At 35.9% G+C, this 72,089-nt stretch overlaps 3 protein-coding genes across 7 annotated transcripts in view; all 3 read right to left on the bottom strand.

Moving 5' to 3' along the window:
• Positions 1-35,262: 35,262 nt before the first annotated feature.
• ascl1b (achaete-scute family bHLH transcription factor 1b) lies at positions 35,263-36,690 on the bottom strand. The gene is given in 2 exon segments (NM_131231.1): positions 35,263-35,878; positions 36,052-36,690. Coding segments are annotated over 2 exon segments (588 nt in total). The 5' UTR covers positions 36,608-36,690; the 3' UTR covers positions 35,263-35,846.
• A 1,883-nt stretch (positions 36,691-38,573) lies between these two features.
• Positions 38,574-56,559, bottom strand: si:ch211-210p4.6. Of its 2 annotated transcripts, none has more exons than XM_683840.9 (10): positions 56,446-56,559; positions 54,444-55,323; positions 50,440-50,734; positions 50,166-50,352; positions 48,668-48,852; positions 48,079-48,575; positions 46,428-46,576; positions 39,542-39,740; positions 39,353-39,420; positions 38,574-39,266 (listed from the first exon to the last, which is right to left on the bottom strand). In XM_683840.9, the coding sequence occupies exons 1-10, from the start codon at positions 56,459-56,461 to the stop codon at positions 39,253-39,255; spliced, it is 2,490 nt and encodes an 829-aa protein (XP_688932.3). In that variant the 5' UTR covers positions 56,462-56,559; the 3' UTR covers positions 38,574-39,252. The 2 variants fall into 2 exon arrangements, with proteins under 2 accessions (XP_688932.3, XP_073763382.1); XM_073907281.1 differs by having other exon boundaries at positions 46,434-46,576.
• Positions 56,560-61,838: 5,279 nt separating this feature from the next.
• Positions 61,839-72,089, bottom strand: part of rassf7b (Ras association domain family member 7b) — a 36,182-nt gene continuing 25,931 nt past the window's right edge. For 2 of the 4 annotated variants that reach the window (NM_197942.1, XM_017356819.3), the window contains 5 exon segments: positions 61,839-62,133; positions 63,293-63,400; positions 65,120-65,276; positions 70,445-71,328; positions 71,418-71,564. In NM_197942.1, the coding sequence (NP_922933.1) occupies positions 62,102-62,133; positions 63,293-63,400; positions 65,120-65,276; positions 70,445-71,328; positions 71,418-71,520 (1,284 nt within the window). In that variant the 5' untranslated portion in view covers positions 71,521-71,564 and the 3' untranslated portion in view covers positions 61,839-62,101. 4 annotated transcript variants of the gene reach the window in all.

Here is a 72,089-nt window from a genome sequence, read left to right as displayed (position 1 = left end):
TAGAAGACAGGACAATGCAGTACACTGCTTTTGTCCCTTTGAAATCCTGCTGGGCCTCAATATGGCCGGTCAGGGATCAATAGAGAAACACAATAGCCGTTACTCTGCAGATTCACTGGGCCTTTAAAGAAGGCGCAAAGCAGACAGCATCCAGACCGCATGGTGTCTGGCCACACTGGGCAAAAAAAATGGAGTGATGTAAAGAGTAGGAAGAGAAAAGTGTCAATGGGGGAGCAAAAGAGCGAGTGTCAGGCCGGTCAAGGAAAGAGGAACGCAAAACGATTGTTGTGAAGTGAACTTGGATGAAAGGTCAAAGATTGGACAAACACGCATTTCTGTTCTCATTAGGTTTACAGCTATACTGTAAACAAACAAATACATACACACATACTGTAAATACATACCTAATAAAAAAGAAGAGCTGGCAACAGCATTAAAAAATTGGTAAGTTTACAATAAGGTTGTATAATGTTAGTTTATGTGTTTATTTAATGAACAATGCATTTTTCATAGTATTCACAGTAGATAGGTGACAAAGTTGTTGGCCCTAAATATACAAAAAGAAAGTTTTAATTTACTGAATTAATGTATATAATAAATGAATAATTTCTAATCTCTGTTTTACATTGATACGTTTACATTGACAAATGAAGCAACTAATTTAATCTCAGACATATTTTACAAAAGCTGAGGTTACAAACCCTACCCAGCAAACAATTTTGTGTTTAATTAACATATAATGGACATCTAAACCTAGAAATCTTTTTAAAAGATGTCTAATAGACGTCTAAACATGTCTTGGCTAAAACAAGGCTGAACTTGGGCTAAACAAGACGTCTAAGAATTGCCTAAAACTTGACTAGTCATTAAATAGCTAGATTAGGCAGACTTTATATGTGTAGTCCTTCATTTCTGTTTATTAGTATTAGTGTAGTGTGACGAGCAGACCGTATGAAGGCTGCACCGGACTATGCCTGTGCATTTGACGCAGAAGTTTAAATCAGTCTTAACAGAGTGGGGTCACGTGACTCCACGTGCAGTAGGGAAAGTAATTGAAAAAATTGACCTGGAAAAATGTGATCGATTATAGTGTTGATTTCGATTACTTTTTGATTAATCACCCAGCCCTACATTCATTAATGACATGAAATGACATTAATTATTTGGTTGATTTTAGGTTGTTTGGAAAGTGACCAAAATCCAGTGTTGAACCAACATCTTAAACCAACGTCATGTTGACGTCAAATACTGATATTTCATGGTGTCCGCTACATTGATTCTTCCATGGCAGGGCGCCACACCAAAATTCATCCTGCCACGGCTACATTCTCATTCAAAATATTCAGTTTTTTTTTTTTTAATAACAGGTTATAATCACACCAAAACATATTAAAAGGTAAGTGAATTATAACAGAGCAAATGTTTCTGTAACCGTAGAAGTGCTGTGCGTCTTTTGTTGAACCCTTTTAGGTGACATGCTGACTGACTGACTGATTGACTGACAGGTGTGATGCATGAGGCCAGCAAACACGATGTAGCTTTCAGTTAAGATGAACACAGTTTCCATAATTACACTTTATAAATAAAGTTCTAGGGCTCACATACAATACTTTATCTTGCTGGAGTTAGCCATTTCACTTTACGTCAGAAAGCATTAATGCCGCTCTGTAGGCTAATTGGAAACATTCATAAATATTCCTAGCAAATCTAATAAATGTTGGAGACATACTTGATACATACAGTAAATGCACTAAATCACACTTCAGCAGTGTTTATTGGAGAGCGCACAAGAAAATCTGCACTTGAGCAGCGTATATTTGAGGGCGTGAAAGTGATTTGCTTGCATGTCTTGCATTAAATGCGATCTCGACTTGTCATTGAAATAATGCCATAGGTAGTTGGTAGATCTGTGAAGGCCTGCCGCCACAGCTGGAAAAAAATCTTAGAGGAAACACTGTATTTATTTGTCAGGTATGGCAGCCAAAATCCAACATCTGATAGACCTCCTGGTGGTAACGTCCATACAACTACGCTATAACATCATTAGACGTTGATATTTTGTTGTTTTTAGGTTGCGTTGGAAAGGGACCAAAAGGGACCATCTGTCCGATGTTTGACACAGTGTTCTAACATCCACTCAATTTTCATTTCCAAACAAAATGCAATATCTTACAACGTTGGGGTAATTCGCAAATCTGACGTCATGTTGACGTCCTAAGCCTGTTAGGAACATTTTCTACATTATTTTATTTTTAAGAAAGACCAAAAAAAATATCATAGAATTCTCTGTGAGAATCACATTTGATGTTTATGTCAATTTACAACTTTTACAGTTTTCCATTTTAAGATTACTTGGACTTTTTAAAATTGTATCTTACTGTAAAATAACATCAACTATCTCAGTTGAGCATACAATTACATGAAATATCATAATATACACAAAGTTAGCCATTAACAGGTTTTTATAGTATAATTTCCCCCGGTCTTAAATTTATTTTTATAGTGCGTCTCTAAGTAAGATTTCTAAAAGTCATGGCATATGTTGCTAACATCAGGCACTGTTGAAACCTCTTCTGCTTGGGACAGATGGTCCTCCATTCCCCACATACTATCACAGATTGTGCTGGCCTTTGGTTTACATTTGACAGGATGCGATTTCTTAGCTCAATCAAAGACGGCAAGAGGCCTAGCCCAAGTCCATTGTCCGAGCGATTAGAGCATGAATGGAGTCTCAAAATGGAGAACCAGCGCAGGGAGACAGAAGCATGAAGAAGGAGGAGGTGAAGGAATGCTTTTTGAGGTGAACAAAAATAACTGGTCCCTGGTCAGCAGGCCCCTGTGATGATCTGGACTTTGTTCATTTATCCCTCTGCCCTGTGCTGCGACGTGAGGCTTTTTTAGCCCACATGCTTTCTGCCACCCCACAACTGAACTGTGAGAATGGACACGCAGCAGGAAGCCTCTTTCCTCGCGCTCCGGCTCCATCTGCCACTGCTGCTCACGGAGGGGCCGACAGTATAAGTGCGCGAGACTGATGTGATAAATGACTGACACTGCACATTCACATGCAGGACCATAAGCGAAAGTGTGTTCACTTGCTGTGAATGTGAGTTTGCTGTCTGTATTGAAATTAAATAATTTAAAAAGGTCTAATGAAAGGTGTTTTATTGACCTGACTTTATAGAAAGATTACACAAAAAATATTAAGTGTGACTAATTTATTCAATTAGTTTCTGAACAGATGACTCTGCTCTTTATACACTTCCTGACAAAAGTCTTGTCAACTATCCAAGTTTAGAAACAACAAATAATACTTGACTTCTAGTTGATCATTTAGTATCAGAAGTGGCTTATATGAAAGGCAAAGGCCTCTAGATTAGCTTATTTTACCAAAATAAAATATGATTATGGCTTGATTTTTAATGGTTTTATTAGGACAGTAAGCTCTGACTTTGCTTAGACAAAAGTCTTGTCACTTAACAGAAATAATGCCTAGTATTGAATATAAAGTCATGGTGCAGTGGGAAAAGAATGAATATTGTGTATGACTCCCATGAGCTTGAAGGACTGCATCCACACATCTCTGCAATGACTCAAGTAACTTATTCATAAAGTCATCTGGAATGGCAAAGAAAGCATTCTTGCAGGACTCCCAGAGTTCATCAAGATTTTTTGGATTCATCTTCAATGCCTCCTCCTTCATCTTACCCCAGACATGCTCAATAATGTTCATATCTGGTGACTGGGGTGGCCAATCCTGGAGCACCTTGACTGTCTTTGCTTTCAGGAACTTTGATGTGGACTGTGAAGTATGAGGAGCAGCGCTATACTACTGAATAATTTCCTCTCTCCTGTAATTTGTAATATAATGCACAGCAAAATGTCTTGATACCTCAGTCTGTTAATGTTGCAGTCCACTCTGCAGATCTCCTGCACGCCCCCATACTGAATGTAACCTCTAACCATGATTTTTCCTTCACCGAACTTGACTGATTTCTGTGAGAATTTATATTTGACCTGTCTGGTGGAAAAACTTCACAGATTGCACAATCCACCAGTAACAGAAGAGTGTGAAGGTTTAATTAGTAATAGCACAGTTTTGCTTTCAATATTGCAATGCACACAAAACTATGGGTGAAATATCAGACTTCAAACGAGGACCAAATCGTTGGTGCACATCTCTCTGGCACATCTGTGACCAAGACAACAAGCATTTTTGATGTATGAAGAGCCACGGTATTCAGGCTAATGTCAGCATATCACCAAGAAGGATAAACCACATCCAACAGGAGTAACTGTGGCAAGAGGAAGCTGTCTGAAAGGAATGTTCAAATGCTAATCTGGATCGTATCCAGAAAAAACATAAAACCACCGCTGACTGTTGCATGGCCAGAGTAAAGCATGGGGGTAGATCAGTGATGGTTTGGGCTGCAATATCATGGACTTCCCAAAACATTATGTGAAAGCTAAAAAAGTGAAGTTGAACCTCTCCCATGGCCTGCACAGACACCAGAACTAATATTGTTGAGCCACTTTGTATCTATCTTTTTATCTGTCTGTCTATCTATCTGTCTATCTAATAGAGCTGTTTAGCCTCCTCATTAGGACATTCACCTGAATCGCCTCCTATATGCAAAGAATAACCATTTCGATCCAGGGTGGTGTAAGAGCGGTGAGTTACAAAAACAAATAATAATTTAAGTGTTTGAAATACATCCTTCTGTGAGATGATTCCATAGTCTTGTATATGTTTATCACACCTAATGAGTGGAAGCAGTTAAGTCTTCTTTTTATAGTAGTTGCGTAGTGTATTGCATATAGTGACAAACTACAGGGACTTATGCACTCACACGTGTAGTGTTTGAGTTTAGTGAGGTCCCAAATGGAACACTATGCTTTTTTATAAGGAAATTCAAACCATTTTCCAGTCAATGTTTAATGATTGCCAAATAAAATAATATAAAACCAAATATTATCTAAGTATTTACTATTGGGAGGTGGCTTAATCACTCACATGGGATTTTGGTTGCACTATACAATATAAATAAAGTTGTCCAACCTCAGTGCCACTTCTGCTACGTGAGGAAGGCTGTAACCATTGAGTACATGTAGTGTTCAACATTCCACACCTCTTTTTATTGGTTGAATAATTGCATCATCTGTTTAATTAAAATGCGCTTATTTTTAAAGTTTTCTTTATGAATGTGCTACTTATGCTATTTAGATGATTGTAACAGTATGCAATCTGGGATGCACCTATTGTGATGCTATGGGTTTGTTTTCCTTGTGGGTGTTGAGGTTTCCATGCGAGAGTGTCCTCTGGCCTACAGGGAAGATTTACTGATCACACAGCTTTGCTTCCCTTACAAGATGTGCATGACAATTGCAGATTTACTTAGCGTATAAGTTATCTGAATCAAAACCATTCAGTGGATGTAGCCACAGCCATATCACCATGCAGCCCTAGATGGGTTACTCACTAAAGCTAAGCAGGGCTTAGCCTGGTCAGTAACTTAATGAGAAACTAGGTTGCTGTTGGAAGTGGTGTTAGAGAGGCCAGCAGGGGGCAGGGGGTCTTAATGCCCCAGTAAAAGTGAAGGTGACACTATACTGTCAGTGGGCGCCGTCTTTCGGATGAGACAATAAACCGAGGTCCTGACTGTCTGTGGTCATTAAAATCCCATGACACTTTTCGTAAAGAGTAGGGGTGTAACCCTGGTGTCCTGGCCAAAGTCCTTTAATTGGCGCTTAAGATCATGGCCTCCCAATCATCCCCATTCACCGATTTGGCTCTATTAATGTCTCTCCACTCAACCAATAGCTGGTGTGTGGTGAGCAACCTGGCAGCGTTGACCTGTGGTTATCGTCGCATCATCAAAGTATGCTGCACACTGGTGATGTTGTGGAGACCCCCCCCCCCCTCATGATGATGGAGGCAGTGGTTTTTATATTTTTTTTTGTAGAAAGTAATAATTCATGTAATATTTTTCATTTATTTAATTCTTTTTCATTTGTAAGGATATTTGTGTATTACTGTACATCCTGTGTGTATTAAGCAGTGTGTAAGCAAGGCGCACAACGTGCTCTGTGCTGGACTTTAGACTTGCATTCAGCTGGTCTATTGGGCAGTCTATTTTAGTTCTTCAAAATAGCAACGCGCCAACAATGCGCCTTAACACACCTCCTTTATGAACCAGAACGCCTATGTGCGCACATATGAGCGCAAATGCATTTGTTATTTAACCAGTGTGGTGCAAAATGTCAAAATGACTAGTTGAATCTAGTTGAGTTGAAACTAGCAAATAACATTTGCGTGGCACTCTGTATGATAGAGCCCCTTGACTTTTCCAAACTGCTGCAAACCTTGATAACGGTTATCATGCAATGTCTGCTCTGTATAGTAAATAGAAAACTTCCAGTTGAATCAGTGAAGTCTGATTCCCCAGAAAATCTCTGTATAGTAATTAAAAAAACAAAATGGAGTCTGATTAATGAATAGTTTACACTCTGTCACCTTAGAATTATAAGGTTCTATCTGACATTTTTTTCAAAATTGAGTTATTGACATATTCATATTAAATGATAAACTATTTACATTATAGGATGTTTTATAAGTTGTTTACATTTTAGGACTTTTTATTTAAATAAACAAATATTACACACATACTGTTTGCTATGGAATGCAAAAACTTAAATAGCTCAATATCTCAAAATCATTCGGAACGCAGATGGAACCTTGTAATTCCAAGGTGACAACGTATGCAGCTCTTCTATAGAGCAAATCACAAAGTATTGGTAGAACTGGTGAAATCCAATGGAGAAACAAATGTTCCTAACAAGTTAGTTCATTTATCACAATGAATCAAAAACATTGAGACCAATGGAGTGTGATTAACAAACACATGAATCAAAACCTTCAGTGGAATGTACAAAGACATTATTCTAAGTCAGGTGGGTCAAACTCAGTTCCTGGAGGGATCATCATTATCTTTAGGTTTCAAACAAGCCTGGAGGATTAAATTAGTTTGATCAGGTGTATTTAATTAGGCTTGGAACTAAACTGTACAGAGTTTGACACCCTTGTTCTAAGTACACATTCTTTATACATAGTCTTCATAAGCTAATACATTGATTCTGTACTTACAAATCTGACACATTCAATGGAACCAGTTCAATAATTCACAAACAAATCATCTGTATGAGTAAAAATGTTTGTAGTGAATCAAAAAGCAATTCTGGTTAATGTAAAAAATATGATCAGTCTGTCCTAAATAGCAAATTAAAACCAATAGAATCAATGCATTGTGAACCATAAATACATGACTCTTATGAATCAAAATTTGACTGCAGTTCAAAACAATGAAGCAGGTGTTCCAGTTCACAGGTAAATGACTCTTATGAATCACATCTAATATTGTTTCAAACATCAAACAAAAACAAAAATGCTTCTCAAATATTCTACCCTTTTTTGTGTCATAGTTCATATTTGGATGTTAGCCTAACCATAATGGATATTATTCAAATAATTTATTATCTCATCTGTGGCCGTTGTGGTTGAGCCATATAGACCTTCTTACACAGAGAACAAGTGCAGACATCTACCTCTAACTGTTTGAGATTAATATCTGTATAAACAGTTGGGGGAAAAAATAGCCCTGCTAAATGAAGCTTTGAATTCCTGTTCTGGGGCAAAACAGTATAAGTCAGCACGTAAAGTACACAGAGATCGGGTCGGTTGCATTTCATGGATACAAAGTGATCTTGACCTTAAAGAAAGAAACATGCCCCTCCATTTCCATACTGAAAGCTACAGTACATGCAGCGTCATTCTTCTGACAGGACATCAATCAGGGAGAAATATGAAAGGCAAAAATATGATATGCGAGTTGAAAAGGTGGGAGAAGGTTCAGGACAAGCTGGGTCATGTTTAGGTGACTTCTATAATCATTTAACCATGTGGGAAAAACAAAAAGGACATAATTAAAGCCACGTGTTCTTCTGATTTTGTAACATGTATGCGTACATTTGCAGTTTTATTTTCTGCCAACTTTTTTAGTTTTTATTATGTATTCGTTTAAAAACAAAGATAGAAAAATATATAAATAAATGGGAAGTCACGGATGCTCTCACAGGACATACTTTCATCATGCCAGTCTTTTCTCTTCTTGTTTTCGTTTTCTTACGTTCTGAGTGTGAGACGAGGTTGGTACAGATGTGCCTGGCAGGCTCAGAATTCATCTTGAATCAAGCGTGCTTTCGAGAGACGCACAGAAAACTGCCTCAGGATCTGTCACTATGCATTTCAGTCTCACAGGAGGAATGATGGTATGTTGAATGGCAAACACTCTGGAAATTCGCACTCAATCTAATTCCAAAATCTTCCCTTTACCGATTTACCTTTATGCTACTATTAAGTTTTATTGTATTTTTTTCCTGCCAAATTTCACCCTTCTCCCCCCAGTTTAAGCAATCCATCAAAGTGCATATTTTGACTTATTTAATTATTTTATTTCATTGTATGTTTTGTTTTGCTTTTTCTGTTTTGTTTTGTTTTATTCTATTTTTTGTTTTGATTTGTTTTATTCAATTTTGTTTAATTTTATTTTGTTTTCTTTATTTATTTTATTAGATTTATTTTTGTTTTGTTTGGTTTGATTTTATTATGTCTTGTTTTGTTTTATTATATTCTATTTTATTTATATATTTATTTATTTATTTTTAATAAATTTTGCTTTGTTTTGTTCTATTTTATTTAGTTTAGTTTTGTTCTGTTTTGTTTTGTTGTTTTGTAGTCTATGTTATTTTCTTTTGTTCTATTCTGTTTTGTATTTTTTTGTTTTGTTTTATTCTATTTTGTTTTGTTTTATTCTTTTTTTGTTTTATTTAGTTTTATTCTATTTTGTTTTCTTTTATTCTATTCTATTTTGTTTTCTTTTATTCTTTTTAGTTTAGTTTTGTTTTGTTCTATTCTATTTTGTTTTGTTCTATTCTGTTTTGTTTATTTGTTTTATTATATTCTGTTTTATTTTGTTTTGTTTTTTTCTGTTTTGTTTTGTTTTATTCTATTTTTTGTTTTTGATTCTATTTAATTTAGTTTTTTTATTTAAATTATTTTATTTTATTTATTATTGTTTTGTTTTATTCTATTACATTTTATTTTATTCTATTTTATTTTTATTTTGTTTTTTGTTTTGTTTTATTTTAATCTATTTTGTTTTGTTCTATTCTGTTTTGTTTTGTTTAATTCTATTTTGTTTTATTTTGTTCTATTCTGCTTTGTTTTGTTCTATTCTGTTTTGTTTTAATCTATTTTGTTTTGTTTTGTTTTATTTATTTTACTTAATTTATTTTTTTTATTTTTGTTTTGTTTTATTCTATTTTATTTAGTTTTGTTTTGTTTTATTGTGTTTTATTTTATTTCATTTTGTTCTGTTTGTTTTGTTTTGCTTTGTTTTATTCTATTTTATTTTGTTCTATTCTGTTTGTTTTGTTTTGCTTTGTTTTATTTTGTTTTGTTCTATTCTGTTTTGTTTTATTTTCTTCTACTTTATTTTGTGCTGTTCAATTCTGTTTGTTTTGTTTTATTTTATTTTGTTCTATTCTATTGTTTTGTTTTATTCTATTTTATTTAGTTTAGTTTTCTATTATTTTGTCTTGTTTTGTTTTAGTCTGTTTTGTTTTATTTTATTTATTTTATTTCTTACTTTATTTATTTTATTTTTGTTTTGTTTTATTCTATTGTATTTAGTTTTGTTTTGTATTATTCTATTTTATTTTGTTTTGTTTTGTTTTATTCTATTTTATTTTGTTTAGTTCTATTCTATCCTATTCTGTTTTGCTTTGTTTCATTCTATTTTATTTTGTTCTATTCTGTTTTGTTTTGTTTTGTTTGGTTTTGGTTTCATCTATTTTATTTTGTGTTGTTCTATTCTGTTTGTTTTGTTTTATTCTATTTATTCTATTTTATTTAGTTTAGTTTAGTTTTCTATTATTTTGTTTTTTGTTTTGTTTTAGTCTCTTTTGTTTTGTTCAATTTTATTCAATTAATAGTTATTAAATAGTAACTAAATAGTTGAAAATCTTACCAACTTTTTGCATATATCAACTAATATGTTTTGAAACTGCTTAATTTCCCCCTTTCCCCCCAGTTTAAGCGATTCATCAAAGTAAATATATTTCACCTACTGTACAGCATGGTTAGTCATCACAGTTGGGTTCGCGCCATTAACAGCCCTCATGTGAGTATGACTGACAACATGTTAAGGAGCAGTTACTCGACGGTTTACTTTTTTGTCTCGAGTATCAACAGAGCCAGGGGCAAAAGTCTCAACATGCATGCCATAGAATCACCGTTGCCTGTCATATTTGAGCATGTAAAGGCTGATTCCACTGTGTGCTGACATGAACTAACACACAGTGATTGTGCTGTACATGTTAATGTATAGTTGACTTGATGGGATTTAAGGACTTTTTGATTCTGGAAGCTGGCTGGGCAAAACAATTAAGTTTTAGCCTCACTGGGATAATCACATTTGAAAATATATTAGTAGAAAATGTGTATTTAAATTTGACTTAGTATTTCACAATATTGTTCATTTTGCCAAATCAAATAATGCATCCTTCACAATTGACTATTATGTTTTTAGGACAAAACATTATAAAACTCCTACACCATTCCCAATCTTTTAAACAGTAATCATGACTCGAATATACAGATTCTATTATGATCCTATTTTTGACTTCAATATTTACCTTTTTTTTTGCATTATCCTTGTTACATATGTCAGGACAATTCATATTTATCTTTAAATAGAAGCAAGAGTTAAGACGCTGATGTACTTCAAGCTAAATCAAAGAATAAACTGATGTGAGGTCATTCCAGACAAAATCATGTGCGCCATATTCTGATACTGTGGAAAAGAAACTGTTGAAAAAGCCATTATTTTTGTTTTATGTGCACACATTTTCAAATTATGTACCAAATACAAGCAAAGGTCTCAGGGATTTGGAACGACACAGTAGTTGTCAATTAATAACATTTTTATTTTGGGTAAATTAATCCTTTAACAACACTGCTGTAATTTTACTTCTACAATGTGGAGCACAGAGAGTTAGTGACAAGGAAGTGAGGTTTCAGAGAATCGCAGTGATAATTTTGCCTGTGAGAACAGTGGATGGATTATGGGATGGACAAGTAATGTGAAGCTCACTTACCTGTTTTCTCTCTCTCTACTGCTCTACCATTTTGACCTGCAGCTTGATTTCTTTTGGTCAACCTTTATCCAGCAGCGCTTTGCTTACAACTTCCTGAACTCTACACAACACTTAGAAAACAAGTATATAAGAATAAAAAAAATGGAAATGTATATATTCTGATCATATTTTCTCCCCAAAACACGTTAATGATTCCAAATCACATCTTTCACAATCAATAATATCAAACAATTTGCATATTTGTGCATTTATTCTTACTTAATGTTTTGTCTTGTTTCTAGTTCAAGTATCTAAAACTGATTAAATCAAGAAACATTTTCTTAACAAGTAAGAGATATTGTTTGTTTTTCAGAAATAATAATTATGTTTGAATAATTAGTAAGCGTTTTTTCTTTTCTTTTACCAAGCAAGACAATCTGCCTATGGGGTAAGGAGTAATTATTTTTTTCTAACCCCATTGGCAGATTATTTTGCTTGTTTGAAAAAAAAAAAAAAAAAAAAAACTTTTTATATAAAAAAAAACACAAGAAATATTTGTATTTGTCCACTTTAATAGAATATACATACATAACTTGTTATCCTGCAAAAAAAAAAAAACTTTTCTAAAAAAAGATTAGATCAAAAGAATTTTTTTAAAATCTTGTAATCTTCTAAAAAAAATCTTTTCATATAATATTTTTTTAGAAAAGTTTTTTTTTTTTTGAGGATACCAAGTTATGTATGTTTATTCTGTTAAATTGGACTTGCAAATAAAAATATATATATTTAATAATGTATATGGCTCAAAAATAAAGTAAAAATGAAAAGGTCAGCAATGCCCACGAGAAGGCTAATGAAACTGATAAATTAAAGCCAAGACCAAACCCTTAGCCATTGGGCAAGTATGTTCAAAGCGGGGTAGCAGGGAGACAAAAAACATTTAGATGAAGACATTTTAAGAAAAAAAGGTCTAGAATAGGTGCTAAACCAAGAATTAAGCCATCAGGAACCCTTTAATCTCCAGTGCCACCATTGTTCCAGAACTGCAGCCAACCTGTCTTCAAACATGCAGGGTGTCAGGTTCTCACAGACCTTACTAAAAAGAAACCCCCTCTTTAAAAGAATCACAAGCTTATAAAACAGATGAAAACTAGAATTTAGTGATTATTTTATGTATAAATAAGTTGACACTGACTCTTGAGCTACCTGCAGCAGTTCAAGTCTGACAGCAGCATGGCAGAAAGGAAATCATGGTGTGGGCTAATATTAACAATGAGATAAACTGCACAAATTCAGGAAGATCAATTCTATTAAGAGCAGTATTTAGGTGGGTGTGATTTTGCCAAGTAGGTTACGATCCTTGATTAAAATCTATACTGAGCCTGGAACATCATTCCTGTTCAAAAATGTAATCCATACCTAATTTTCACTTTCACTATCTAACATTCTGAAATGATTCCTCACAGCAAACGTAAACAATCTGTAGCGGCAATTTCTGCACACGGCATGTCTCAATAATAAAACCAGAAAGAACAAAATAGTTTTAGCATTTTCCTGTGGTCATTTGAATTGTCGCATGGGTTGCGTCATCAAATTCGGTGCTCTTATTGGTTCTGGGATTGACACTCATCCCAACTGTTGTCACTGCAGGAAAGTGTCTGAAATCTTCTGACATTGCGAGAACTTCATCAGAGGAAAAATCTGATCGCAATGGGCACTGAGCAGCTGTCAGTGAACATGTCAAACCTACAATCAAAAATCATAGATTTTAGCCATGATTTCAGGAATCTTTTAGAATATCCAAAATTTGAAAAAGTAGTGGCTGAAATCTCACAGTTTGAGCAGGGATTTCGGTCTGCTTGTTTTGACACATTATTTAAAATAAGTGGCCAAGAAATGACTTATTAGATTTATTTTCTGCTGGGCCATTAAAACATCTTTAACATTTCATTTTTCATGGTCTTAAAAAGGGTCTTAAAAAGTCTTAAATTTGATTTGATGAAACCTGCATAAACCCTGTACTTGTTTTTAGACCGCTCACATATTCCACCTTCAGCCAAACACCACCTCATGCAAAAGGCCATTCGATGTCAGGAACAAATAAACTAATAGTTTTAAACACTTTCATTTGCATAACAGTAGACTTATTCCTCAGATTCAAAAGAGAGCTCCTCCCCTCCTCAATCGGTGCAAATCTCGCCCCAAACCAAAAGAAATCCAGAGGAAAATGCCTCAAAACAACCACAAGAAAGCAAGAGAATGAGGCAGCGAAAGAAGAACTAACCTCAAAACTCTAGTCTATAGAGGAGCTGACCTTGAAAACAGGATGGAGACAAACAGATGCATGTCACCAGTGATGCATTTAAGCAGCACATGAATAGCACCCGAAAATAACTCCTTAATGATACAAAGTTGAGAAATAACATATTTGCGCAACCACAAAGCACAAGCGCAGTTTCGGATCTGGGAGGGGGTCGAGAGAACATCTCGAACCGGCGTTCTTATTCAGCGTCTAGAAGAGAGGAGAGCCGTGAATAGAATTAGGCGAAATCTGCATAGTACAAGAGCTCTCCGACAAAGACTTAATGGTACGTTTGGCTCTTTTGAAGGGGCAGCAACAACCCGAAACCTTTAGTGCTCAGACCCCTTCAACAAACCCCAACCCCCCTCATGAAGCCTTTCAGACTCGTCCCCTGTCCTCCGCTCACAGAGGGCGGCTCGGGACGGCTAGAAGATGAGTATTGATATAATGAGCGGGAGAGAGAGAGCGTACAAAAACACTGCGGAAAGCGTAGATGTGATTAGAGCCTGAATTCCATTATGTCTTTCTGCAATGATGGACAAATACACCCAATGAGAAAAGCATGGGGTGAGGCATTGGCGAGACAAAGACCCCTTGCAGAGATGCAGTTGAATGTTCACAAGAGGACAGGTCTGGACGGTTAAATATTTCAAAATACACCAAATCGTCTCTGCGCAGACGTGCCAATCCCAATACGCACATCCAAATATTGAGCTCTGTTTTGTTTTTCGCTGAATGAGGCGAATCGCAAACAGGAAAGTATTTGCCTGTTTATTGGAAGGGCGGACTTGTGTGCCGTTCACAAGTGCACAGTACATACTCCACGTAATTGCATTAGATTTGACAATGAGTTTGTTTGTGTGCCTCTGTGCGTGTGTGTTTAGGGGATCGTCATCGAATCCATCCCATCTTATTGTCATTATGGAGATTGTGTAAACAATTTTCTTTGCAATTTACACTAGCTGCCGCGATGGGCTGATGCTTTCTAAATAACTGGACCAGTGTAAACAGTCATAGCGTTTGTTTGCTGCGGCTTTGGTGCGCTGATGAGAGCTGAATGATAATCAGCTAAGCAAATGTTTGATCAAGCATGAACACTTTCTTGAGAAAGGCACCATGGAGTTATCGTGAAAGTCATCTGTGTGTGTATCTGGAAGTGCAGATAGCTTACAGAGTGCGGGACAATGATGAGGCGCACAGGTCTGCTTAGCTGGTGTCTGGGAGGCTGAAGCTCTGATTTGAGTGGCTTGTTGCATATCGTATTACGGTGGATGAGAAAGTTCAGAGTGCTGCAGCTGAAGTAAACAAATGCAAATAGAAAATCACTGGACAACTGCCATCATACTTTTAACAACACATACTTAATAATAAACAAGTCAACTTGAAAATTAAAGTTCGTTCAACTCAAATGGGAAGTTGTCAGAAGATATTTTTTGTCAAGACAAAACATTTTTTTTTTTTTTTTTTTACGATGTGGTAGTAAAACAACCAAAAGACATGCATCAAATATTCACAAGTAGTAGTAAGGCAAGGCAAGTTTATTAGCACGTTTTTGATACACAATGGTAATTCAAAGTGCTTTACATAAACAGAAATAAAAGAACAAAAAATTTAAAAGAATTAAAAATGATTAAAACAGGTAAAAACAGATTGAAATGTGTTTAAAAAAAGGTTATAGAAGAATGAATAAGAAAAGAAATGCATAATAGTGTGATCTGTCATCTGTAGCACAGTGCTCATTCAGTAAAGGCACAGCTAAGCAGATGTGTTTTCAGTCTTGATTTGAATGTGCCCAATGTTGGAGCACATCTGATCATTTCTGGAAGCTGATTCCAGCAGGGCGAGGAAGTGGCGCAGTAGGTAGTGCTGTAGCCTCACAGCAAGAAGGTCGATGGGTTGCTGGTTCGAACCTCGGCTCAGTTGGTGTTTCTGTGTGGAGTTTGCATGTTCTCCCTGCCTTCGCGTGGGTTTCCTCCGGGTCCCCCGGTTTCCCCCACAGTCCAAAGACATGCAGTACAGGTGAATTGGGTAGGCTAAATTGTCCATAGCGTATGAGTGTGTGTGTGGATGTTTCCCAGAGATGGGTTGCGGCTGGAAGGGCATCTGCTGCGTAAAAACTTGCTGGATAAGTTGGCGGTTCATTCCGTTGTGGCGACCCTGGATTAATAAACCTTAAGGTGGATTCACCCTGCTTTAACTGAATTTCTAGTTTATTTGATCCCAATGATTTAAGTGATCTGTTAGGTTTGTATTCAGTGAGCTTATCTGTAATGTATTGAGGTGCTAGGCCATTTAGTGATTTATAAACAAGTAATCATACTTTAAAATCTATTCTGAATGTAACTGGGAGCCAGTGTAAAGACCTGAGGACAGGTGTGATGTTCTCTGATTTTCTGGTTCAGGTCGAAATCCTAGCCGCAGCGTTCTGGATGAGCTGCAAGTCTCTGACTGTTTTTTTGGGAAGTCCAGTGAGGAGTCCATTACAGTAATCCACTCTGCTGCTGATAAAAGCATGAATAACCTCACTGGAAGCAAAGCAGTATTCTTGCAATATTTTTGAGATGATAGTATGCTGATTTAGTTACTGCTTTGACATGACTACTGAAACTCATACCTGATTCTATAACATCCATTCCATTCCATTCCATCACAACAAGATTCTTGACCTTATTTTTTGTTGTTTGACCCTTAGTGCCAAGGTACGCATTCACCTTGAGTATGCTGTATGGGGAGACTGGTAATAAAATCAAATGGTAATAATAAACGGCTACAAAGTGATGTAATACTTTTGAGAATCATGATCGCAATGTATGTATCCATGCCTAATATCCAATGGCCAGAAAGTAATTAATATTTTATAAATTGTTAAAATGTTGGTATTTGTGATGCAGCAGGTCTAAAGACAGACAGGTACACTATGATTTCGTATTAATTTCACTTTAAAGTGTGATAGGACCATAAATGAAGTGTGGCCATGAATGAATATTTTCTCAATTTAAATGAGTAGCGGCTTGAACCCAGAAACAGTATTAGACATGTCACCTATAAATCTTGACTTAACAAGCGGATAGGGCTGAAGTTATTTGGCAGTGAGGCTAAGTAGATCTGAGTGTCATTGGCATAACTGTGGTAGAAGATTTGGTTCTCTCTCATTATTTGACTTGCAGACCGCAACTTAATGTTTCCACGCCCACTGATTTGATTGACAGATGTATATTAACATGTCTCCATAGTAATGCGTATAATAATATCAACAAGGCAGGATGTGCGCCAAGCAATTGGGATTAAAAGATCTGTTCAGCCCTCTGTGATCATCAGTCATCATCAAATGTGATCAAGAATGAGTTTTATAAGTTTAAAATGTATCTAAAATGTAGATGTATCTGCATGTTGGTAATGAATTACAGTGATTAACATTAACATAACGGATATCCATACAGCAGTGGATATTAATGTGTATCTTGTCACATTTGCCATGCAAATACAGTGCAAAGTTAAACGTGCGCGATGTGTGTCTTGGTCTGAGTGTGTGCGTGAACTTTGCAACGACATTGTGTGTGACTCATCGTAGAAAGGCTTGAATTGACTCCACTACAAATACATCAAATAATCATTGGGAAAGTTTTTACTGTATCTCACAAACATTACGTGAGATTGGCTTCCTTCATGTCTGTCACTGTGCTGTTTATCTGACGCAGCCGAGGTGGAGATTGAGGCGCATTCTGACAGGCACGTGGGAATGGTGGGCAGGGAAAACTAGCATTAAATGTACAGGCCCCAAAAACAGCTGCATGGTTGTTCGGAGCAGAAAATTCAATATTGTGAAAGGTATAATAAATAATCTGATTGGTGTTTTGAGCTGAAACTTTACAGACACATTCTGGATACACAAAAGACTTATCTTACAGCTTGAAAAAGGGGTAAAATATTTCCCCTTTAAGAGATGCATCAACTTACATTACCGATCAAAAGATAAATATTTTAAAATATTTATTAAAATGATGAAAAATCACTTTTAAATTGTATGTAGTTTCAAATTAAATTATTACTCCAGTCATTTTTGGTTTTATTACTATTACCATTATCAATAATAATATTAATAATAATAATTATTATTATTATTAATAATATTAGAGTGATTTCTGAAGGAACATGTGACTCTAAAGACTGGAGTAATGAAGCTGAAAATTCATCATTAAAATCACTGGAATTAATTATTAAATAAATGATAAACTACTTTTCAACAGTTATTTTATAGTGCAATAACAAGTGTACAATTTGTACTTTATTTTTGATTAAATAAATGCAGCCTTAGTGAGCAGGAGATGCTTATTTTAAAACAACTAAAAATACTACTGACCCCTAACTTTTGACCGGTAGTGTATTTCTCAAGATTTATTATGAACAGAAATTCAAATAAAAGACATTCTAGAATTTTTCACAGTTTTCATAAAATTAAAATAATAAAAACATAATTTTTGGTTGAATACGTGCAGTCTTGTCTTTTTTGCAATTTAGATATGTTTCTTTTATCATAGATTACAGTTAAGGGTGAAATAATAATACAATGTGTGAAACACCGAACTCAGTAGAAAATCTTAACTGTAAAAAATATCCTTAAATCCTTAAATCCTTTCCATATTTTGTGATTCATGTTTTTATTTTTTCCCCATTTTTCTTGATCTTGATCTTTCTTCCATCAACATGTAACTTTGAAAAGTTAGAAAAAGTGACTTTTATGAACATTTTAATAGTTTAAATACATTACAATACTTCAAACTGCTAAAATGTCAATAAAAGCACTTTGTTAAACTTGAGTTGAATTTTCAACACCAAAAGTGGACAGAGCAGAGATTAGGGTCCCAAAATGCAATTCACAACCTTAAACAAGTGAAGAAAAAAAAAAAACACTTGTAAGTCACAAAATATGGAAACTGTTAATTAACTGTTGTTTTTATAGTGTAAGTGAAGAAGACAAAACTGTTGATAAACTGTTGCCCCAGGAATGCTTAAGTTAGTAGTTATTCCATACATGCAGTGCCAAGTTTCATAGGCTTAAAAGCAAAGCCCGGGTTAATCTTTTAAAATACCCCGTACCCCTGGTTTTGAGACTGTAGCCTTTCATAGCAGTGCTTTCCAGCACCTGCTCAGTTATTGACATAAAACGTGTTTGGAGCATGTACCTTATCATCAGGCCTTTGATAAATGAGCTCGGGCCTCACATCTATGCCTTTTTGTAACTATAGTGTCACACTGAGCATACAGATTGTTAATCACTGGGTGATAAGGGGAGGCGAGAACACCAGGCAAATTATTAAACTTGGAAATTAAAGACACTAAACGTTGGGGACCCATTTGAAGCCACAAGATGTTAATCTTGCATGCTATTGTGCACAGATGTGGATTTGTATTAGCAAAACTAAAGATGCACTAACCTACTTTTAGGGTACCACAGCCATCAGTCTTTAAAGCATGTGAAAGCTTATCAGGAGGAGAGCCTTATCATTATTTGTCTGGTGAAGCATGGTGGCCCGGGGCGACAGCTGAAGAATGGCATACAGCGGGCAGGCCTAAAATGGCAGGGATGGAATCTAGAGTGACACCCTAGCTTTTTTGTGACCTCTTTCAGAGGGTCATCACTGTATGCTGTCACTCTGTGTTGCCCTCAAACAAACTGTACCTGTTGTTTGGAGCAATGCACAAAACTGGAGTATATTTAAGGTATACACAAAATTCTAGATTTAAGGTACATGCGAAAAGGTACATTACTAAATTCATTGACTGACTTTTCAGTAATGGAAAGTTGAAAGCACAGAATAAAATATCCCAGGGTCAGTATTTTTTTAAAGGTCCCATTATATTAATATCCATTTGTTAGTATCAGTATGTTAGCTTTAAGGATATCTAAAAGCAAAACAGTCCTCCCACAAAACAGTGACATTTTCATTTAGAGGATATAAAAAGCAAAAGCTTGAAGTTTGTCACTTCTGCCTAAATGGATCAATGATTTTTTTTTACATCACCTCTTCAGTCTCTCATCAAATCTTGATGACTCAATCGCTCTCTAATACAAATATACTTCAATATGCTTCTTATTTACTTTTTATTTGATAGCTTGAGCTCAGCCACTCTCAGAGCTGTGATAATAACGAAAGGCTATTGGTTGTTTTTTAATGGGGGGAGGAGTTACTATGTCCCACGCTATATTCATATTTCAGTTGAGCTTACGGCCAACGTCGAATAAAAATGCACATCTTAAAGCACATGAAGGGAAGTTCATTCTATTTAATTCAATTAATCTTTATTTCTATAGCACTTTTACAATGTAGGTTGTGTCAAAGCAGCCTAACATAGACATTCATAGAACATAGAAGTTCTAGTGGATTGAAACTGTGTCAGTCCAGATTTCAGAGTTGAAGTTCAGTGTGGTTTAATTTTCACTGCTGAAAGTCCAAACACTGAAGACCAAATCCATCGATGAGCAGCTCTACGAGTCCCAAACCAAGCAAGCCAGTGGCAAGGAACTAAACTTCACCAATTGACGAAAGTGAAGGGGAAAAAAAGCCTAGACAGAAACCAGGCTTAGTTGTGCACCACCATTTCTTTTCTGGCCATACTTCTTGTGCAGAGCTGCAGTCTAGGCGCCAGAGGCTGGAGAGCGCTGGACGTCCATCGTGGAGAAGCTCCAGGTGTGAGTAGGTCACCGGCGGGTGCTCAGGGTGGCCCATGGGATCAATGCGGAGACTCGTCTGTCACTGTGGTCTTTCAGGAATCAGTGTCATGCTCCTCACTCCTCCATGACCGCCTTAGCATCTGCTCATAATATGGCCTGGTCCAGGATTATGGATAACTTGGCATCATCTCTTCACAAGTCTTGGATCGTATCAATGGCACTGCATAATCTCTAGAGACCTCGAGATAAATATTCTCAAGTAGAAATAAAAAAAATAAAGAGAATAGTTAGCGTAGCTGCTGTTCATGGTGTATTTAACCGAGAGATATTAAATATCAACGCAAAGATGAAGTGCTATAAATGAAAATAGCAGTTCCATAAGCAAACAGAAACAGACATTTAAAGCATATGAGTATTTCTAACAAAATGTCTGGTTCATTAAGACAAGAAGAGTGTGTCCTACAGGTGGTTTGTCAAGCCCACTTATCTGCATCATACAGTTAAGTGATGCGTTGTGTGTATGTTTTACTAAACAGATAGGTCTTTAATTTAGTTTTGAACTGAGAGAGTGTGTCTGAGCCTCAGACATTATCAGGAAGGCTATTCTAGAGTTTAGGAGCCATAAATGAGAAGGCTACACTGCAAAAAATGCTTTTCTTACTTGGATTTTTTGTCTTGTTTCTAGTCCAAATATCTAAAAATTCCAAAATGAAGAAGATTTTTTTACACAAGCACAACATATTGTCTTGTTTTGAGAAATAATATGCCATTATTAAGTGATTTTTTCCTTAAAACAAGCTAAATAATCTGCTAATGGGGTAAACAAATTAATCTTGTTTTTTCTTTTGACGTAAGATAATTTGCTCACCCCATTGGCAGATTATTTTGCTTATTTCAAGGAAAAACTCACTTAATAATGGCATATTATTTTTCAAAACAAGACAATATGTTGTGCTTGTGTAGAAAATTCTTCTTGATATAAGAAACTTTTAGATATTTAGACTAGAAACAAGACAAAAACTCTAAACAAGAAAAGCATTTTTGCAGTGTAGACCTCCTTTAGTAGACTTTGCTATTCTAGTTACTAACAGAAGCGCTGAGTTTTGAGATCTTAAGGAGCGGGTTGGATTGTAGCAAGACAGATGGTTGGTAAGATAAACAGGAGCTAGATTATTTAAACCTGGTAAGAATTCCTGCAGCTGAATTTTGCACTCATCATTACATTGTTTTCATTCAGCAGGGATGCATTAAATTGAACAAATGTGATTAGTCATACAAATGCTAATTTAAACTTTCTGTTTATCCAATAATTATTTAACACTTTGGAATAAAAAAACAACAACAAATTAGCATATTAGATTGATTCTGAAGAATCATGTGATTCTGAACAGTAATGTTCAAGCAAGGAGAAAGAGGAGGATATAAATCTCAGAAACTGATTTTATGAAATGAAGAAAACCACCATTAAGTCAGTACTGGGCAATGAATTAAAGAAGCTGATGGCATGTAAACAAAAGTTTACATGTAACTAAACAAGGCGCAGGTTTACATAATCAATGTACCAACCTGTAATCATAGAAATAAACTAGATGCGGGTACAAAGGATACCGGAACTAACATGGGCAAAAAAGGAAGTGCTTAATATGCTACTACTAATAATAATAATAATGGTATGCACTGTCGTCTTACAGCAAGAAGGTTGCTGGTTCAAGTCCCGGCTGGGTCAGTTGGCATTTCTTTGGAGTTTGCATGTTCTCCCGTGTTGGCATGGCTTTCCTCTGGGTTCTCCGGTTTCCCCCACAGTCCAAAGACATGCGCTATAGGTGAATTGAAAAAACTAAATTGGTTGTATATGGGTGTTTTCCAGTACTGGGTTGCAGTTGTAAGGGAATCCACTGTGTAAAACATATGCTGAATAAGTTGGGGGTTTATTCCGAGACTAAGCTGAAGGAAAATAAATGAATGAATAACAAACTTGAAACAAAACCAAACATGACAGCTGGAGTAATGGATGATGAAAATGTAACTGTCATACAGGAAATAAAACACTTTTTTTAAAATGTATTTAAAATGATATAGACTGTATAAGAGGGGTATACAAATAAATAGCTTGTATTTTTAATAACATGAAATGCGTTTATTCTGCTTAGTAGCATTGGAAAACAAAGCAATCCAGTGATAAAAGGCCATTAATGTACAACCTGATTGCCAGTACAGTTTTGTAAAATGCAATGATATTACAAACATGTGATTTAATGATTCTCATAACCTTTTATTTAATTGACAAAAGTACAAAAAAAGATTACCAGTGTTTTCAGAGAGCAAGTCTTTTGTATTTTGGAAATTTACACCAATTTTGATTTTTGCAACACACACCAAAAAAGTTGGGACAGAGGCATAATTGACACCATTTCATTTCAGCTGTTCTGTTAATACAATGCTTGATCATCTACAAAACTGATGATACAAACAGTCAGATGCTCAACAGTCAGTGTCATCATTTTCTTTTTCATCTTTACATGATGAGACATACATTTTCAACAGGAGTCAGATCTAGACTGCAGGAAGGCACATCAAGCACATCCATTCTGTCTTCAAAAAAGCAAGCTGCTGTAGCTCATGCAGAATGTGACTTGATCTAAAAAGCATAGAGTGTCATGAAAGATGTCGGTTTAGATGTTTGGTATGTTTATGGAAGTATACCAAAGCTCTTTATTTTGCAAATCTATGCCTGCATATCAGTGGTACTTGTGCACACATTTCTCACACCAACGCCATTGGCCCTGCTGTTCCCCAAACCATAACAGATGTTTGCTTTTGCATCTGTCACTCAAGTCTGAATGGTCTATTTGAACTTTGTGACTTAGAACTCAGTGTCTGTTTTTTTCCCAGAAACAAGCTGAAATATAGACTCATCTGAGTTCGGCACACAACCCAACTGTGTTCTTGAGGAGCTGAGATCAGCTCTGGCCCTGAGAACCAGCAGCATTACTACTACACACAGCATATGTACAACTTTTACCATCAACAAACAATCGAGCAGCATTTCTTGATGCAGCAGCAGACTGTGTTCAGTTGCAGTGTTTTTCTAAAGTTCTCCTATAAGGTCATGTGGCTTTATTTAACAGCACAGCATTTTTTTCATGCAGTGCCATCTGAGGCTCAAAGCCTGGAGCACATTCAGCTGAGGTGTCCTGTCTTGCTCTATACTGATTGAGATTTCTCTGGATTCCTCAATGTTTTCATAAAATTAAACATGGAGGCTTAAGAATAAGTTTAGTTAGTTGTGATTCTGCATTGATAAATGACATTAAGATAATTTTTATTGACTTTAGTGACTTTTGGTACACAATTATGGGCCATGATCCTGCTTTTGAACAGACTGAGAGGCTCATTTACACCCTAACATGAAACCTTGTCATATCACCACTTTACCTGCTTTTTTTGACTACTTCAAAGCTGTTTAAGTGGGATTTTCTGGATTTTTCTGGATTTTTCCGATATTTTGTAATGTACAAGAAATATATTTGTGCACTTAAGTATGTCAGTAAAAACAATGGAAACTTTTTCTGGGTATTTTGTCAAATAAATGCAAGTAAAAAAAAAAAAAAAAGTAATAAATCACAGATTCTTGATTCCATTGCATATTACCCAACTTCTGAAATCCATGCTGTACTTGTGTTTATTTTATAGTGTCCTGTATTATTTATTTATGTGTCAAATATTTTTGAGTAATTATAATATTTCACAATATTTGAATTTTTTTTCTATCAAACCTGTCAAGCCCTTTTTTCAAACCCCCTCTAGTGAAACGAGTACTGAAAAATTATACTCATAAAAGTACCATTACATGCCAAACAATGTTGTGCAAGTAGAGTAAAAGTATATGGTACATACATACTAAAAAGTAGTCCTTCTAAACGTACTCAAGAGTAGTGAATATTACACTGTGAAAATTATTCCATCTTATTGCTAGCCAATTAAAAATGACATCAGTGTAATGTTTTAGGGCAGTTTCTAAGTGTAAATTAAAATATTTGGCATTAATGGACTATACATTTTATGTGAGAAAGCATGACATTATTATAGGGACCTATAATATGCAGACAGAAAGCAGGCTGATGCATTTACAGTTGAAGTCAGAATTATTAGCCCCCTGTTTATTTTTTCCCCAATTTCTGTTTAACAAGAGATTTTTTTCAACATATTTTTTTACATAATAGTTTTAAAACGCATTTCTAATAACTGATTTATCTTTGCCATGATGACAGTAAATAATATTTGACTGGATATTTTTCAAGACACTAGTATACAGCTTAAAGTGACAATTAAAGGCTTAACTAGGTTAATTAGGTTAATTAGGCAGGTTAGGGTAATTAGGCAAGTTATTGTTTAACGATGGTTTGTTCTGTAGACTATCAAGAAAAAAAATAGCTTAAAGGAGCTAATACTAATATTGACCTTAAATTTTTTTTTTTTAAATATTAAAAGCTGCTTTTATTCTAGCCGAAATAAAACAAATAAGACTTTCTCTAAACGAAAAAATATTATCAGACATACTGTGAAAATTTCTTTGCTCTGTTAATCATCACTTGGGAAATAAATCAAAAATCAAAGTGGGGCTAATAATTCTGACTTCAACTGTACATTTGGAGTGAAATCTGTGTAACCTAAGGGACAAAAATCTTTCTGAGACGATATGTTCACACTGTACATGTAATGTTGTTGCATGGAACTATTTTTTTAATTTTTATTTTTTGCCTTTTTGGACACTTTTAATGCTTCTACACTGTAAATGTTTGCTGCATTTATAATGCATATGTCATTAAGCTCGGCCTATCTTATGCCATTTTCGCACCATTTGATTAGACTGGAATCCCAAGACTTACTACTCTACTTATCACCATAGAAAAGAAACAATAAAGTTGTGACTGCAGGTTGGAGGAAAATAGAGTAGTAAAAAGTACAAAATATTCTTTAATAAAAGTTAAAAAAATAAATGAATTAACTACAACCCCAAATCAAAAAAAGTTGAGACAGTATGGAAATCGCAATTAAAAAAAGAAAGTAATGATTTCTAAATTTACTTTGACTTGTATTTCATTGCAGACAATATAACAAACATTATGTAATATATTCCTCATGATTTTATTATTGTTTTTCTAAGTAAACATATTCTATTTTTTTTTTCTTGCAACACATTTAAAAAATATTTGGAAAAGTAAAGCATTTACCACTTTTTAATGTTGCCATTCCTTTTCACAACACTTAAAAGCATTTAGAGACTGACAACACCAAGTGATGAAGTGTACAGGTGTAATTTTGTCTCATTCTGCATTGTCGCATTTTGCACTTAAAAATGGGCCACACATTCTCTATCAGAGACAGGCCGTGACTGCAGACAGGCCAGTCAAGTACCTGTATCCACTTCCTCCGCAGCCAGGAGTTTGTAATGGGTGCAGAATGTGGTTTTACATTGTCTTGTTGAAATATGCCTAGCCAGGATAGTATGCTCCAAAATCTCTATAGACTTTGTAGCATTAATGGTGACATCACAGAAGTGCAAGTTGCCTTTGCCAAGAGCACTGACACAACCCAATACCATGAGAGACCCTGGATTTTAGATTTGTAGCTGGTAACAGTCTGAATGATTCTTTTCTTTTTTTGGTCTGGAGCACAATGCATCAATTTCTTCCAAAAAAAAAATTAATAAATAAATAAATAAAAAAACTAAAATTCTGATTCATCTGACCACAGTACATGTTTCCACTGTGTGATGGTTTATCCCAGATGTCTCTGAACCCAGAGAAGTCAATGGCGTTTTTCGGACACTGTTAACATAGGGCTTCCTTTTGGCACAATACGGTTTTAGCTTAGGCTTGCACCCTTGTTCTTTACGCATTGAAATTTCTTCAGATTACTTGAAACTTTTAGTTTTGTTCTGCGCTGTTGAAGGCGAAAAATCCAAATGTCTTTCTCTCTTTCTTTGAGGAACATTTTTTAAAAACAGTATTTGTTGGCAAACTCATGATCCTCTGCCCATTTTTGCTCCTAAAGGACTAAACCTTTCTTGAACGCTGTTTTTGTACCAAATCATAATTACAATCATCTGTTGACATCAGGCTCGTGCACACATAGGGCTCAACCTTTTTAGTCTTGGATAGAAAGTGCCCTTCCAAAATGATCAAAAGTGCCCCTGCGACACCCCCCCCCCCACCCCCCCAAACCAACACCACCCTTAAGTAGACGCGCGACAACACCGCTCTTGAGTACGCGCGCCATCCACTAATCCCCACCCCCCCAACCCCCGCTTTACAGTATGCGCGCGACAACCCCTCTGATCATAACGCGCGCGACAACACCGCTCTTCAGTACGCGCGCGACGACAATCCTTTTTTGAAATGTGTTGCAAGAACTAAAATAGGAATAATTTTATTTAAAAAACAAAAACAAAGAACAATAAAAATCATGAGGAACACATTAAATAATTAATGTCACAATTAAATAATAATGTTTGTTGTATTGTCTGCAAACAATTGTCTAAAAATTTAGAAACTATTACTTCCTTTTTGTATTTGCGTTTTTTATATTGTCCTAACTTATTCGGATTTGTTTAAGGGTTGTACTTCCTTATGTACAATTCCCAAGAAAAAAAATGCTCTATTAATAATTAGAGTTTTTTATAATTTGCTTTAACAGTAAAAGTATTAACACAGTGATGAGCTATAAATTATTTTTTATTAACAGCAAAAAATAACATACTTTAAAATAACCATACAATGGCTCCAATCATTTATTAAAATTAAAAACAAATCTACTACACAAGCCATTCTTTATAATGAAAGCATCAGCGATGAAGATAAACATCATCTCAGCCACTCATGAAATCATTTACATCCCTTTGCACCAGCAAAAGAACTTTCCATTTTTATAATGTAAATGAAACCCACACAGAAGACATGCCGGTCAGCAGGCCATTTGAACTGAAGCCAAGCGGTGAGGTCATACCTGCTCATTCTGATAACAATCATCTTAAGATAATGAGACAACACAGCTGATCAGCAGGAAATAAACACGGGAACACAAACATCTAATCAGCCAACCGGCCTCCATCCCAGTCCAGAAAGCTTGTTGATTATTTAGATTACGTTGAGGAGCCTGAATAAATTGAGAAAGCCACCCACAAAGAGGGCCTCTATCAGAGCAGCTCCTCAAACAAGCAGAAGCCATGGAGATATGAGACACCTCCCAACAATGGAAGTGTGGCTGAGAGATATAGGAACTTCAGGAGCGTATTTGCTTACAAGGCCCCGGCGCAGAAAATACTCACTGACCACACACACAGGTTGGCCAAATCTCTGTTTGTTTAAGCGTCGTACATTACAGGACTAATCTTTCCCTCATCTCTGACTTTCAAACATCTGAGATGAAAATTCCACTTAAAAGAAGACTCGAACGTGGAGTGAAACACACTCTCTCTTTTAGATGAGCAGTATACAGTTGGGGTTTGTTTTGGTGTGCGGTGAAGTTTTTTAGGGGGGTCGCTTTGGCCCTCGGCCGAGACGGGTGACTATTGTGTGTGTGTGAGGAGGAGTGTGTGCGGAGGGTGCAGGGCAATTTAAGACAGCGTTTAGCATGCAGAGCCAGACAGCCTAAATCAACCTGACTGCACACAATCATGAGCCCAGAGACAGATAAACAACCACTAGCAGAAAGAAAAAAGGTGGAGAAAGGACTTTTTCATGAAGCATAAAGGGGATCGTGTCATTGTGAGGCATGAAATCCGAGACCACAATATTGTATCTTAGGATTTGGCTGCGCGATTAACGTGGAAAGCAGAAGCTGTTGTTTTTGATAGAACATAAACAAATAACACAGAGTTTGACAGGTTGTGAGGACAATTACAATCAAAATATAGTTGTTTGCAAAGATCCCTTGAAGCAGGGGTGTCCAAAAACGGTCCTGGAGGGCCGGTGTCCTGCATATATCGGTTCCAGCCCCAATTAAACACATCTGAACCAGCTAGTAAAGCTTTTTCTAGGTATACTAGAAACTTCCAGGGGGGTGTGTTAGAGGAAGTTGGAGGTAAACTATGCAGGACATCGGCCCACCAATGCCATAAAGGGATAGTTCACCTAAAAAGGAATATTTGGTCTCCGTTATGTGAATGTTTGTTGCTGGGAATGTCATCAAATCTCATAGTAGGAGAAAAACACTATTGAAGTCAATGAGGTATTCACACAGACTTTTAATTTCAGCCAGCCTGCCTCAGGGCTTTTAGTGAACTATCTTTTCATTATAAAATTGCCACGTTTAAGGTCAGATTTCTTAAAAGATCAGCGATTTTTCACTGCCTGATTAATAATCCATATAAAGTGGGTCTCAGACCGGACAAGAAGCACTACATTGATTTCTATTTTTCCCTCGCCATGTTTTTAAAATATGACAGTTTATTTTACCCCAGTATATTCAATGGAGTTTCTGCGCTCGCTTGCTGCTACTGATGGTGCTAGTGGTTAGTCAGTCGTTTATCTCACTTTAGGCTTGAACAACTAAATGAATGCTTAAGTCTGTTTAACTGAATGTATTTTATTACGTTACAACATCGATGCTGTAAAAGGAATCTTATGACATTGAAAATAATCCCATTAAGCTTTCTCCTGAAGTTTATCATTAGCTGAAAAATGCTAGCTGTGCATAGAACCCATTGGTCCTAGCAACCAGAATTTTTCTAAATATCTGCTTTTGTGTTCAACATTTGAAAGAGAGAAGGGTTGAGTAAATTAAATCAGATTTTTTTTTTGGGGGGGGGGTGGGGGGGGTAAACTATGCCTTTAAAGAGGCTGCATGTAAGAATAACTATTTATTTATTCATTTTTATCACCTTTTTGTGAACAGCTAGTGAAAAAAAAAACAACAACAAAATGAGTCGTCCCTCTGCTTTTTAGGATGTCTGTTAAAGTATAGGCTAGTTTTAATATAAAGACTTATTTGCTTAGATTGAAAAATGATATGATGTTTCTGCTCACCTATAACCTCTTTTTAATACTACATGTAGGGTTCCCATGTAAAATCGAATTTCTGGAATATGTAACTTTAACACTTTTCCAGACAGTCAAAGACAGGGCATTCATAATAATAATAATAATTCCTTACTCTCATATAGCGCTTTTCTGGACACTCAAGTCGCTTTACACATTTTTGGGGGGAATCTCCTCATCCACCACTGGTGTGCAGCATCCACCTGGATGACACGACGGCAGCCAAATGAAGCCAATTATGAAATGGTGAAGGTTAGAAGGCTAAGATGGACTGAGGTCAGTGGGCAAATTTGGTCAGGATGTCAGGGTTTAACTTGGGATTTTTAACGACCAGGACCTCGGTTTTACATCTCATCCAAAAAATAGCGCTCAATGAGTAGTATAAAGTCTCCATCACTATACTGGGGTATTAGGACCCACCCAGACCCCAGGTTGAGCCCCCCCCTGCTCTTCCATCTAGGTACTGACAGGGCACAGCCCTGCTTAGCTTCAGTGGGTGACCATGTGAGAGTTACAGAGAGCTAGCTGCTGGCCTAACTTTTATTTTCTGTGTCCAATTCATGGGATATAAGTGAATTTAAAACTGTACTTACCATTTATCAGAATATATTTTTTATACCACAAGTGTTTTCCCTATTGTTATGGTTGGGCTATTTTTCACTGCTATTTTAATCCCAGTTATGAATCAGCAGTCAAATGCAATCACCAGGCTGTGGCTGTTTTTAGTGTGCTCAGTGCTCAAGCAGTCCCTCTTGGTGTTGTGAAGAAAATTTCTTATTATTGCAGCCTAAAAAGACTGTGATGAGTTCTGGTGACTTTTTTCAAAATATGAGGCAATATTTGTGGCATTTCTTGTGTTTTTTTTTTATTTTTTTTTATGCACAAATTAACACAAAATAAATTAATTTTATCATAGCCTACGGTAAATATTTGATAAAAAAAATAATACTCTCTTCAACAATAGCATAAGAAAAATGTAAAATAGCATGTTAAAATGTAAAATTTTTGTGATCAATAAAACCTAGCTTTGTTCAAATAGGCTTTGCCTGAATGCGTAAACACAATAGTGTCACATGAGATTTTTAAAGAGGGACACATGTTTAGTGGCGAATTTGTACGTGTTCAGTCATACGAAAATGTACGATTTTAAAAAGGTGTGGTGATGAGCAAATTGTACGAATTAGATCGTACGAATTCATACGAATTAGCCACTAAATCAAAAAGTTATGAATTGCGTTGGTCTATGACAACCCGTGGATTCCACACTCACTGTAAAAATGCAGGGTTCCACACAATTCATTCATGTTGTCCAAAAACAAATCGATTAAGTTAACTTAACACTTTTAACAAGTTTATGTGGATTGAACATAAAAAATTAAAGTAGATTTTTTGAGTGCTAACTGAGCACTTTCTACAGTATATGCAAACATAATGTTATTTAAAATAAACAATGTTTGAAGATATGCTCAACATGTATCAGTGCTGGCCAAAATCTTTTCATTAGGTGATTAAAAACATTTCGAGCTCCTTTAAATTTTGCGCCATTTGCTTGATTTTGTGTTCAATTTAACACTAAAATGTTGAGCACTAAAATTTTGAGCACTAAAATGTTGAGCACTAAAATGACAGCACTAAAATGTTGCCTTCGGGGGCAGTTTTCCAATGACACAAGACATAAGGGCATGTCAGAATCCAAATTTTGCTTCACTTCCTGTCTCAGGTGGTGACATCTTCCGATCTAGTTTTCAAGGCAGCAATGATATGTCCTTTGATATCCGAAAATCATTTGCTTTTCATTCATGGAAGTTGAGCTAAAAAGCTGTGCTTGGGTGTTCTTTTAGGGGGTAAAAGTATATTTTCTTATTTAGCACCAAAGCCCTCTCTATTTTTTTGTACGTGATTAAATAATTATGCTGCCTCAAAAAAGCAGCAGTGACCTAATGGGTAGAGAGTTGATCTTCAAAGTTGGGAGAGAATAACCTTTTTTTTTTTACTTTCAGTACCACAGATGAATCTCTTGAGCAAGGCAGCTAACTCGCTCTAGGTGTGTGTTTGGATGAAGGCATCTGCTAAATGAATAAATAAATACAGTTCTGTCTGCTTTGTGAGATGCACAAATATTGCCTCCAGAGTCGCTGTTTGATAGCAGGTCCACGTGGAATCTGCAGGTGCAGAAATCTGCACATTTTTCTATGAGATATTTTCTATGAGACCTGCTTTATTTACCAAACAAATGCATCTAATTTGATTAGCATTATAAACCTTTAATAAAAGTTAAACAGTTATTCTTTTTTTATTTCATGTTTTAGTTTTGGCGTCACGGTGGCTCAGTGAGTAGCAAGATCGCCTCACAGCAAGAAGGTCGCTGGTTTGAGTCCTGGCTAGGTCAGTTGACATTTCTATGTGGAGTTTGCATGTTCTCCCCATGTTGGCATGGGTTTCCTCCGGGTGCTCCGGTTTCCCCCTCAGTCCAAAGACATGCAGTACAGGTGAATTGGGTAAGCTAAATTGTCTATAGTGTTTGTGTGTTAATGAGTGTGTATGGGTGTTTCCCAGTGATGAGGTGCGGCTGGAAGGGCATCCGCTGTGTAAAACATATGCTGGATAAGTTGACGGTTCCTTCCGCTGTGGCGACCCCTGATTAATAAAAGGACTAAGCCAAAAAAAGCATTTTTTATTTTTTTGCCTGCAGATGTCTGGCGTGCTGTGTAAGCTTTTGGACGCATCATATGCTAAAATAAATGTTCATATTTAAAAGATATTGTTAACAGAGTGTTTGATGCAGTTTTTCTTGGCCTGCCTGTGACTCGGTTTAAATTTTGTCTCAATTGGGCAGTAGATTATTCACTTTAAACAAGGCAGACCTTAAACGTAGTATATAATATTTAGAATGACGTGAAATGCCGGGAAATGCTTGGATTTGCTAATCAAAATCCACTGTATCCATGCATGTGTTCAAGTTACAAAGGTCTGGTACAGTGGACTTGTTACATGCATTTACTATTGGCAGTAAATTATAATGATAACACCAATATAATATAATATAATATAATATAATATAATATAATATAATATAATATAATATAATATAATATAATATAATATACAATTATGATATAATATAATGTAATATAATAAATTATAATGATGTAATATAATACATTTTAACATAATACAATAACTTATAATATAATACATTAAAATAAAATATAATATTAATATAATATAATATAATATAATATAATATAATATAATATAATAAATTATAATATGATGTAATATGATAAATTTTAACATAATATAATAACTTATAATATAATACATTAAAATAAAATATAATATTAATATAGTATAATATAATATAATATAATATAATATAATATAATATAATAAATTATAATATGATGTAATATAATAAATTTTAACATAATATAATAACTTATAATACATTAAAATATAATATAATATAATAAGATATAATAAAATATAATAAATAAGATATAATAATATATTAAAAATTGTAAATGTAATTGACTCTCAATGGACATCATCCACTGCCTTCTTTCATTGTTTTTTTTTTATTATACATCCACTTTTTAAATATTTCACTGTCTGTTATCAACAATATTACAAAGAAGAAGTATATATATATATATATATATATATATATATATATATATATATATATATATATATATATATATATATATATATATATATATATATACTGTATATATATATATACTGTATATATATATATATATATACAGTATATATATATATATATATATATATATATATATATATATATATATATATATATATATATATATATATATATATATAGGGGAAAAAGGTTTTGAGATAAATGTAATGTGATGTAAATGTCACTGATAATGCTATTGATGCAGATATCCTTAGAAGTTTCATTAGATAGCAAAACGTTTATTTTTATTGCTTTGTAAATGTTATTAAACAACAACTTTACACCATTGGGCAGTTTGGCCATCAATCTGTTATTTATACATTCTTGCTCACCAAAGACCTGTTGTGTAATACAGACTGGCAAAAATAAAAATCATGCATTAGAGGGTTAAATAACACCTTACAATAAAGTTGTTTGAGTTAATGTTAGTTGATGCACTGTAAAAAATATATGATCAATTATTCCTGACAGCATATGTTTTAGTTCATTGTAACTTATTAAACTAAGTTTATCCTGTTCTAACTTAATTTTATAAGTTATGCAATCTGTTTTAAGTCAGTTTAACATAATCTTAAGTTTACTGCACACAAAAGGTTAATTTGATTCAGCCTAAAAACTTAAGGCAACCAGGATCTTTTACAGTGTGCATTTATTAACATGAACACACAATGAACAATACATTAATTACAGTATTTATTCATGCTTGTTAATGTTAAAAACAGTTGTTCATTGTTAGTTCAAGCCAACTCACAGTAAATTATCTAATGTTAACAAGAACGACTAAGTATTTTAACAATGCATTAGAACTTTGATTAAAAAATGATGTACAAGCGTTGTTTATACATGAACTAACATTAATGAAACCTTATTATTAATCGTAACCAATATATACTCCCACCTTTAAAAGGACAGCGAAAATACAGTGTAACTGAGTGTAGTTTAATCATTAAAATGGTATTTTGTTTAAAGCAAACTAAGAAAAAATGAACAGTTCACTGAAAGGATCTTAGGGGAAGGCAAAAATGTTTTTTTGTGGCATCACTATGAAAGCCCCCTTTATTTTTTAAGATTCTATAATCTCCAAAATGAGAACTAGAAAAAAAACTATAGAAAAGATAAAGACAGAAAAAAAACAGAGGGAGCGAAAGATTAAAATTAGTCTGAATGGGCCCCGCACCCGGCCCCTTTCATTTGTCACTGGACCCAAATCAGGCTTTTGTGTGAGGCTCTGTAAAGTAGTGTCAATCATTCTGCTGGTGTTTTATTAGGGGAGAGATTTTTTATGAATTTACTCTTGGCAAATTAAAAGAACCTCCTGATCTAAGTGCTGAAAATAGGCGATACAGGCTGAAGTTAGACATCACAATACCACTCGTCCACTGGAGCGACATCAAAGTGCCCAAGACATCCAATCAGATTTATGTTGAAGGCACGATGTGATGAATATGGTGTAGCTCTCGCACAAAAGTGCTTTTGTGTCACTTAAATCAGAGGCCATTCAAAATCAGCACGGGTCTGTCTGATTGGATGATGGCGAAAGGCCTTACAGCGCATCCAAACTTCACACGCACAATAGAAAATGCTAATTTTCATGCACTCGGAACCTTAGTGCTTGGTTGACTCACATTTGAAGCACTTTGAAGGATGTCATTTGAAGCAAGAATGGGGCAGCTTTTTGCAGGCTAGCTTCGAAATGAGGATAGTGTGAATTGCACAAACCTACACAGACCTCTTTATCTTTGCTGATTCCAGCATATATGCTAAATCTGAACAGGGGAAAAAAGGGAAACCAGACATTGGTAGGAAATTTTGGATGCCCTCCAGGACAGTTAGTTCATCACCATTAGTCTTCTGCTGACGTCTATTCACAGCCTCCATAGGTTGGTACGGACACATTGGTTCCACCACAAAGGTATTCAGGGGTTATAAATTGCTTTACTCTTCAACTTTTTGTTGTTGCTTAAAAATTAACTGTTCACACACTGTATCCCAAGGTTGCGTCCAGTCTACAGCTGCCTGTCATTCTCCTTTGTGCTTATACAGTAAATGACTACCATTAGTTACACCATGCTGACATACTCAATGGCAATTGTTTTATAAAATATTTGCAATCAAGAGGATTGGAAAGCCCTATAAAGAAACTTTCTCTCAAGGATTGAAGCTAAATATTATAACAAGAACTGTTGAATTCAAAACAGTTGTCCTATATTGCTGTGAATATGTATGTTAGTGTAGGTAAATCAGCCATATTTCTGATATATTTTTGGATACCATAGAAAAAAATTGTGGTTATGCTTTTTAAAAAGTATATTTGGAGGTTTTTTTTAGATACACACAAGACATTTATCTGAATAAATAAAATCTTTATTTTACATAAAATAGGTTTCTCTTCATAAAAAAATTGCATATACACAAGTTTGTATAAAAACACACAAGTGCACACTTTGATACAAAAGTTATTCATCCGGTATAAAAACACTGCCACACATCTAGCACAAAATATTGTAATATACAGTTTGCCTGTGCATGGGCTTCCTAGTGTAACGTTAGTGTATCCCCTTGCAGACGCTGTATAAGGGACCTGATACTATGTTTCCTCAATTACTTAAAACTACGACTGGTCACCTCGTTATTTGTACAATATGATAGGAACACACTGGCTCATTCAAAATGTGCTCATTCAGACAGTATTGCATCAGCAGGGCAAAACGTTGAACACAGAATGAGGTGACAAGACACAAGTCAGCAGTTTAGACATCCTCGTACTCCGAAAGTCCCGTGCAGTTGTCACATTTGGAAACTTGCATCATCTGTGTGCATTGCTGGAGAAAATGTCCTGTGAGTGTCCTTTGCTCAGTCAACGAACTCGGGTCCTTCATGGGCACCAGCATGCAGCAAATCAAAGACCAGGACTGGTCACTTGCTGTCTCTTCAGCACCAATCTTTAGTAGCCATTGAAGCACCTGTAATACAACAATTAAAGTTATGAGACGCAGGCATAAACCAAAATGATCGTAATTCAGTTCTTGTATAAAACTGAAGACTTGAAACAGAGGGCCTTAAATATATTTGCTGTGAGGTTGATGGTGGGGCCCATGATCTGTAAAAAGTTAAAAAGTCCGAAAACTGCTCGTACCTGATTCGTATCTGTCGAACCATGTGGTGAAGTCCAGCAGTTCTTGCTCCTCGGAGCTGAGATGCTCGTAGCTTCCTTCATCGGAGGAGTAGGCTGAATGCGGAGACTCCGGACCCGCCGAGTACGCGTTGGAGACGGATGGAGACGGGACGCCGCACTGCAGCACAGCCGACACGGCGTCGTGCTCGTCCAGCAGCTGCTGCAGGGCTCGGATGTACTCCACGGCGGAGCGCAGCGTCTCCACTTTGCTCATCTTCTTGTTCGCCGCTCCGTTCGGTACGTGCTGGCGAAGCGTCTGGAAGCCCATGTTGACCTGCTTGACGCGGTTTCTCTCGCGCTCGTTGCGCCGCGCCACCGCCATGGGTTGCTGCTGAGGGATTGTGTAGCCCAGTCCGTTGAAGGTCAGCCTCCTCTTGCACCTGAGCAGCTCCGGGCTGCTCGAGCGCTGTCTCTTCAGCACTTTACACTCCCTGTCCTGCTTCTCCAGGCTCTCCGAGAAAGGCTGATAAAACGAGTCTTGTGTCAGTTGCGTCGTAGCGACGACAGTTGCCTCCATGTCGCGTGAAATAAATAGATAAATAGAGGGGGAGTTTGCGAGTAATGCGCCGCTCTCGTGCCTTTCGCGTGGGTCGCAAGAAGCGATTCACCTGCTTGGTTTGAGGGGAAAGCAACTTGCTCTCCCTTTTCTACACGTGCGCCACACCTCCACCCCCTTTCGGACCGCACGCTCCCAAAAGAAGAGCCCGCCCCCTGCATGAATCCCCTGCTCGGGCTTCGCGCGCCGGGCGCGTGGCTTTGACAAACTCAAAGGAACTATTCTGTGCGCGCACTGCGCCACGCGTAAGAGGCGCTGCCGATCTGTGTGAAATCATGATCACCCAGGCGCACGCGGATCTGCTGTGTTGTGGAACGTAAAGTTAGCTGATTTGAGCATTACTATCCAATAATACGGTGGTTTGACAAGTTTTTAGACGCTTAATAATCACCTGTTGTCTCTCCAAGTGTCCAGAGTGCTTTGGATAGCCTCCTGAATAAACAAGAGCTCAAAATAGTACAATCAGGCTTATTGTGGTGAACTTTCGGTTGTGAAAAACACTCTGTTGACTAAAAGAAACTTTGAAACTACACGACAAATAACTTTCGTTATGGGAAAGTATTTGTGGACTGTCAGGTTGTGGGTGGTTTACAGGTTAAGTTGACATGTACATACAACAGTTACTTTTAGTTAGCAGAATCTGTTGTTGGGCTATCATAAAAAGTGTTATAGACTGTCTACTAATACTTTAATAACTAATTGAGATGTCCCTCATAACAATTGACCATGGTTTTCAACGCTCCAGAACACGATTGCTACACTTTCATTATAATAAAACCATGGTTATGGGCAAGGTGAAAAAGGTTAATAACAGAGCAGGCCATAAAAATTTATCAAATAATTCAGTTTTTTGTATGTACAAAGCAACTTAGAAATACAGACAATAAAAATATCAAACCAACAAAGAGCATCAGAATATACAGTAGATCTAATCTAATACAGTAAACAAAGTGACAGACTGATATGTCATACATTCAGAGAAATAAAGGGAGCTGTCACTGGGGTGGTACCTTCAAAAGATACAAATTTGTGCCTAAAAGGTCTATATTAATACCTCAAGGGTACATATAAATCTGAACTAAATTTATAATACTAAATACTAAATTTAGTACCTAAAAAGTACAAAATGATTCCTCTTAAAATATTTAGGTACTAATATATACTTTTAAGGTACCAATATGGACTCTTTAAGTACAAATGTGTATCTTTTGAAAAGGTACCACCCCAGTGACAACTCGCAAACTTTTATTTCTGTATGTGTAGTGTATTCACTAAAGTGCCAAAATTCGAAGCACCAAAGTTTCTAATGTCTAATGGTTTGTTAGGGGAATAGTTTATTTATATATTTTAAGGCCAAATGTTTCCACAAGCATAAGAAACTTTGAAATTAACTACATATTGATGGTCAGCTGGACCTTAAAGGGACAGTTCACCCAAAGCTGAAAATTCTGTCATCATTTACTCATCCTCCACTTGTTTCAAACCTGTCTGAGTTTCTTTCTTCTATCGAACACGAAAGAAGATATTTTAAAGAAAGAAGGAAACTATCTTTTTAATGAAAAACAGAAACATATTAAGTCAATGGGAACTATCCTCTCACTCTCTGTGTGTGTGCTTGTGTGTGGGAGAGAGCGAGAAAGAGAATACTCCAAGGGAACCATTGTAATTGTAAAACTGATTAAGACAGCTTTATAACTAAATAAGATGAAACAGAACATGAACAGACAGATGAAAATACTGAAAATAAAGAAAACCAAACATTCTAATTAAAACTTTGATGCAAATAGACAAACTGCTTCTGATAAATAAATAAAAACACAACAAAACAACTTGCTAGAGAGTTCAATACGTAAGCCTGTTATTTGTTTGTATTGTTTGTTCGTAATGACGGCTTTTTAGAAGCAATTAAAGGCTAACAATAAGAGACTTTGAGGAATCTCACAGCTTTATTGAACAATCCTTTACAGGTTCAAGCCAGTTCTGCTTTAAACACAGAGTGAACAGACTGTGAGCAGTAAACGTATAGATATACATTGTCACCCCCTAGTGGCAACAACATGTATTTACAAGACAACATCTCGTACTGAACAATTCTTGACTGAGAGTTTTCCCTTTAGTAATATTAAACACCTCCATATATGAAATCATAAAATATGAAATAAATTCCCTGCTGAACAAAACAGAAGCTGTAATAGTTTTGGCTGTAAGAAATTTTGCAAACCCTCAAATTTTAACCATTAAACGTAGTACTTTTGCATGTGCTTTAGGACATATTCCATTAGAATTTACTGGTTTTAACATGCCATCAATAAAATGTAAAAATTATCAGTGAAGACCCAAAAAACCATTCAAATTTCCATTAAAACCAATATAATTTTCATTATATAACCATTAAAAACCTATGATGGTTTATGTTGCTTTTCTCAGCAAGATAAAGTGCATTAAACATATGCACAAAGTGCATATCGAAAATTTTACACTGCTGTTGTGCTGATTCTGTAAACAAAGTGGTTTAAACTGTTTAAAGCTGAGATGTCAAACTCTATCCATGAAGGGATGTCAAACTCTGTCCATGAAGTCAAATCAAGGTTCATTTATTGTCCATCCTAGGCATCAGGAGCTGCAGATAAAAATAAATATATTTTATTATTAATAAAAGGAAAAACAATAAAGGTTTGTTGTATTTCTCTAAATGAAAGCATTTACTTCTGGGGAACAGCAACTCTGTCCTTCGCTGGTGTCCATTACGGCATGTGGTTTTTTCCTCTAGTCCCCTGTAACACAGTATTGAGTGAGTTTACTACAATAGGATTAAAAACACTACAAATATGTTAAAAGAGAACCAATAATGCTGTTGAAAACACGCAAATAATTGGAAATTAAATGAAAACGTACAAATTAAACCTGTTTGTCTCTGAATCTTCTAACCAGTCATGCCAGTCAGTCCATTCAAAGAAATCCTCACAGTCCTGGGCTTTGCAGGGGCTGTGCACTTTCTGGCACAAGCCTTGCCACTGCTCTTTAAGCCTGTCCAGACGTTTCATGATCTCTTTTATCACTTTCCATGCTTTCTGAATGTCTTCTGAGGTTTCAACTGCAGGAGAAAAAAAGGAAGCTTATATAGTTTTATTTATTACATACAGTGCATTAAAACTAAAGTCATTACCAAAGATGGTATCAAATTAGGGAATGCTGGGTTTTGTTCATGAAAATAAGCTATTCCACTGTAAATCACATTAAGCTTAGTACACTTATAAAATTCCCTTTTCTCTAGGTGAAAAGTCTTTCCTCAAACTTTTAAATAAAATTGCTGATATTATTTTAAAATAAGTAATACAGACATGCAGATGCACTTCGATAATAATAATAATAATGATCATAATTATAATGATGATAATAATTAGTTAATAATTATAATTAATAATAATATATTATTACAATGTACACATGAAATGTTTGCAATGTAGGCCTACTCATACATTTACTGGCCACTTTATTAGGTACACCTGTTCAACTGCTCGTTAATGCAAATCTCTAATCAGCCAATCCCATGGCAGCAACTCAATGCATTTAGGCATGTAGACATGGTCAAGATGATCTGCTGCAGTTCAAACAGAGCATCAGAATGGGGAAGAAAGGTGATTTAAGTGACTATGAACGTGGCATGGTTGTTGGTGACAGACGGGCTGGTCTGAGTATTTCAGAAACTGCTGATCTACTGAGATTTTCACAGTCAACCATCTCTAGGGTTTACATAGAATGGTCTGAAAAGGAGAAAATATCCAGTGAGCGGCAGTTCTGTGGGCATAAATGCCTTTTTGATGCCAGAGGTCAGAGAAGAATGGCCAGACTGGTTCAAGCTGATAGAAAGACAACAGAAACTCAAATAACCACTCGTTACAAACGAGGTATGCAGAAGAGCATCTCTGAACACACAACATGTCCAACCTTGAGGCAGATGAGCTACAGCAGCAGAAGACCACACCGGCTGCCACTCCTGTCAGCTAAGAACAGGAAACTGAGGCTACAGTTTACACATTAAGATGGTAGGGTTACATCTCGATGTCAACCACATGAAAGCATGAATCCATCCTGCCTTGAATCAATGGTTCAGGCTGCTGGTGGCCGTGTAATCGTGTGGGGGATATTTTCTTGGCACACTTTGGGGCCCATTAGTACCAATTAGTACCAATTGAGCATCGTGTCAATGCCACAACTTACCTGAGAATTGTTGCTGACCATGTCCATCCCTTTATGGCCACAGTGTACCCAACTTCTGATGGCTACTTCCAGCAGGATAATGCACCATGTCATAAATCATGAATGATCTCAGATTGGTTTCTTGAACATGACAATGAGTACACTGTGCACAAATGGCCTCCCCTGTGGTTTAACGGAAGATTCACATCATGGATGTGCAGCCGACAAACAGTGTGATGCTATCATGTCAATATAAACCAAAATCTGTGAGGCATATTTCCAGTACCTTGTTGAATCTCAACAAGAGGGGCAAAAGGGGGTCCAACCCAGTACTAGAAAGGTGTACCTAATATAGTGGCCGGTGAGTGTATTAAAGGCCTATCACAAAGGCCTATACAGTTGTGCAAATACGGTACAGTTTTGTACATGTTTTTTTTTGTTTTTTTTACAATGTTCACATTAAAAGCTTGCAATGTAGGCCCCCTCAAATATTGAATACACGTATACCAAAATTTTCATCTTCAAAACAGAAAGCACGTACCACTCTTGTTTAACACTTTCATTAAAATGCCACACCTATTTACCGATTACTTGCATCTAATGGCCACATGGAAAAACACAACAAAATGAAATGCTTTATATTACATACATTTGTCACCGTTGCATTTCTGTTGATGAACTTTTTTGGTTTGTATGATTTAAACTGAATTCATACAGATTTTCTTTATTTGAAGGAATCAAGAAATCTTTCTATGACACTTCATACAACACAGATTGTTTGAAAGCATTAACAGATTGAAATTCATAATTAATTTAATGCTAAAATTAATTTACTTTGTAATGACTTTGTAATTAATACTGGATTCACTTGCTGTAAATTTCATCAGTCCAACATAAATGCCAACGCAATCTGATGCAATTCGTAACTTTTTGATTAAGTGGCTAATCCATTTAAAATTTGTACAATCTAATTTGTACAATTTAGTACGATTTGCTCATCACCCAATGACGGTTGAGGTTAGGGGTGGGGTTTGGTGCCACGCCTCCTTTTTAAAATCGTACATTTTGGTATTACTAAACTTGTACCAATTTGTACGAATTAGCCACTTAACTGTCAAAATGTAAAATGCTTACGTTTCCTTGTGAGATCAGGCTGTGATTGCTGTATACAGTGTATCTGTGCACATAATATTATGCTGAAAAACAAGTTGCTGTTTTTCACAATCACCTTTGACAAGTTTGAAAATCAAAACTAATCTTTAACCAAAACACTCTTACTGCACTGTGATGCTCACAAACACAATTCTCAGCATTTACACACACGGCAAAAATTGTTCAAAATTGTTCACTGGTATCTTATGATGGGATCAAACCAGCTGTGCGAAATATGAGCCAGTTCTGTACCAACTGTGCAAAACATGAGCCAAAATAAGCACAGGCAGCACAGACACACTGAATTTCGATATGAACAATGAATGGAGATAATCTGAGATAGAAAGGAAGAGAATGTGGGTGAGAAAAGGGTTGTTCCTTTGCCTGTGATATGCTAGGCAGAGCCCAGAATGAAGACATAATGTTGAGTAGGGGTGCTTTCTCACAGAGGGACTTATTTTTAGCTTAAACTAAAGTGTTAATTACAAAAATGTACATTTAAAAAACCTTTACAGTGCTTTCCACAGGTTTGAAATATACTTGTGGTGGTATCCGGATTGAAACATGTGCTTTACCCACAGCACATAAATGGTTACTACATGTGACACAAAAAATAATGTGGTTAAGTTTACTTAAAAATACTTCTATTTATTAGGTGCAGGTTGCTTTATTGGCATGACATTTAGTATAGTATTGCCAAAGCATTTTAGATATGTATAAAATATGTAAAATATCAACATCATCAAATAAATAATTTATACAGCAAATGAGAAATAAACTACAGGAAAAATTAATAAAAACAGACAATATCTCTAAAATGGATCATATTTATTAACAATTCATTAATAGTTAGAATAAAAAGTGTAGATTACTTAAATAAGGCAAATAAGTTGACTGACTATTTTTAATAATGTACATATATTTTGCAGCCAGTTAGGATGTCATTTCGTCCTCTCAGAGTATAATGGTTTTTGAATCGTTTAGGCTAAAGAATTCAGAAGGTCTGCTGTGAAGTCAAGTGGAAAGTAGTCTTTAATAAAAAAGTAATGCAACAACTTTAGAAAGTGAAACCAAAGTCAACTCCCGGACATTTAAGGAGATTTAGAAACTGATGGATGCATTTTTAAGCCTTAAAATGACGCCTTTCTGAGGGTCTCTGCAGAGCATGTGAGACTGTTTGAATAAGTGGTGTTGACAGTTCTGGCACACACACAATATGCAGTACAAAATGGGGCGAGAGAAGATTTTCCACTGGTTAATTAAACATGAATGTTTGGCTATCTTAAACCGATACAAATAGTGTATAAGGATGATAATGTTGGTTAAAAAAAAAAAAAAACTGTTATCAAAATATATGTGGGCGGCCGTTCATATACCTGGCCAGCCCTCCCAAGTAAAGTCTATGGGCTCTATTTTAACGATCAAGGCACAAAGTCTAAAGCGCATAGTGCAAAAGCATTAAGGGTGTGTCCGAATCCACTTTTGCTATTTTAAGGACAGAAAAATACAGTCTAACAGGGTTGTGCTTAATCTCTTAATGAGTTATGGTTATGTTTTGAGCATAACGTGCAATCAACCAATCAGAGTCTCACGTCTTATTCCCTTTAAAAGTCAGTTGCATCACGCCATGGTACATTTGCTATTGTTTTGTAAGTGAAAAAACTGAATGGAAAAACTGAACGCTTCACTAGCGAAAGATAAAGAACGAGCCTCCTCCATTTGGAATCTTTACTTTTTCTTTACTTTTACTCTTTACTCCTTTACTTGCGTGGATAAGGAAACGGTGTTGTACACACTGCACTGAAGACATCCATTAGCCTACATATGTAATTTAGCTTGTTAAACGCAAAGATTTGTTTCAAAACTATTTGTAAATTTAGTTCTACTTTCCAGCAAATGAAAAAATGAACAATAATAACAAAGCGTGGTCAAAAAACTGAGTTACATCAAAAGACACATCCTATTCTTGTGCCCCATTTGTCCCCAACTTGATTTTACTAAATCAAATATATATATAAAATGTATCTCTCTGGCCGCACTCAGTTTATTCATCTAAAATCATTCACTTCTCAGCATTTCACAGTTTCTTCAGGTGTTCCCCAGGGCTCAGTCCTGGGGCCCCTACTTTTTATCATCTATCTCATTTCACTTGGTAATATTCTCTGTAAATATAACATACAGTTTCACTTCTATGCGGATGACACCCAGCTATATCTCTCTGGCAAACCGTCTTCTTGTTTTCCACCTACATCCCTCACAGTCTGCTTAGCAGAAATCTAGTCCTGACTCTCTCTTAACTTTCTCAAACGAAATAGTTAAAAAAACTGAGGTTTTGCTTGTTGGTACTAAACTAACACTCTCTAAAACTTACAGCTTTTCTCTTTCAATTGACGACTGTTCCATCTATCCCTCTAAACAGGTTAAAAGTCTGGGTGTCATCCTTGACACCACCCTATGTTTTGATTTTCACATCAATAACATCACCCGGTCTGCTTACTTCCACCCAAGCAACATTAACCGTCTCCGCCCTTCTCTTACCCCTCATGCCACTGCTGTTCTCGTTCATAGCCTTGTCACATCTCGTTTAGATTACTGTAACTCTATTCTCTTTGGTCTCACTCATAAATCTCTCCGTAAGCTTCAGTTGGTCCAGCACCGTATCCGTCCAGAGCCGTATCCGTCCGTATCCGTCCACAGCCATATTGTCACCAGAACTCCTTCATATCACATCACCCCTGTCCTGCAGCAGCTTCATTGGTTACCTGTTCATTTTTGAATTGACTTTAAAATCTTAATGTTTACATTTAAAGCCATCCACAATCTCGCCCCTCCATATTTGTCTGCCCTCATCCACATTTCTGTTTCTTCTCGCACTCTGCAATCTTCTTCCTCCCTTCACTTGTCTGTTTCCTCTTCTCGTCTTTCAACTATGGGCAACAGAGCATTTAGCCGCTCTGCTCCGTGGCTTTGGAACTTACTACCACCTGCCAACAGAAACATTGACTCCCTCACACTATTCAAATCAAGCCTTAAAACCCACTTATTTAAGATGGCTTTTAATACTTAATTTTATCTGCACTATTGTTGTGTATATTTTATTATTTCTCTTGTTGTTTTATGCCTCTTGTTGATTGTACGGTGTCCTTGAGTTGCTAGAAAGGCGCCTTTAAATAAAATGTATTATTATTATTAATATAAAATGCAAAGAAATAAAATAAAATACTAATAATAAATATTACACAAATGCAAATTGTCATGAATGAACTGAAAAAAGCCCCCCGAGATGAGGAAGGCATGGAGTCAGTGGTTTTTATATTTATGTAGAAAATAATAATTTTTGTAACGTTTTTTCATATGTAAAGATATTTGTGTATGGCTGTAGATCCTGAGTATTAAGCGTTTGAACTAACGTCTCAAACTAGCAATGCGCCTTAACACACATCCTTTATAGACCAGCACACCCATGAGTCCACAAAGTGGTGAAAATGAATTTGCTATTTAAACAACAGGGTGCAAAACATGAAAGTTAAGGTTGCACTGATCTGAAAATAGCAACAAATCATGCCACACGCATCGTGCGCCTGTAGGAAGCACTGCTTTATTCCATTTATCATTGCATGTCATTTTTATATGATATTTTATGCAGATGCACTGCCCACCAAAACCATCCCTGTTGCTCTAAAATGATTAAATCTTTCCAAATAGAGCTACTTGATGACTTTGGTTATGGTGAAATTATTTTGTATACTGCAGACAAAAACATGCAATATTGTGCAGACCTTGTGAACCTAACAAGTCTCTTGTTGAGTACATTTCCAACTGCATGCCTTTGTGTAGTGTTTCTCAACCACGTTCCTGGAGAACGTGGTTGATCTGCACATTTTCCATGTCTCCTTAACCAAACGCACATGATTCACATCATCAGCTTATTAGCAGAGACTAAACGATCTGTAATAGGTGTAATAAAGTAGATATCCAAAACATGCAGTGACATGGTGACATGACATGGACAGTGGGATTTGACATCCAGAAACATGGTTGAGAAACACTGCCTTTGAGTGTATTATAACATGCTATTCATATGCGTAAGTTTTACTGATCTTGCTAGAAATGTCTAGAGCTTTGTGAATACAGTTTGAGGATTTGCCTTGATTAATGTTGTGAGAAAAAGATTGATAGTTTCAAGAAAAGTGTCTTAGCATTTATAAAAAAAAACATAGTCTTAAAAAAATTGTGTGTTGGAGCCTTTTTTTGTTTTTTTTTACCATTTGTTTTTATTCATGGAGTCTTGTTGAATAACAAATTTTTTAAAAAAATGACCAACCTTAAAACATTTGCATAGATTATGCATATTTCAATCTACTTGAGATAATAGAAATGCAAAAAATACACTACAGAAAGTAAATGTAATAAAAAAGAGGGAACTCACGCGCACTTTCTTTGCAGCGTATCTCAATGAACTGGTCCTCGTCAAAACGCCGCTCTCTGAGCAGAACACGTTTATCACCACAGCACAGCATACACTGGTCCTTTCCTATCCAGAATGGAGAATAAAAGGAGCAAGTCCTGACGACCAGCCTGTGAAGCAAGCATCAGTTTTAAACCTTATACTATTCATCCAAGATAATACTCTTACAACCAAATCATTTAAAGCAGAAAACCCAAAACAAGGGCCTGCTGGTCAAAGTTGGCATATGGAAACCTTTGATTTGGCCTGCAATCTCATTTGAAGAGGGGTTGGCAGATCATCATTTCACATTTTATATAACCTTTTGTTTGTTTGTTTTATTGTTAAGCTCTAAAATAGCTGACTTGAATTAATTATTTCAATTAAATGTGAATGAATCAGATTTTTTTAAAACTGTTGCTCGATAGATAGTGGACAATGCAGTAAGCAAATCATAGCAAGGCCAGATTCTGCTTGACTAGTGTTTTCATCATTGAACTCCATTATGTTATACTATATGTTATTATAAATAAATAAATAAATATATATAGTTGAAGTCAGAATTATTAGCCCCCTTTTGATTTTTTTTTCTTTTTTAAATATTTCTCAAATGATTTTTAACAGAGCAAGGAAATTTTCACAGTATGTCTGATAATATTTTTTTTGTTCTGAAGAAGGCCTTATTTGTTTTATTTTGGCTAGAATAAAAGCAGCTTTTGACAAAAAAAACAAAACATTTTTGGGACAAAATTTTTAGCCCCTTTGAGCTAATTTTTTTTTCCATAGTCTACAAAACAATCTATCGTTATACAATAACTTGCATAATTACCCTAACCTGCCTAGTTAACCTTATTAACCTAGTTAAGCCTTTAAATGTCACTTCAAGCTGTATAGAAGTGTCTTGAAAAGTAAAATATTATTTACTGTCATCATGACAAAGATAAAATAAATCAGTTAATAGAAATAAGTTTTTAAAACTATTATGCTTAGAAATGTGCTGAAACAATATTCCCTCCATTAAACAGAAATTAGGGGAAAAATGAGCAGAGGTGCTAATAATTCAGGGGTATATATATGTATATATATATATATATATATATATATATATATATATATATATATATATATATATATATATATACTGTATATATATATATATATATATATATATATATATATATATATATATATATATATATATATGACAATGCATTAGTTTGCATATGTTTGCAAGTTTGCATATGTGCCTCCCACTTGTATGCAAACTGTCGTAATTCCTACAGTGTACAGTACCCTCAAATTAAAGCTGACAGTCTGCAGATGAAGCACATCTTGTTCGTTTCATTTCAAATCCATTGTGCTGGTATATAGAGCCAAAAATGTTTGAATTGTGTTGATGTCCAAATATTTATGGAACCAACTGTGTATATATATAGTTAGATATAGAATATATATTTTAAACATCTTATCTTGTGTTCAACAGAAAAAACCCAAAGGTTTGAAACAAATAAAGGGTGAGTAAGCAATTTTTGGTGTGAACTATCCCCTTGAATATCTAGACTGAGTAAATAAAAAATGTTCTTCAACGACAAGTGCTTATTTTAGTCTAAAAAATACAAGCGTAAACATTCACCTGTGGAAGAAACCATGTGGTATCTCAGGCATAAGGTAAACCCGGATGTTGAGGTCTTCTGAACTGTTAGATCCCCACTCTCGCTCCACCTGCATGTTGTCTGGCAGGAAACTTGGGAACATACATGCATCTAGCTCATATACAGTGGGATTTGAGGGCACCCAATCTTTTTTCGGACAGAATTCGTTGGCTTTTGGATTGAGACCGCTGTTGTGTTTGGTTGACAGACATACATCAAAGTGTTTTAGCAGCGATAGGAGACTTCCCTCTTTGTTTTTGGACCCAACCACCTCTTCAATGAGCTCTTTATCTGCAGATTCATAGATCTTCTCGAGCTCAGTCCGCACAAGGATCCTAATAGCCACATTGCTTAAGGATGCTCTCTCTTCATAGTCCCTGATCCATCTTTTCTTATCTACCACAAGGGCGTTTTCTGACTTCCGCTGCGCAGAGGAAATCTTGTTCAGCTCCTGGACAAGATCATGTCTCACAACAGTCTGTGACAGAATCAAGAGAGAAGATTTTATGTGATAGGTACAGTGCATCACCAATGATAGACTTGTAATGGTTGAATGTTTATTGCATGAACCTTAAACAATGAGATCAGGAATGATGGTTTCACAAACAAAGATTCCTGCAGTTCGGGGATTTCCTTGTACCACATGATGACGCCAATTCGATGAAGATACTGAAGAATTAATTTCAGTTTATCATCGTCTAGTGTGGTTAGCCTGTTCTTCAGTTCACACAAGAGGACATCTTGACTCACAACACCTGTTAAGGTGCACATTTAAGAATTAAGAAAGGCACAATATGTACTGCTAGAGGTTTCTTATTAAGACCACCGTTAAACTCAACTGACCAGGGTCAGTGTTGTGTTCTTTAAGTTACTTCAGGTATTAATTACAAACTAGATTCTTAAAGTTTGAGAACAAACTTTGAGGCTGGCTTGTGAAAGCCTGATGGTAATAGTTTATTTAGTTTAAACAGTTTTAAAAAGTATGAATAGATAGATAGATAGATAGATAGATAGATAGATAGATAGATAGATAGATAGATAGATGGATGGATGGATGGATGGATGGATGGATGGATGGATGGATGGATGGATGGATGGATGGATGGATGGATGGATGGATGGATGGATGGATGGATGGATGGATGGATGGATGGTATGCTAGCATGAGTCAAACAAACCAACCCCCGCTTCTCTACGATGTTCTGATACTGAGATATAGCTGCTGTTATATCGTTGCTAGGTTAGTCTGTTTTGTTGCTATGGAGTGGATTGACAGCTTAGACTGATGATGTATCAAAGCTTCTTGCCAGTATGAACAGTTAAAAGCAACACCCATGTCTCTATCACACTGCAGCATGACGATATCAATCTGAACCTCTATAATGGCAGTCTATGGGACCATTGCTAGGGTGCCGTATCTGGTTGTTAGGGGTGTGGCTAGAAAGTTAAAAGCTCATCAGTTGTTGGTAGTTTGGTAGTCTGAGTTAAATGAGCCCAGTTAGAAGTCTGTGCGACAGTCTGATGTAGAGTTATGAGCTCACAAAGTTTGACCCAATGTAAAGTCAATGAGAGTCTTTTGCAGTGGAAGTCTATGGGACAGTTTCTAGGGTCCCAAAAGTGGTTGCTAGGGTGTGGCCAGAAAGTTAAAAGCTCATCAGTTATTGGCAGTTAGATAGTTTGAGTTAAATGAGCCCAGTTAGAAGCCTGTAGGACAGTCTGATGCAGACTTATGAGGTCACAAAGTTTGGTCCAATGTTAAGTCAATGGGATTTTTCAGACGGACCTGGGACGTTTTTCGGAAAACCAAAAGTCGGATCAGTCGGAAAAGATATAGCAACCCGAGTCAGACCAGTTTGGAGGTCTGGTGGGAGTTTGGTGGTCATAGCTTGAAAGCTCTAGGAGGAGATAGAGTTTAATTTTTAGTCTCAGAAGAAAAATAGGATAACAATAGTCTGGCTTGCTACACAAGCCAGCCTAATTATTATATCGGAAAAGTCCAAGTCTGTACTGGTAAGGTATACCAAATAAAGTGGCCAGTGAGTGCAAATAAAAGGTTACAATTACTTACCATGCTCAGGAATGTCACCGTTTTCCAGAAGCTCTTGGATATGATTCTCCACCTCATAGTAGCTTCTGGGTAATGTTTGTTCTATGCTAGGGAATGTATCTTTGTTTAAAACCTCAGCTTTGATGCGTGTTTTAAGCTTGTCGATGTCTGCCGGTTTAGTGCAATCTATGGGGACCAATTCGAGGACCTGATAATAAAAGAAGATGGAGCAGATTGTGTCAGGAAATTCCAATGGTTGCGTATTTAAATAGACAGCATTACTAAACCAAATTACCTTTAGTTTGTACTCGGTGAGTCTTTCAATCTGATTTATCTGCTCAGAGTTCGAAGACGGGTCATCCACTTCCTGCAGGTTCTTCCTCCGCTGCTCTAAATTCACTGTATGTGTGTCAAGCATTTTTTTAACCTGCTCTTCGATATGCTCTTTCTTTTTTTTCACCTCATTCTCATCCTGGCACTGGTCAACATGAGTGCCCACAAGCAGGACCACTGAATCGGGTATTTGAAGCTGAAGATTTGTAATCCAGAAGACCACGTTCTCTTTGAAAGTTGCTTCATCCATTTTGTAACTTGGAAAAATGATTAGACTCAGTTAGTTATACATCAGTACACACTGAAGTAGGTTATACTCAGAGGGCATTAGATTTCCACAGGGTATTTTCTCGTGAGCACAGTGCACAACACAGCAAAACTACTAGGTTTGTTCACAGGTTGTCAAGACTGGACTGGACCATTGATTAAAAGTCAGACAACAACAGAGGTGACAGAACTACAACAACAACAACAACAACACTCAAAACTATACGCTTATTTTATTCATTCATTCATTCATTTTCTTTCCAGCTTAGTCCCTTTATTCATCAAGGGTCATCACAGCGGAATGAACCACCAACTTATCCAGCATATGTTTTACGCAGCAGATGCAACTCATCACTGGGAAACATACTTTTTCACACACATACACTTAGGCCAATCCGGCCTATTCAATTCACCTTTAGAGCATGTCTTTGTACTGTGGGGGAAACCAGAGCACCCGGAGGAAACCCACGCAAACACGGGGAGAGCATGCAAACTCCACACAGAAATGCCAACTGACCTAGCCTGGATTTGAACCAGCGACCTTCTTGCTACTCTATGAGGCGATCGTGCTACTCATTGCGCCACCATGACACCAAGCTGATGATTTTTTTCTAGTTTGTTTTTGGTTCTGTGTTTGGGTGTGTTACCAAATGCAGTTTAATTCGAAAGGTTGTGCAATCGACTGTGTGCAAGCTCTAACATGCACATATAAAAACTAAGTAAATCTTGGCATTTAAAAAAAAATTGACACCAGTTTTTCAGTTGCTAAAGTGACCCGAGTGCATTTAATCTTCAAATAAAGGGGATTTTCTTTTACCTAAAAAAGTTAATGTGTAAGTTCCTGTGAAGTGCTTTGAAAGGGCCATTTTTATTCAGTGTTTGACGGAATTTTAACTGAAACAGGAAGAGAGGGTGATATATAGAGTAGCTCCTCCTCTTTAAAAAAAACAGCCAATGGCATTTAGTTTTTAGGCTATCACAGCCCTGCCAGTAAGAGTGACTCATAATTATTAGCCCCACTAAATGATTTGCCCCTCGTTTATTTTTTCCCCAATTTCTGTTTAATGGAGAGAAGTTTTTTTTTTCAACACATTTCTAAGCATAATATTTTTAATAACTCATTTCTAATAACTGATTTATTTTATCTAAGCCATAATGACAGTAAATAATATCTGACTAGATATTTTTCAAGACACTTCTATACAGCTTAAAGTGACATTTAAAGGCTTAATTAGGTTTATTAGGTTAACTAGGCAGGTTAGGGTAATTAAGCAAGTTATTGTATAATGATGTTTTGTTCTGTAGATTATCGAGAAAAAAAAAAAAAAAAAAAAAAAAAAAAAATATATATATATATATATATATATATATATATATATATATATATATATATATATATATATATATATATATATATAGCTTAAAGGGGCTAATAATTTTAACCTTAAATGGATTTTTTTTAATTTTAAAAACTGCTTTTATTCCAGCCAAAATAAAACAAATAAGACTTTTTCCAGAAGAAAAAAAATATTATTAGACATACTGTGAACATCTCCTTGCTGTTAAACATCATTTGGGAAATATTTAAATAAGAAAAAAATATAATATTGACTTCAACTATATATCAGGTTTATATCTTCTAAACTTGAATTTTGACGCTGTTTTGTAGCACACTAGCATTCAAATACCCTTAAAACTAACACACTGATTCTTACATCTAAAAAAAACTTTTCTTTTTTTTCATGCGACCTTTAATATTATTGCATTGGCCTAAAACATATTGGACATGTAAACCCAGAGTATAACAATGTCCCATTTTTTATAGAAATTATAGGTGATCTTTTTTAACACTTTGTGGTGTTCTCAAAAAAAAAAAAAAAAATAGTGGTTTGCAACAGCTGATATCTTGCTTAATTATATCCTATTATAATAAGCTGTTGAATGCTTGATTCTAATTGGATGTAAATAAATGCAACATTCTGTGCAATTATTTCCAGTGAACCACCACACTAAAGGTTATCCAGGCAGGTTTAGACCAAATTACAGTTTCATATCTCTACATCAAATGATTTCAGTAATTTCACAGCCTACAACTGTCAACAATTGCATAAAATCAAAACACAACCGAAGGCTTTGGATGAGATGTGCCGGACAAAAACCGGTCAAATGTCTTGAAATACAATAACTGAACAATGTCTTTAAGTGTAGTATCCGTTGTATTATAGGGTTGAGTTGATAGAAGATGCCATCGTTCATCACCTATGGCGGATAGAGATCACGATGCTGAGCTGGCATCGAGATCCTCAAAGACCAAACAAAGATTATTCAGGTCAGGTAGGTTAAACTGTAGGCTACAAATAATTAATTCTTTATAACTTAATTAATTATTCATAAGCCGCCTACGACGACGATGCCATCGTCCATCACAATGTTTCACATTAGACATCATAAGATGCAAAATTGGTCGACATCACCCAACCCTAAAGTATATACACAATATTTGACTCCAATCTGTTTATTACAACAAAATAATGCATACCTGAATGCACCACCTAAGGTGTGCATTATTCATTCAATTATTTTCCTTAGGCGTAGTCTCTATTTCAGAGGTGGACAAAGCAGAATGAATCAACTATTGCAGAATATGTTTTACTTAGCGGATGCCCTTCCAGCTGCAACCCAGTATTGGGAAACATCCATACACACTAAACACTATAACCAATTTAGTTTATTCAATACACCTATAGCACATGTCTTGGACTGTGGGGAAAACTGGAGCACCCGGAGGAAAGCATAAAAATATTACATGTTTATAAACGAAAGATGACTTTTTTTGTGTAAGCACGAAATAATTTTACAGCAATGTGGTAATAAAAGTGTCAAATGACCCAGCGACTAACAATTGTACATTATTGTAACACGTTTTATTCGAGAACATTTGAGCTGGTTTAAGTTCTTAGTTCTTTCATTTTCGTTTAATTTAAAATAGAAATAAATCCTGTTTGTTATCTAACCTATTATTTTTATGCAGTCAAGTTGTATGTTAATTAGCTACGAAGAAAAGAAAATCATTTATTTTTGGCATGCTGATTTATGTGAAATCGTGAATATAGGTCTATATAATCACCTTGCAGTTTTAAATATTGTTGCTAGAATTGTTTTTTATGTATGGGCGATATATACGGCATCACCAACAGTGATTGCGGTCATGACCATGTGTTGCACTGTAAGTTGTTATATTAAATATTATGACAGGCCTAGTGGCGTGGCTTTGCAATTATTTAAAATGTCATAATGGAAGTCAATAGGGCAAAAAACATAACAAAAGGGTAGTGCTCAGAGTGTCTTGCTGAGTTTTTGAAAAATGTTCAAACCATTTTCACAAAATATGTGTCAAAATAAGACGTCACACAAAAATCATTCCATTTGCTGAAACACAGAGGAAGTTGTGGCCAAATTAACACTAAAAATCACCCCATGGTGGATCAAAACATTCCCAGCAGTACACAAGGGTTAAAACACTGACGTAGATGGGATCCCTCCTTCAATGCAAACATAAATCATCTAAATGTTTGGAAAAGCAAAAGCCCAGACTAAAGGTTGTAGCACAAACTACTGAAGTAATAAGTAACAGTTCATCGACGATTGCTAGGAAATTCTCTTTAAAATATATTGTACTGCAAGAAAAATCGACTTTACCTGGAAAGGTTGATGGCTAGAATGACAAAGGCTTGAGGAGTGATGAATACATGATGTGTGATGTAGTATTCCTCTTGTCCAGCGAAGTCCCAAAATAAAAAACGGATGCTATCACTGCCATCTCTCACTGTAAATTCACTGATCTCAATCCCTACAGTACGATCGGCCTCTGCCACTTGCACAGGGCAACCCTCCTTTAGACTGCGGCACAGAGTGGATTTTCCTGCCATGGAGTTGCCCAGAAACATGGTCTTCACAGTGTAGACATCTGGGGCATTTGCTTCAAGCATAGCAAAGTAATTCTGAATATCTTTCAATCCTCCAGCACAGACTTCTCCAGGCGGCTTTCTCAGAGGATTGCCATTAGCTTTAAACACATTCAAGCTACTGTTTTGAAAAAGCCTGTCTGGTAGCTCTGCCAGCTGATTCCTCTCAATATACAGCTCTTTTAGGCGCGAGAGTCCCACAAGAGGATACAGATCCTTCAGGCAGTTGTTGGACAGGTTCAGATAGGTTAGATCTTGGCATCTGCTAATGTCACTGGGTAGCTTTTCAAGCCGATTGGTGCTCAACTTTAGGAAATTCAGTTTTTCCAAAGACGGGAAGACATTTTCTGGGATGGTTTTGATATTGTTCTGATTCAAATAAAGTGTCTTGAGTTGGCGTAATGCTCTAATCTCCACAGGAAAGTCGGTGATCTCATTTCTGCTCAGGTTGAGCTCTTTGAGGTTTGTAAGTTGTGAGATATCAGTGATTTGCCTGAGTCGGTTTCGCTGTAGCTCCACCTTTACTGCATCGGCACCTCTCTGGAGCAGCTGTCTGGGAAGAGCTTTGAGTTTCTTTCCTGAATAGTCATCTTCGTTTTGAGTGTTTGGATTTCCTAAAGTAAAAAAAAAAAAACATACATAAGCAGATTACTTGGAAACTCCAGTTTCTCTGAATGCAGCTATGTCTTTGGGTGAAATGTTACTATGCCATGCAAAAAAAAGCAATTTTTTTGTCTTGTTTCTAGTCCAAATATCTAAAAACTCTTAAGTCAAGACGAATTTTCTAGACAAGCAAAATATTTAAGTTCTTTAAAACAATCAAAATATTCTGGCAATGGGGTATAAAAAATTTTGTTTTTCCTGTTGACATAAGATTATTTTTCTTACCCCACTGGCTTGATATGAGAATTTTTAGACATTTGGACTGGAAACAGGAAAAAAAAATCTAAGTACACTATAAAAAATGTTGGATTCCACACAATCTCTTCATGTCATCTTAACAAAAATGTATTAAGTTAGCTCAGTGGTGTACAAACCCAGTCCTGGAGGGCTGGTGTCCTGGAGAGTTTAGCTCCATCCCTAATCGAGCACACCTGAACCAGCTAAATCAAGCTGTTAGTAGATAAACTAGAAATTTCCTGCAGGTGTTTTGAAGCAAGTTGGAGCTAAACTCAGCAGGACACCGGCCCTCCAGGACCGAGTTTGGACATGCCTGAGTTAGCTTATGTTTTTTTTTTTTTTTTTTAAAGTGAATTAAACATAAAACAACCAAGTTGTCCCCCTTAAAAACTCAAGAATTGTGTTGTTTCAGCTCATTTATATAAACAGTTTGAACAGGCAGCAAAAAAAAAATTAATAAAACTAAATAAAAAATAATATTAAAAAGTCAGTGTAGGAAAAGCATTTTTTTGCAGTGAACATTTGATACTGTAACATTTCTAATTTCATAAACCTACTATTTAATGAAGCTTTTTTATTTCATTGATCAGTATTTTTTTGTATTTGTTGTTATTGAAAATCTGTATTAATGCAACAAATTTTACTTTTTTGTTTTCCAAAAACAAATCTGTGTATGACTGTTTGTCAAGATAACAATTCAGTACGATGATACAGCAAAATCTGAAAGTCACACTCTCTGTACACTGTAAACTAGCATAATGTTCGCATTTCTTACGTAATACAACCACAGTCATACACATATGTAGCGTTATCTTAAGATTAAATTGTAAACGTACCATTTATTTGGGCCATGTTGTTGAAAGAGGATAAAGAAACTCTTTTTCTCTTCTTCGGTAATCTACTTCCTCATGTCTCATAGACCAATCTAGGATGGACTTTTATTTACTTTCATTTTCTTGAAAATGTAGCTGTATCTTTTTCGGTTTCTGTCACGTGGTTTGCACAAACCAGTCCTTCAAAAAAGGCGCGACAGTGCCATCATGTGGCCAAAATGTTAAATAATGTATGAACAACAGCAGACGTCATATTTTTTTATTCATTCATTCATTCATTCATTCATTCATTCATTCATTTTCTTTTCGGCTTAGTCCCTTTATTAATCTGGCGCCGCCACAGCGGAATGAACCGCCAACTTATCAAGCCTATGTTTTTACACAGCGGATGCTCTTCCAGCTGCAACCTAATTCTGAGATTTTTTTTAAAGTACATTAAAGATCAGATTTGATTGTTTCATATGGTAAATTCTACCAGAAATGTACATTTTTACTTGAGGGACAAAATCATGGAGTCATGGAGGACATTTTAAACTAAGCATTTATTATTATTATTGAATAAAATACGTTTTCATATCACCCCTAAAATATCTGTCCCTGTCACAGACAAACATATATTTGTTAGAATAATTTTCTTATTTATTTGATGCAAATATAATTTTACTATTGGGCACATGTCCCTGAATATTGTAATTCCTGTAAGAAACTTACACAGACACAGACGCACACACACACACACACAGTTAAACAGATTAATTCATCAATATTTCTTCGTGTAGTAAATTTTTTTTTATAAGGACAGAGCTGACCGTGGAGTGACTTTTGGATTTTTTTTTTTTGATACAGAAAAAAGTATTTTTTGTGCTCTTCGTTTAAAGTTTTGAGAAGCATTGCTATTTTAAATTATAATTATATCATTTTACTGTTAATTTGTTGATGGTAAATTTCAGCCAAAGACAGCATAACAATTTTATTATATTATAATACAACTGACGACTTATATAAACATACATATACATAACATACACAAATTTGATTTTATTTAACAATACATTTATTAACTAATCACAATTCAAATTAACAATAAACAACAAAATTGGCAAAAACACAGATAGGAGTACCACATCCTATTCCAGCTCAGCAATAACAGGGTAACACTATGTACATTTCCTAAGTAGTGATGTAGATATTTCTATGGTATCACCCTGTTATTACCAAGCTGTAATATGACATACTGTGATGTTAGATGTTTCCAACCTGGCACATATTTTACCCCTTTTACAAGATGTAAGATAAGCCTTTGGTGTCTCCAGAATGTGTCTGTAAAGTTTCAGCTCAAAATGCCCATCAGATTATTTATTATAGCCTCCAGATTCTGCCTATTTTAGTGTCTGAGTATACTGTAGCTGTTTTTGTAGCCTGTGGCTTTAAATGCAAATGAGCTGCTTCTCCCCACCCACCGTTCCCATGTGCCTATCTGCTTCTCGTCATGCGTTACGTCGTCAGATAAACAGCAGTCAGAGACAGACTCAAATAAAGCTGAAATACTGCTCCTTAGTGGAGTTTATTTAAACCCAGGCCCGGATTGGCTAATTGGGAGGACCGAGAGAATTCCCGGTGGGCCGGTCTGTATTTTGGGCCGGTGTCCTAGCTGTTTGCACTCTCAGCAGTCAGACTTTTTTCATTTATTTATTCATTTGACCATAACCTAACTCTTTTTATACATTATTTTGCCGCTTTGCTCCACTCTTTTTATTTATTTTCTCACAGCCCTATGAGCAAAATGCAGCCTGCAGGTTAATAATGACCATTCGACCCCAAACAGCGGCACCTTAGTGAAAATAAGAATTTGAATAATTAATATTAATGAATATTACACCTGCTCATAAAAAAATCAGATGATTCACTACATTTTTATATCTGACATAACTTGATCAGAAATCTAAAAAGGGGAGAAAAAGATTAAGCCATCAATAGAAAGTAATACTGTGGTTTAATGAGTCATGCACCAGTGGTCACCACGTTGTGTTACGATGCCACCGACCCAGGTTTGAACCTCACCTAACTAGTTATTTATTTATTTATTTTTCATTTTTATTGTTAAGACATAAAATGCTGTTAGGGTTGTTGAATATTTAAAGTTCTAAAGTAGCTGTTTTCTTTAAAAAACGTGGTAGTGTCATTAGAAACTGAATTGGAAATAATGTTATTTTAATATTGTCTGTCATGAACTGAGGTGGGCAGGTCTAAGGCTTGAAACTCCAGGGTCCCACTCCGGCCCTGTTTAAGCCTTTCTGAAAGGATGAACCACCTATACAGAGTCCAGACAGCCTATAACAAGCTGTCTGTAAACACACACACACACAAGCACCAAGCACACACACACAGACAGCACAAATATCTCTCTCTCTCATTCGCGCACACACGCACACACACACAGCAACAAACAAGCTAAACGCAGCATCACGCTGTCTCATTCACACACATACTCGTGCTCGCTCACTCGGGAGTCGGGAGCAATATTGTTAGACCGCCCGCTCACGTCCAAAACCAGTTACCGACCGCTCCCACGCTTTATTCGGAAATTATGCAGACCTCTACATTGGTCCTCAAAATCACTGGGATTTGGGTCCTGTTTTAACATCAGTGAACTCTAAAAAAGAGACTGATTGTGTTTCTATCACCCCTATATGACGGTGGACACACTATCAAACAGTTCTGTCCAAACAGCTTACAAAAGTTGATTTTCATCATAGGTGCCCTTTAAAGGTTGTGGCCCTGGAACTGGCCTTTCTCTTGATCCATTTTTTTAGCAACCTCAAAAGCAGAAGCTCTGTTTGGAAAGCAGAAAAAGCTTCATATTTACAGTGTCTTGTCTATTTGGTCAAATAATCATTTACTAGGGCATGCAAAAATTATATGGTTGTGACAGGACTGTCAGGCCCAAATCACACAAAAATGTGACATAGGATGTGTCACAAACAAGATATACCGCTCCTCTCTGAAGGGCAATTTGGAGAGAAAACAATGGTCACCAAATTGAACTGCTCAAAACTGCTCAATTTAAAGGGCCCTTGGAAATGAAGAATTGAAGGACACTGTAGGCCATGATCTGTTGAGCATGGAAGTTGTTTGTTGTCACACACTGCCTTCAGTTTGGAAGGGCTCATACTTTAATCTCTTCAGAGGGACCCTTCGAAGGGATTAGAGCAATGGTCACCAAACTCGTTCCTGGAGGGCCGGTGTCCTGCAGATTTTAGCTCCAAATCAAACACACCTGAACAAGCTAATCAAGGTCTTACTAGGTATACTTGAAACATCCAGGTTGGAGCTAAACCCTGCAGGGACACTGGCCCTCCAGGACCGAGATTGGTGACCCCTGGATTAGAGCATAGGGATGAGCCCTTCCGAATGGATCCCAGACTGTGAGCCATTATTCAGCCTGCCAGCATGATTTTTTTAGCATACAATCAAGATATTTCTATAACCCTTTTAAACATGTTTTGGATTTAAAAATGTTCATTATTTTTTGTTGGATGTTTCACTAACATAAGGCCTCACCCTTATCTCATCCCTTTCCTAAATCATCAACAACAACAACAACAACAAAAACAACCATAAAACATGCATAATACTGCAGTATGTGTTTCAGTTGACTGTAATGGTTCTGCTGCTCATATTTGCAACTGACTGCTGATGATGATTGATAATATCAACTGGTAATGATATTAATTAGGGGGCATTTACAAAGCGCAGATCTGATAGCAGTCTACGCACAATATGATCAAAATGAACATTGAAATGATCTTACTAAAACAAACTACTATTTAAAATAAGCTGAGTCAAAACAATTCTTGAGATTTGTTTGGGACAACTTAATGTTCACTCCACTTAAATTTGTAAAGTTAACTTGATCGATTTGTATTAGGACAACATGGTGTAGAATCCTGCATTTTTTGAGTAGAACAAATTGTGAATGGTTTCTGTGCTACATTTTAGAAAGGACTCCCCTTATATTACTGTTTTTAGCTGCATGTTCACGCTCTTATATTCACACAGTGTAGTGTCTGTCTATCTACAGCACAGGTGTCAAACTCAGTTCCAAAAGAGCCGCAGCTCTGCACAGTTTAGTTCCAACCCTAATTAGACACACCTGATCAAACTAATTGAGTCCTTCAGGCTTGTTTGAAACCTACAGGTAAGTGTGTTGGAGCAGGGTTGGAACTAAACTGTGCAGGGCTTTAGCCCTCCAGGAATTGAGTTTGACACCCCTGACTACAGTATACTGACAATAGCAAGTACATAGGCTACTTACATTTTACATTTATGCATTTGGCATAAATGTTGGGTTTCAAGGCAAGCATAAATGATTGTAGTTGCAAAAAGCTATGCTTTACTGTTTGAGTACAGCATAAATACCAACATTCTGTATGGGGTCACGTTGGCGCAATGGGTAGCAAGATCACCATACAGCAAGAAGGTCACTGGTTCAAGCATCGGTAGGGCCAGTTGGCATTTCTGTGTGGAGTTCGCATGTTCTCTTTGTGTTGGTGTGGGCTTCCTCTGGGTGCTCCAGTTTCCCTCCAGTCCAAAGACATATACCTGTAGCGCTCTAAGAGAACTGAATAAGCTAAACTGGCCGTAGTGTATGAGTGTGAATGAGTGTTTATGGATGTTTCCCAATGATGAGTTGCAACTGGAAGGGTGCATAAAACATAAGCTGGCGGTTCATTCCACTGTGAAAACCCCAGAATAATAAAAGGACTAAGCCGAAAAGAATGTATGGGGTGTAATAGCGTTGTAATGTAGTCATGCATCAGGTTGTGTATTCCATGTGGTAGTGTTGTATACACTCAATAATATCTGTATTTAATTTCTATGTTTTGTGAATCAGAAGAGTTTGCCATTTATTTACGGTTGTGTATTACATTATGGGACTTTGATCTCTGTTCTGAAAATTATTGCCATTTTAGTAGTTTGAAATAATATAATGTATTAGAAATAATATACAGAGAAAATAAGTCTGTAAATTAAGAGAAAAAGTACAGTCAGTTTATTACAAGGTTTTTGTTGCTTATTATACAACACCAACCCAGACAATATATCACTTTAAATTATTAAAAATGTTCAAAAAAGTCTCTTTTTCTAACTTTTCAAGGTTAAAAGTTGTTGTAAGAAACATTGAGGTCCCGTAATGCAATTCAAAAGGATAAATAAACAGGAAAAAATAAAAACAAGTATAGAAAATTTGCTAAATATGTTTTTTTTATGTTATGTTATGTCTGTTATCTTAGTGCATTCATTGTGTTAAAATGAAAATCAATAAAAAGTATATGGATATAAAAGCAAATACATTTAGAGTGGGAAATCAACAAGACACAACATGACACAAGAAATTTCTCAATCATATCTTTTTTTATTTCAGAATGTTTTTAGCTAATGAAATATATACGCAGGTTGTTAAAATACAATAAAAAATCTATTTAATAATTACAAAGACAGCACTGTATTTACATCAATGTATTATACTTTCACGAATGCATTTCACAGAGTATCATACAAAAGAATATACAATTAAAATATTTAGAAAAAAAATCATAATGAAGTAGACATAATATAAAGTGAACAGTGAATAATTCCTTGTGTCGCAGTCCGGACTTTATCGCCATGATGTCTCTCTTGATGACAGGACTGCAAGACACACACACACATACACAATGGAATGAGGCTCTGGCCTTTATGGAGAATGATCCTAATACATGTTTTTAAATACACATGGGATGAAGGTGAGTGCGTGAGAGAAAAAGGTGTGGAAAGTGTAAACAAAGGAAAGAAAACACCCAAAAAAGGATTTTGTTAAGCCACTATTTAGAATGAGTTAAAACAACTCAACTCTTGAGATTTGTTTTATGTTGAATCCACTTAGATTTGTTAAATGAACTATTATCCATATATTGATTTGTGTTGAGACAACATGAATGAATTGTGTGGAACCTGAATTTTTACAATGAAGGCAGCATAAATGCTCAAAATAAAGGTAAAAATTCAAAATGAAACAAAAGGTGCTCAGTGGTAGCTTTAATAATTCCTTTGGGTAAGGGATTCATCTGAATAAACAGCAAAAATCAATCCAAGACACTTAAAAAATGTGGAAAAAACTATTAAAAAGCCTTTATTGACATGTAAATAAAGGTTTTTACAATTTTTCCCCACATTTTTAGAGTGCCTAGGATTGATTTTTGCTGTTTAATTGTAAAAATGTTTCATTTTTCACAGTCTGACCTTGATTCTGTTGCAACATTTCTATGCACAATCTGAACAGAATCCACTCTAAGCAGTTTCATAGAAATACATGAGATTGTTAACTACTTTATTTCATTCTAACAACAACATTTGTGCCAGACAGGAACTATAAGGCAAAGCACATAAGTAGCTAATGATTTAGCTAAGCCTTGTGTGAAACAAAAAAACCCAAGGCAATGCAGGTTTCAGCAAAATCTGAGGGTGATTTCTTTTTATTTATTGCCACTATTAGCCGCAATGCATTACTTTTTGTCTAATTATAGGAAACAACATAAGGCAAAGTGTGCATGCTTTTTTTTTTTTTTTTTTTTTGCTCATAGAACAAATGAATAATAGTGAATGTCAACATTCTGTCTCACTGGCAGTAGAGTTGAACTGATCAGCAATTACAGTGCATTCCCCAGGACAAAAAGCAACCAGAGAGCAGAGCAGAGTGTAGTAAAATGATAAAGCATTCTGGGAAGCAGAAAGAGGTAGAAGTGGACAAGCAGGAGTTTTAGGCCAGGAGAGGGCAGCAGTGTTCAAGCTGCGTGTCACACATACACACCCTCTGGATGAAGACTGGACACCAGCGGGTTCTGGAGGCTGCGCGGGTTTCCTAGGATTTGCTTGGCAGTAGTGCGAGGGTTAAACTCCAAGATGGAGGAAGTTGAATCTGTTATAAACACACAAAAAAAGTTGCGAACTCATGTAAGCCAAAGTTGCCTTTGTAAAAGTAAACACACACTCTGAGAAGAGATTAAAAGACACCTAGATTGTTCTGTAAGTGGCCCCAAGATGAACAGATCGAAAGCAAAATATTTTCACTTTTACACGGGTGTATAATTAATTCAAAGGAATGAAAAGTTTGAGTTTCCTTCTTCAGCTAAACACAAAAGAATGTATTTTGAAGGGTGTTGAAAACTGGTAGCCATTGAATTCCATAGTATTTTTTTCTACTATGGGCGTCATGCATCAAACATTCTTCAAAATATTCTCTTTTGTGTTCCACTGAAAGAAACTTAGAAATCAATATTATTCGCCATCCTGTTAAGTTTTTTTCTTTTTTAAATATTTCCCAAATAATGTTTAACCGAGCGAGGAATTTTTCACATTATTTACTATAATATTTTTTTTCTTCTGGAGAAAGTCTTATTTGTTTTATTTGGTCTAGAATAAAAGCAGTTTTTAACTTTTAAAAAACATTTAAAGGTTAATATTAATAGCCGAAAAGATAATGAATGAATGAATGAATGAATGAATGAATGAATGAATAAAGCATAGGAATAAGTTAACTTGTTCCAAACTTGTTTAAGTTTTTTTCTTCTGACAGACACAAAAGAAGATATTTTAAAGAACATTGGTAACCTGTAACCATTGACTTCTTTAGTCCCCATTTAGCCCCTCTTAAAGTCAAGTGCTATTTTAGGCTTTACTCCTGAATTATGTCTACCCAAATGCAAAAGCTTCCCAAATCCACATGCAGAGGTATAAATACAAAAGTTTGACATAATTTTATAAATAAAACCTTTAAATTTTCATAAAACACGGTTAAAAGAGATTAAAATAATTGTATATGTAGTCTGTGTTTTAATAAACCCTCCAAAAAAAGAGGCGCTGTTTTTTTTTGCGAACTCAAATTTTGTCGTGTTCAGGTTCTGTGTGGTCTAGGATGCTGTAATCAATTTTGGTGGTTCCTGCACATGTCAGTGATCACAGGAAAAAAGTAAAAAAAAATGTCTATGCAATTACAGTCTATGCAAAAGTTTTTCTATTCCAACTGATGAAAGGATGGAACCACTTATGGGGGTAATGGGCTAGTACAGACCGTTAATATTTAAATAATGTGGAAGTAAATGATGTCACGGACCCAGTACCGGGTACGCAAAGTTTGGGTGTTAAGCGATATATTTTCTTCAATCATCTACAGAACAAACCACTGTTGTACAATGACTTGCCTAAACATCCTAACTTGTCGAATTTTCGAGTGAAATATTCTGTACTGGCATCATGGCAAAGATAACTTTTTAGTTTAGAAATGTGTTGAAAACATCTTTCAATAAAACAGAAATTGTGCTGAGTAAATGAAGTGAACATATTCTTTTTGGTGAGCTAATATTTTTTCTTTTTGGGTGCATTAAATATTATAAATGCACATACTTTTATATTTAAAAAAAGTTAAATAATGATCTTCAGGAAAATACAATTTATCATAAATACTGTAATACTCCATAACAATAAATCAATTCCACAAAAAAGTACCAACTAATTGGCATGTTATTTGATTTAGCTATTTTTAAATTTAGACAATATTCAGAAAACTTATATTAACCCCATGTAAAAGTATAAAAGCATCTGGTTAGGAAATGTTTGAGAAAATTGTAATGTTCCACACCTTCATCACTCTGTCCGTCAGGCTTGAGGAGAGCAAAGTCCATCTCCTCGGTTTGCTGACTGGATTGTGCTGGAGTGACTCCTGTTTGCTGGATGAATTGCTGCAGGTTACACTGACGCAGCTCCTTATTCAGATCCTCCAGTTCTTTACTTTTAGCCTACATGGGTGCATATGAGAGATTTAGTGTTAGATTTAGTGTTCAAAATTAATGTTTAATGTTCACTAGTATCTCTTACGTTGTAGTAAAACACTCGCATAGACTTAACCTCTACAACATAGCTCTCAGACTCCTGGAGGAACGCAGCTTTGCACAGTTTTGCTGCAACCTCACCAAAAATAGCGGATCTAAATAAACGAGTATGTGATCATCTTCATTAGTTGGAGTAGCTGTGTTTGATCAGGGTTGGAGCAAAACTGTGCAGAGCTGCGGCCCTCTAGGAATTGAGTTTGAGACCTATATGCTCTACAATAAAGTTAAAACAGTTAATTGATATGTATCTTACAAAAATAGTTCAGATAGTTCACTTGTTCCAAACTTGTTTAAATTTCTTTCTTAAGTTGGACACAAAAGAAGATATTTTGAAGAACGTTGGAAACCTGTAACCATTGACTTCTTTAGTATTAGTTTTTTTCTATTGTGGATGTCAATGGTTTTTATAGTTTTTCAAAATATCTTCTTTTGTGTTCAATAAAACAATGAAAAAACAATTGAAGACGACTAAAAGATGACATAATATTCATTTATTCTGTGGAAGTAATTGTTCATACATTACTTCCACGATCAGAAATAATTGTTAGATAAAGCCATCACTCTGTTTCATGCTTGACTTTTTTTTTTTTTTCCAGAAAGCATTCACACCTGCAGCGGTGAGCATGTTTATTATAGTATTTCTCTGAACTGCTAGATGAGCTTTGTCTTTTTTCCATAGAATATTATATTTAGTCTAATATAGAAACTTGTAGATGTGACTTGTATTGTTGGTAATGACAACAACCTGTCAACAGATGCATATATAGCACCTCCCTTGGAAATGGGAGTGAGGCAACAATTTGAGCAATTGGTGTAGTGTAGGATGGCCTGAGGTTCAATTAGTCATGCGGATGGAACAATATGCTCTTGTGTGACTGCAGGTAATGTGCTGGTGTGAGGCAACTACTACTACAGAGAGGTTTTTATGGAGAAAAAAAATACTGTATAGTCAGCAAGTCATTATCACAAACCAAACCTGACATCTAGTCAAACCTGCCACTGACTTGAGAACAGCTATAATCAATATATACTGTATGTACATTTTTACTAGCCACTTTAACTTAAACTGTATATGGTATATTTTATTTAATGGCAATAAAATTACAAAGCTAATGTTATGTTTTTTTGTTTTCCTTTGAACCAAAATATTTAACATTTTTTTAAAAGGTGGTGGATTTAGAAATGTTTTACTATAGAAGATTAGAAACAGACAAAAGGCTTTTGTTTTGTTTGTTTGTTGGTTTATGTTAAATCTGACAAATGGAAATTTTTATGTACATGTTAAAATATAATAAAAAGGATATGAAAGGACATAATAAATAGAGCTTTAATTCATTTATTCATTTTCTTGTTTTCTTAGTCCCTTTATTAATCCGGGGTCGCCACAGTGCAATGAACCGCCAATTTATCCAGCAAGTTTTTACGCAGCGGATGCCCTTCCAGCCGCAACCCATCTCTGGGAAACATCCACACACACATTCACACACAGACTTGTACACAACGAACAATTTAGCCTACCCAATTCACCTATACCGCATGTCTTTGGACTGTGGGGGAAACCAGAGCATCCAGAGGAAACCCACGCGAAGGCAGGGAGAACATGCAAACTCCACACAGAAACGCCAACTGAGCCGAGGTTCGAACCAGCGACCCAGCAACCTTCTTGCTGTGAGGCGACAGCACTACCTACTGCGCCACTGCCTCGCCCTAGAGCTTTTATTTAGGAGTAAAAACACAGGGAGACTTCTCTTTTGAAATTCTTCTCTTGTTGAGAAGTTTTTTAAGCCATGGTTATTAGACACTTGGGAAGATACAGTATTTGGTACATATTGTGTTTTCAATTCCACATTGGAAGTGACTCAGACTCTTGGCAACTACAGATGGTGTTCATGTGGATCTTTTAACTGAATTGCTCTCGAAAACACTGTTAGCATGAGATACAGACATGAAAATATGACTGTAATTATTATATATTTATGTATAAAACACATTTTTTTGTAATTCGATAATTTCATTCAACAAAATTGCAATCCCAGGAATTGTTAGAACTAATAAAAATGGTCACACTTTACAATAAGGTTCATTAGTTAATGTTAATTAATGCATTTACTAATATGAACAAACAATGAACAACACATCTACTACTGTATTTGTTCATGCTAGTTAACGTTAGTTAATGAAAATAGAGTAGTTCATTGTTAGTTCATGTTAACTCATGGTGCATTAACTAATGTTAACAAGCATGGACATGGATGTTAATAATGCATTAGTAAATGTTCAATTATGATTAACAAATGCTGTACAAGTGTTGTTCATGATTAGATCATGTTAGTAAATGCATTAACTAATAAAGCTTATTGTAAAGTGTCACCATAAAAATAAACTGTATATTCAATATTTAGGGCTTTGCAATTTGAAGTTGTAGTGATCAGAACTCAGAAATCAAAATATGTGGACAAAATGCTATGGTGAAGAACATAGGCCTAATTATCAGACATAAACAAAACTGTAAAAAGCTTCTATTAACAATTTTCTTTTTTTTTGTAAAAACAACCATCCAAAAACCATCATGAGCCATCTAAGGTTTCAATTTCCATCGTCACAATTATAGTTAAGTGATTAGTGTTGTCTGCATTCGTCGTTCCAATGAAAATTCACAAACTGCGTCGCAAACATGTTTGGTTGCAATTACTCCTCTAGAGCTGCAGTTAGAAACATAGTTTCTGGTTGTGTTGTATTTGCAGTTATCTCCCTACATCCTATTCCTTTTAAACAATCCAACATCCACTTTTAATGATTGATTAAAAAAAGCTTAAAGTTATCTCATGAGTGATTTGCTTTGAAAGTTATGTTTTTACAGTTCAGTATTAGTGAATTTCAGATTGTGATCCCTTCGCAGTGCATTCCAAAAAAGTACATGCCATTTTGAATGCAACTGTGGCACCAAAAGCTAGCTTACGTGACCTATGATTACAAGCACAGATCTATTACATCTACAAAGCTCATGAAAACAAAAAGAATGACACCAAATATATAAAAAATGTTTTTTTACATCATTATTTGACCATATATATGATTTATAGGCTACATGAGATTAGCCAACTTTCTAGCTACTGTAAGTAGTTTTATGTTTTAGAATAGAACATTTCTACATATTATTAGTAAACGGAATAGACCCAATGCCGTTTACATTAATATGAAAAACAAATGCATCAAATCAAAACAGGCTATTGGATTAAAAAATGTGTATGATTTATATATATATATATATATATATATATATATATATATATATATATATATATATATATATATATATATATATATATATATATATATATATATATATATATATATATATACCATATTTTTCTTTCAGTGTTAAATTAATTTGAAAGGTGCTCCAACTACTCAAGTTAATTAATATTTTATAAGTAGCATTAGATTATCCAGACGGGTATAATGCTGCTGTGTCCGAACTCAGTCCTGATGAACCACAGTACTGCAGAGTTTAGTTTCAGCTAGCTTCAAAACACCTGTCTGGAAGTTTATATTAGACTTTAAAAGACCTTTAGCTGCTTGAGGTGGCTTTAATTAGGGTGGAAGCTGAAATATGAAGGACAGTGGTCCTCAAAAGGCAAGACTGGGCATCCCTGGTTTAATGGAGCAGCCACTTTTACAGTATTAAAAGTATACAAAGTGTAAGTATTGATTTAACTAAGATTATACCTTAATTTATGCCATAAAACAGCTCTTCAGTGTATATTTGTGGACCTCAGCAGACTGAACACAAGAAATAAACCAAAGATTTATAAATCTAGTCTAAGAGCCCCACCTACCAATTGTACTATCATCGTCACACACAAATGGGATTTTCAAGGTGTTTAACAGCCAAAGCAACTTTTGTAGTTGGTGTTTTGGCTTGATTTTGGTTGAAAATTTTGGTTAAGTATATTTGGTAAGGGTGAGGCAGTGGCGTAGTAGGTAGTGCTGTCGCCTCACAGCAAGAAGTTGCTGGTTCGAGCCTCGGCTCAGTTGGCGTTTCTGTGTGGAGTTTGCATGTTCTCCCTGCGTTCGTGTGGGTTTCCTACGAGTGCTCCGGTTTTCCCCACAGTCCAAAGACATGCGGTACTGGTGAATTGCGTAGGCTAAATTGTCCATAGTGTATGAGTGTGTGTGTAAATGAGTGTGTGGATGTTTCCCAGAGATGGGTTGCAGCTGGAAGGGCATTCACTGCGTAAAAACCTGCCGGATAAGTTGGCGGTTCAATCCGCTGTGGCGACCATGGATTAATAAAGGGACTAAGCCGAATATTTGGTAAGTATATCAAGCCTTAAAAGGTCCTGTGAAGTGTTTTGAAATGTGCATTTTATTCAAATTTTGACATAATCTCACCTGAAACACAAGGAGAGAGTGTGACATAGAGTAGCTCCTACTGTTTAAAAAAAACACCAATTGCAATTAAAGTTGCAAGTTCCGTCGTCACAATTATAGTTCAATGAGAAGAACTAAAGTTATAGTTAAATGAGAAGTGTCTTGAAGGGGGTGGAGCATGTCAGATACTAGAAAGCTGTTGATTGGTCAGAAGATCTGATGAGAAACTAAATTATGAGGTGACGTAAAAACAAAAAGTTGATCCATTTATTTGGAAGTGACAAACTGCAAGCTTTGGGTGATTATTTCAGGTGTATATCTTATAAACGCTAATTTTGTCACTGTTTTAGAGCACAATAGCTTATAACATAGGTCTCATATTGGATTCCTGTAGGGCCGCAGCTCTGCACAGTTTTGCTCCATCTCTAGTCAAACACAGCTGATCCAACTAATCAGGTGTGAGTGTGAGTTGGAGCTGGTTGGAGCTAAACTATGCAAAGCTGCTGCCCTCCAGGAATTAAGTTTGAGACCATTGGCTTATAGACATCCTTAAAACGAACATATTGATTGATACATCTAAAAAACTTTTTTATTTTAATTTCACAAGACCTTGATCTACTGTACACCTTGGTTGATGTATGCAGCTGTAAGAAATAAAAAAAGTATGTTTGATTATGAGTAATAGTTTCAGTAATACTGACCTGCAGTTCTTCTTCCGCCAGCCTTAGTGCCTTATCCACCTCTTCAAACGATGTCAGCAGCTCAGCCCCGTGGCGCTGATGGTTGACCAGTTGCTCTTTGGCTTTAACCACAGATTCTTCAACACTGGGCTTGACCTGAAGCATACCATTTCTCTTGGTTTCAATGAGCACCTGAATCTCTCGCTGTAGCTGCTCTGATTGGCTGTCTGTATCATGCAGTCTTCGGTTTTGTTTATCTAGGGCAATTTTGAGTTCATTTTTTTGCCGAAGGATGTCCTTTTCTTTTTGTACCTCGGACTGAAACTCATCTTCCCAAAACTTAGCATGGGCCAGCTCTGCCTCGCTCCGTCTAAAAGCCTGCTGTAAGCGGTCCATTTCTTCAAGGAGTTCAGGAGAAAGTGCTGGAGGAGGAGAGCGCTCCCAAACGCCCAGCTCCCTCTCGAATCCCTCCAGCTGCGCCTGCAAAGACTGCAGCTGCCCTTGTTGTCGAAGAATCTGCTGATAGAGAGCGTCTTTGGATGGAGCTGCTTGGGCAAGTGACAAAGAGGGCGATGGAGATGCACCTCGTGCTTGGAAGTCTTTAGGTGGCTTTTCAACCTGCTTCACACGAGTTCGGGGAGACGTGGAGGGGCCCAAGTTGAACGTAAGAGCTTTTTTGGGCTCTTTGTGTTTGATGGGAACTGGATCTGTAGGTTTATGTATTTTAGGGGCCCGACTTTGGTCTGGTGCTTCACTGGTCGTGGGGCCAGTGCGACGTAGAATGAATTGCACTTCATTGCCCAACTGGCCAAGTTTTGCAAGGGCCTCCAATGGACATTCATTGGCCATAAGCTGCCTTTCCTTATCCCGTAGTTTCTGGATGAGAACATAGCGACCAGTTTGCCCTGAAGAAGACATTACGAGTGTTAAATGTTAAAATACAGCTGGTCAAAAGGTAAAATAGAGAGAAAAACAGAGGTATTCTATAACGTACCTATAGCCTGGGCAAGAGCGATGACTACATCCTGACAAGATGTGTCTTCTGAGAGGCCACAGACGACACGGGGAATGCCATCCACCCACACCTTCAGCTCCATCTTTGTGAGAAAGTCAGTAAGGGGTCTCTCTACATGACCATGCTCTGCTGAACAGACAGTGAAGGACAGTTACTTACTGTACAGTTTGAAGAAGTATTAATTAAATATATATAAATATAAATAATTAACTAGATGGTAAAGTTAAAAAAGACTTGTGCTGTCAGGAACTGATTATTGTGTTGTTAGAAGGGATAATAAATCAGATTATGACCTTTAGTTCTGTTATTGAGTGAGATATTTTATAGTCATCACTTTTATGACTTTTAATAATCCTATTATTACACTTGACCTTTTATGTGAAATGGATTTGACACATTTAGAATTTAAAGGCTTAGTTCACCGAAACTAAATAATAAAAACATTTAATTTTTCCAATTTATTTTTACAATATTCTCACATGCTTCTGGGACATCTATTAAAAATAAATAGTAACCAAAATCTAAACCATTCAAAAACACTTCATGAAACTGAAGATTTAATCAAAGTCTTAAAGTCTTAAGTCATAAAATCCATTTGAAATTAAAATTTACAATGTTTATTTTGCTAGTGCACATAGTTATTCTATTGAC

Source organism: Danio rerio, chromosome 7, assembly GCF_049306965.1.
Source record: "Danio rerio strain Tuebingen ecotype United States chromosome 7, GRCz12tu, whole genome shotgun sequence".
In the NCBI taxonomy this organism is placed as follows: domain Eukaryota; kingdom Metazoa; phylum Chordata; class Actinopteri; order Cypriniformes; family Danionidae; genus Danio; species Danio rerio.
The sequence above is the reverse complement of the archived record's forward strand: the minus strand, read 5'-3'. Positions and strand labels throughout refer to the sequence as shown.

Bases quoted from the DNA above. Each gene is read 5' to 3' on its own strand.
- si:ch211-210p4.6 (XM_683840.9), bottom strand. The intron at 50,353-50,439 runs GTAATTTGGTTT...TTTTATTATCAG, and splicing joins TCACCGAGTACAAACTAAAG to GTCCTCGAATTGGTCCCCAT. The intron at 39,421-39,541 runs GTACGTTTTCAT...ACTGTGTTACAG, and splicing joins GAGACAAACAGGTTTAATTT to GGGACTAGAGGAAAAAACCA.